Source organism: Calliphora vicina, chromosome 4, assembly GCF_958450345.1.
Source record: "Calliphora vicina chromosome 4, idCalVici1.1, whole genome shotgun sequence".
Taxonomy (NCBI): domain Eukaryota; kingdom Metazoa; phylum Arthropoda; class Insecta; order Diptera; family Calliphoridae; genus Calliphora; species Calliphora vicina.
This window is the reverse complement of record NC_088783.1, coordinates 109,133,048-109,205,136: the sequence shown is the minus strand read 5'-3', so window position 1 is coordinate 109,205,136 and position 72,089 is coordinate 109,133,048. Positions and strand designations below refer to the sequence as shown.

The 72,089-nt window shown below is 29.0% G+C and overlaps 1 protein-coding gene across 1 annotated transcript; it reads right to left on the bottom strand.

Annotated features, from left to right (window-relative positions):
* Nucleotides 1-13,318: 13,318 nt before the first annotated feature.
* Nucleotides 13,319-51,233, bottom strand: LOC135958670 (uncharacterized). Its single transcript, XM_065509562.1, has 8 exons — nt 51,085-51,233; nt 37,836-38,144; nt 35,563-35,763; nt 30,394-30,514; nt 29,635-29,782; nt 29,111-29,580; nt 28,830-29,015; nt 13,319-14,380 (listed from the first exon to the last, which is right to left on the bottom strand). Exons 1-8 carry the CDS (start codon nt 51,231-51,233, stop codon nt 13,319-13,321), a joined length of 2,646 nt encoding a protein of 881 aa, XP_065365634.1.
* Between the last annotated feature and the right edge of the window lie 20,856 nt (nt 51,234-72,089).

Genomic DNA, 72,089 nt, shown 5'->3' with positions numbered 1-72,089 from the left:
ATAGCCAGATTTTAGAAATTCCCAAAATCGAAAATATTTCCCCAGATTTTCGAAAAAAAAAATTTTAAATTTTAACAAAAAAAAATTCTTGATGAAAAAACATAATTCAATGAAAAAACTTTTAAACTCCTAAAATTTTTCATAAAACTCACAAAATTAATTTTACGAAAATGTGTATTTGTCAAAAAATTCATTAAAAATTCCTAAAATCTCCGGAAAATTATTAAAAAACCTATAAAATGGTGGTAAATTTAAATCAATATAGATTTTATAAATTCCCAAAATCGAAAAAATTTCCACAGATTTTTTTTTAAAAAAAATTTAACAAAAATAAATTTCTTGATTAATACAAATTATTCAATGAAAAAATATTTAAATTCCTAAAATTTTTTAAAAATTCCTTTAACGAAAATGTAAATTTGTAAAGAAATTCTTTAAAATTTCCTAAAAACTCAGGGTAATATTATAAAACCTATAAAATGGTAGTAAATATAAATCCCAGCCAGATTTTAGAAATTCCTAAAATCGAAAATATTTCCCCGATTTTCGAAAAAAAATTTAAAATTTTAACAAAAAAAAATTCTTGATTAAAAATCATAATTCAATGAGAAATTTTTTAAATTCCTAAAATTTTTCATAAAACTCCCAAAATTCCTTTTACAAAAATCTAAATTTGTCAAAAAATTCTTTAAAATTTCTAGAAAACTCAAGAATATTATTAAAAAACCTATAAAATGGTGGTAAATTTAAATCAATATAGATTTTAGAAATTCCCAAAATCGAAAAAATTTCCCCAGATTTTTTTTAAAAAAAAAAATATATTTTTATATAAAAAAAATTTTACAAAAATAAATTTTTTGATTAATACAAATTATTCAATGAAAAAATTTTTAAATTCCTAAAATTTTTCAAAAATTCCTTTAACGAAAATGTAAATTTGTAAAAAAATTCTTTAAAATTTCCTAAAAACTCAGGATAATATTATAAAACCTATAAAATGGTAGTAAATATAAATCCCAGCCAGTTTTTAGAAATTCCCAAAATCGAAAAAAATTTCCCCAGATTTTCGAAAAAAAATTTTAAATTTAACAAAAAATTATTCTTGATGAAAAATCATAATTCAATGAAAAAACTTTTAAATTCCTAAAATTTTTCATAAAACTCCCAAAATTCCTTTTACAAAAATTTGTATTTGTCAAAAAATTCATTAAAAATTCCTAAAATCTCCGAAAAATTATTAAAAAACTTATCACCCCTATCGGCAATAACATGTGCAATTTTGTTCCCATGAAATATTCATTTCCCTCGAAGGGAAAATTGCTATCGGGAATATCATGATGAACTTTACATTCACAATAGTTGATTTTGTTCGTAACAGCTGTTTATTGTTTACAAAATTCCATCTAAAAATTTCACAACAAGGGGAATTTTTTTCACGTGAACAAAGTTGATGAACGAAAAAAGGAAAAGGGAAAATATTTCATGTGAAATGTTGATTCGCGATAGGGGTGATAAAATGGCGGTAAATTTAAATCCATCCAGATTTTAGAAATTCCCAAAATCGAAAAAATTTCCCCAGATTTTTTTTTAAAAAAAAATAATATTTTTAAAAAATTTAACAAAAATAAATTTTTTGATTAATACAAATTATTCAATGAAAAAATATTTAAATTCCTAAAATTTTTTAAAAATTCCTTTAACGAAAATGTAAATTTGTAAACAAATTCTTTAAAATTTCCTAAAAACTCAGGATAATATTATAAAACCTATAAAATGGTAGTAAATATAAATCCCAGCCAGATTTTAGAAATTCCCAAAATCGAAAAAATTTCCCCAGATTTTCGAAAAAAAATTTGAAATTTTAACAAAAAAAAAATTCTTGATGAAAAAACATTATTCAATGAAAAAATTTTTAATTACCTAAAAATGTTCATAAAATTCCCAAAATTCCTTTCACGCAAATGTAAATTTGTCAACAAATTATTTAAAGAATGTGAGAAAATTATTATTAAACCTATAAAATGATGGTAAATTAAAATCCCAAACAGTTTTTAGAAATTTCCAAAATCGAAAATTCGATTTTTTTTTTTTAAATTTTAACAAAAATAAAATTCCTGAAATTTTTCATAAAACTAAAATAAACAAAATTTGTTAATAAATTCTTTAAAATTTCATAAAAACTCAGGAAAATTATTAAAACAACCATAAAATGGTGGTAAATTAGTTAAATTTTAAAAATTCCTAAAATCGAAAAAATTTTCCCAGATTTTCGAAAAAAAATGTAAATTTGTCAACAAATTCTTTAAAGAATATGGGAAAATTATTATTAAACCTATAAAATGATGGTAAATTAAAATCCCAAACAGTTTTTAGAAATTTCCAAAATCGAAAATTCAAAAAAAAAATTTTTTTTTAAATTTTAACAAAAAATAAAATTCCTGAAATTTTTCATAAAACAAAAATAAACTAAATTTTTTAAAAATTCCTAAAAACTCAGGAAAATTATTAAAACACCCATAAAATGGTGGTAAATTAGTTAAATTTTGGAAATTCCTAAAATCGAAAAAATTTCCCCAGATTTTCGAAAAAAAAAATTACATTAAAAATTTTTAATTTTTCCTAAAATTTTTCATAGAATTCCCAAAATTCCTTTAACGAAAATGTAAAATTTTGTCAACAGATTCTTTAAAATTTCCTAAAAACTCAGGAATATTATTAAAACATCCATAAAATGGTGGTAAATTAAAATTCACAAAATTTCTTTTACGTAAATGAGAATTTTCATACAATTCCTTAAAAAAAACTCTTAAAATCAAATTGAAAATGCCCACATTAAACAATTTTTAAAGGGACCTTTTTTTACTTTTTTAATTCTTAAAATTTCTGAAAATGTTTCATAAATCCCTAAGTTCAATAAATTTGAATTTGAATGCAATTTTTGTAATTTTCCAAAAATTAAAAAAAAACTTCCCCAGAAACAAAAATGATTAAATTAATATTTGTCTATAAATCCTCACTGATATGAAATTTTAACAAAAATTCAAATTTTCTAAATTCCCAAATGAATTTTTAAAATACCCACTTTTGAAATAAAATTTACATTTTAGGAAGTAAATAAATATAAAAAAGCATCTTTAAAAACCCAAAAATGTATTTGATTGAAAATCCCGAAATTTTTTGTTGAATTCCTAAAATCATAAAAAACATCCCCAGATTCTGTAGGGAAGGCTAAAATAAAAGTATTTTAACATATTTATTGAATTGTCCAATTATTTAAACTCGTTATAATGAAAAAAAGCAATTTTTGGCAAAATTCCCAAACATTTTTGAAAAAATCCCAAAATTTCCAATTTTGAAAATTAAAATTTTCCTAAAATAAAAAAAAAATAAATTTTGAAAATTCTTCGTTTTTTAAATGTTAACAAAAATTTAAAAAAAAAAATTAAATTCCCATAAAAAATTTTTTAAAATGCCCACTTTTTGGGTATAAGCTAAATACATCATTAATTTAGTTCTTTAAGTAATTAAAATGAATGATGTTACTCAAAAAAGATTTATTAATTAACGTAAAGAAAATATTTTATTTTATAAAAGAAATATGTCACAGAACTGGGATTTGGTTTTACGTGGAAGCCAATGTATGGCTTTCCCTTCTTTTAATCCTTTCGAAATCAGTGTATTTTTCTTTTATCCTAAAAACTGACACATAATACGTCAATTATAAATGATTTGAACTCAAAAATATACAAAATATTTTCTTTTTAAATTGATATTTTTCTTAACTAAAACAAAATTTTTCATTCCAAATCCAATTAATTTCCAATATTTTTTTTTAAATTTTAATTAAAAAATTAATTGAAAAGAAAAAAAAAATCATAAAGAGTACTCGTATGTGTATAAAAAACGAAAAATTACCACGATAAAAGAATACAAATATTTATTAAACAAAATACAATATAATAATAATAAAAAAATTATATCATTATCAAAAATGAATAAAATTAAAAAAAATAAAAAAAAAATATTCAAAAAAATCATTATAAATATTGAAGAAATAAATAAAATGAAAGCAAGTAAAAGAGGTGACGACGAAAACGTACATGAATATAATAAAAATCAATGTCTGTATAAAATACAAAGAATATAAATAAATAAATGAATAAAAAACAAAAGTCATTGTAAAACGATAAAAATTACAATTATAAAAAAACAAATCAATAAAAAAATAAATCATTGCATATTTATGAATGGATTTAATTCAAAATTATAATCAAATAAATAAAATAAAAACGACAACATTCTATTTGAAAAATTACGAAAAAAAAAATAAATCAGAGAGTTTTTTATTTGAATCCCTCTTTGTGGAAGGTTTTATCAATAACAAATAAGAGTGTTATATTCCGAATCTGTGAAAATAAAATATTTTTCTAATAAAGGGGTTATATTAAGAACCGATCCTCACAAAAGTTGATAGAAAGATTTAGGTTCATATAAAATTTGTTTATGAGGGGGACCTTGTAAGGGGACTATATACAAATGTTGGCCGACTGTATAATTTCAGAGTACTTTGAACTAATTTGTGCGAAATTTTATCAGGATTGACGAATAATCAACATATTTATGACTGCTCAAACAGTATTCCGGGGAAGACATTTATATGGAGGCTAGGTGAAATCATGGACCAATATTTCTCATTTTCAATACCAAACAATAAATTATTAACAGAGAGTATTTGTGGACAATTTGAGTCCATCTTGTTTTCAGCATACAGACAGTCGGACGGACACAGCTAGATCATCTTAGAATTTCATAAGAACCCAGAAATTTTGAAAATGTTAAAATTGAAACTATAATAAACAAGTAAGGTTGTGCCGAATCTTATATACCCTTCACCAAATTATATTTCAAAATAAAAATTTTAAATATTTTTAGGTAAACAAAATTAGTTTTTGGATTTTTTTTAAATTTTTTGGAAAAAAATTTTTTTTAAATTTAATTTTTTTTTTTTAAATTTAAAATTTTTTTGTTTTTTAATTTTTTTTTTAATATTTAGCGAAAAAAAACTTTTGGTGAAAAAAACATCGGGTTAAAATATATTTTTTCCGATTTTGACCCATTGTAGGTCCAACTTACTACTTATATACGTCATTGCAAAGGTCTTTGAAATATCTATAATTAGATATCCATATTGTCTGTATTAATGACTTAGTAATCCAAATATATCGAAGTTGTCCTGGTTTTTTTCCTTATATCTCAGCCATTTGTGGACCGATTTTGCTGATTTTAAATAGCAAACTTCTCGAAAGCATGTCTGACAGAATTATTGAAGATTTTGATCCCGAAGATATCTGGGGTCTTCAGAAAATTGATTTCAACAGACAGACGGACATGTCATAATCGACTCCGCTATCTATAAGGATCCAGAATATATATAATTTATAGGGTCGGAAATGAAAAATATAGAAATTACAAACGGAATGACAAACTTATATGTATATATCCTTCTCACGAAGGTGAAGGGTATAAAAACTTAGTCAAATAAACTAGAATTTCTTTACCTTCTCACTTGCTTTACACAAAGTTTTATTCATTGAAATCTGCGTAGTCACCCTGTATCTAAATTTTATTTACTTAAAACCTATGACCTCTACGATTCACTAGTACATCACTTTGCAATTGGACCTCTAGTTTAGAAGATTCGGATTTATTACCAATTTTTTCTGTGATTGACCCCACTGCGCGTTGGCAACACATTTTTTAAGCTTTTAGAACTTTAAAGAGCTTTTTTATCGTTGCTATAAAAAAAGCTTTGGTCTTTAAAGGGTTTGTGTCTTGGATGTGTGAGTAATTTGTGGCCACACTTAAAAGCTTTTTACAGGATTGTTCAAATACAAGTATAAACTGTTTAAAGCAGAAATAAATAGCTAAATTGCGAACAAATTTGTATGAAAAATACACAGTTTTTATAGACACTACCTAAAACATGGGGGGTATATTGAATTTGTCACAGCTATGTCAGTCCGACTGTCTGTCACTTGAAGGCACGTAATTTTCCTAAGATATTTTTTGTTGGTCAGAAATATTTGATACTGAAAATGGGGAAATCGATGAGACAACCTCTCTCCAAGAGAGCGTTCTGCAACGTTCGAAACAAATAGAAGTCAGACGGAGCACGATCTAGACCATTGGTAGGCAAAAAGAGGCATTTAATTTGTGTGCTCTTTTGGGTAAACAATAAAATATCCACAACAACATCAAGAAACTGAATGAATTGTGTGTATTTTTACGCTCTATTACGCTCTTTTGTTCACATTCGGGTTGTTTGACGAAAATCATCGTAACCTGAACAATATGAATGCCTACCATGGATCTAGACTATAAAGCGGGTGAGGTTCTAAATAGTTTTCAACAGGTATTGTAACATGTGGCCGTGCGTTGTCATGATGGAATATTACGGTTTCATGTCTGGTCGCATATTCTGAGCGTTTTTGGACAATGATCAGTTCGGTACTGGTTTCCTGGGATGTTCTGGTCAGATTTCAGCAGCTTATAATAGATAGAACCCTTTTACTCCCACCAAATACAGGTAATTACCTCGGCTTTGGCCGGGCTTCACATACGATTTCTTATGCTTCGAGTTATCGTAATGGATCCATTTTTCATCGCAATTAATGAATCGGTGCAAAAATTATTTTCTTTTATAACATTCAAACATCATTTCGGACATGCAAAATCATTTTTCAATTTCTCTCGGCTTCAATTCGAATGGTACTTGGGTACCATGTACCCTGCTCTCAAACATTTTGAAATTGCTGCTTGAGTAGCTCATAATGAAGGTCTTGCTGAGTTTTACAACAATCTTCATGGAGTAATGCCTCCAATTCTTGGTCTTCAAGCTTTGGCTAGCCTGGGCGATCTTTGTCTTCCTTGTGAAAACACCACTTCTGAACCGCACAAACCAGTGAAACGCAGCCCACATTTCGTCGGGATTCCAGCGAATCAAGAGAGTTGAATACCCTACTGTCACCAATAATCACATTCGTCTTATCCTGTACGCGGTCGAGAAGCTTCAAAATAGACTTTGAAGCACCGGACCATACATGGAGTTATATTCCATTTTCGGTCGGAAAACCGAGACACTCGAATGCTTCTTTGTATTCTCATGCCCAGAACATCAAGAACGTCCAATTCCACAATACTTTCACCACCCATAAATACAGATGAAGCGACATGATCTGTCGTTCGCTTTTGTGTCAACATGTAATACTAAATCTTGCGAGCATTGAAAGGAACCCTATTCGCACGACCCTATTCAGAGATTTTCAGAAGTTCCCGATTCATGTTTTGCCTTATTGCCCCAATCTCCGATAGGCTTGGTGTATAACTGAATGAATATGAATGGAAAATGTTGCTGTTATCTGCAAAAGAATATATAGAGTAGGAAGTTTGACATAGAAGATCATTTAGAAAAATAAGGAATAGAGTAGGAGAAAGAACGGAGCTTTGCGGTACCTCTGAATTTATCTCCTCGTTTGAGGAGATTCCATCTATAACAACTCTTGTAGTGCGATCTCTGAGAAAGCTCGATATAAATCGAGATAAGTTAATACCGACGAGAAATATCTAGAGCCACCATGTTACTTTCGCTAAAACGATGAATGCTACTATACCAAGCTGGCATGTCTTCCATAGAGCGTGCTTTACGACATCCGTACAAGGGGTCGTTAAGTAAATTTGTTGGACTCCAAATATTTAAGCAGATGGTAGTTTACAATATTATCCATAACATTGGAAAGTGCAGAACAAATTGCTATTGGACGGTAATTTTCTGGGTTATTAGCCTTTCCCTTTTTAGGAATTGGCGTGACATTAGCAACCTTCCAACATACAGGAAATACGCTGGCAAGCTAACGTCGAAGGGCACTGCTTCAAGACCAGGGCTGGTATGTCATCTGGCCCAGGTGACTTAATTACGTTCAGAGCTCGAAAGAATATTGTTACGAAATAGTACTTGAATTCAAATATAACGATTTTAACGGCTGATTTAAAAGTTGCATAATGCTTTCAATTAGCAGTGCCTCTCAAACTGTAACATATCTGTGGGCATTATTAACATTGAATAAAAACTTTCAGTTCAACTTTCAGCTGAATGTTTGCTGCGACTCGTATATTCGAATTCGAATATTCACACCCCTATCGCGAATCAATATTTCACATGAAATATGTTCCCTTTTCCCATTTTTCGTTTATAAACTTTGTTCACGTGAAAAAATTCGTCATGTTGTGAAATTTTTAGATGGAATTTTGTAAACAATAAACAGCTGTTGCGAACAAAATCAACTATTGTGAATGAAAAGTTCAGGGGAATATCACGATAGCAATTTTCCCTTCGATTGAAATGAATATTTCATGGGAAATAAATTTCACATGTTTTTCACGATAGTGATTCAGTTTTGACAGTTAAAGAACATTGTAGAAAGTACACCACAGATGGCGTGGTGAACTGTCTATGCTTCGAATATACGAGCTTTGACAGTTAAAGAACAATCTAGAGTGCAGATGGCAGTGTTATAAATAGTGGCAGAGGTTGCAGTCGTGAGTGAGTTTATCAGAGACGCTATTCGAATAAACATCAACTGAGTGCCTTAAAGTGTGCTGTATTTTTCAAGTGAATTCGTGTACATTATAAAGTGTGTCTGTATTTCTGCGAATTTATAAACGTGTATAAAAAAAACACTGAGTGACTATTTAATTCTGTTGTTGTACATTTTAAATAAATAAAGAGTTGTTACAATTTTCAAACTACTAAACGGCTTTTATTTGCAATCAAACGTATCCGGTTTATTTAAAGGAAATAAACCAACGTTTTGAAAAGGTTAAAACGTAACAATATATTTGACATAGTCACTAATAATCTTTCGAGTTCGGGCAGTGGTTGATCATTTTCCGGCAAGTGAGAATTACTTGCGAATAATTCAGCTAAAAGGTTAGATTTATCGTGAATGTTTGGTCATCCTTTAAAAGAGTCGAAATTGAGGAACTACTTTTTTAACGAATTCAGTACGAAGCCGTTACTTGTATAAAGCTTGGCACTTATGAAGCAGTATGTGAAGGCATTAGATAAAACTGATCAATGTTTTGCATTTCTTTCATGAAAGTTTCCAGGATTGAGTACAGAAATACTTGGAAATCTCTTGTTGTCGTTGTGAAAAATTTTCTTACGAAATCAGAGGAATTAATTATCTTTAAAAATCTTGGAGCATAAAATTACACTATAAGTAATTTAGACAAGTTGCCTGAAGATCTTGGATTGTATAATGAAGAACAAGGAGAACGTTTTCATTACGACTTAAAAGTTATTCAAGGCTGCTTGAATATATGATGGAAGATTACTGTTGAGGTAAGGTCCTTCATTGTAGAAAATCTAAAAAAATAAAATTCTAATCTGTAAAATATTTTAATAAAATGTTGCAAAATCGTTTATTTTTATCTTTTTTACTCTTGGAAACTACAGAATCTGGTTCTGTAGTTTCCAAAATCATTGTAGACCTGTGTAATTGAAACAATTGTATTTATTTTTTAGTTCCACATTTATTTATAAATATTTTTTAGTTATTTGAAAAGTAAAACTTAACAGTTAGCTTTTGCTTAGGAAACTATTTAGTTTTTCAATTAAGTTATTAAATATTTGTTTTCAGTTTTAACAATATGTAAATGTAACAATTTTATTTTCACTTAAATTAGTATTTTTATTAAACATAATACCTTTTATTTAATCTTGTTTGTAATATTTTATGGGCATCAGGAATTTATAGGATTAAGATGCTAGTTGCAACTACTCTGGATTAGTTTCTGTGTAAGGGAAAGTGGGTTATACTTGGGGAAAAGAAAATAATAAAATAATTGCTTAAGTTTCATATTTATTAAGTTGTTACAATTTTAACCCACTCTCCTTTAAGTTATTTGCCAAAAAAAACAATATTTTATTTAAAATTTGTTCATTAATTTATATAAATTGGATAGCAAATATTTATTTATTTCTAATAATACATATACCCTTCACCATAAGTGTTTGTAATTTCCACATTTTGCATTTGCGACTCTATATAGCCATATAGTCCGTCTATCCGTTTATATGTTGAAATCACCTTTCCGTAACCCCTATTTTACATACAATCATGATTCATATATCATCCGCTATAGTCCCGGTTAAGTTTCTATTTAAAATCAAGAAAATCGGCCCACAAATAGCTGAGATATAAGCAAAAAACCACGACTTCCTACATTTTTGACCTTCTTTCTTCATTGATCTATATCTAGATTACTAAGTCATTAATATAAACTATATGGATAGGTATTGATAGATATTTCAAAGACCTTTCCAACAACATATATAACGCCCTAGTAATTCGGACCTACAATAGGTCAAAATCGGGAAAAATATTTTTAATCCGAATTTTTGTTCCCATAAAATTTTTTTTCAACCTTATTTAGTTTTACTAATTAAATATTTTTTCACTAGAAAAATTGGATGATTCTTTATCTTAAAGTATGCTTTGATGAAGGGTATATAATATTCGGCATAACCGAATATAGCTCTCTTACTTGTTTTTATGTAGTTTCTTGTGGCAAGATATGTTTATTTAACTTTATTGTATTTAGTTAAGATATTCTATGTTTATTTTTAATAATAGATATATGAAACCATTTATTTTATTTGTGTTGATTTAAAATTGAAAAATTTTTTAAACATCTTATTGTGTGTTTTATATTAGAGTATTTAAAAACTACTTTAGTATGCACCTAAATAGGATATTAGGTAAATTAGATGTTAATAAAGGAACATATAGGGTTGTTAACACTGTGTGTAATTTTTTAAGCCATGGAAATATAACCATATACGGACATCAGTACGTGATAAAAGACCAAAAAAAAGACCGGTGTCTCCTAGTTTTGCCCAAAATCATGTACTTTCTTTATGGGCCCCCAAAGATTTGGGGCCTCGTTGTAATTTTTGCAAAAAAATGATAATTTTCTCAAACTCATATCTTGCAAACAATTGGGAATTTTGATATACTCTCTTAGGCAAAGTTATAGCCCTTGTCATAGAGAATAAAAATAATATCAAAAAAGCTTCATCTTCAAGATAAAAATCGCCAAAAAACTTTAAATAGTTCGTTTTTTTTACCTTTTTTCCCCTGTTCAGTTCCATAGGTAGCAAACCTTTCAAAATTCAATGAAACAATCAACTACAAAAATGTACCTAAGATCTCAATAAATAACTTTCTAGAACATATAAACTTCCTAGGAATGATTCTTAACACTGTTAAAACTAAAGGAATTAAGTGCTTTAAATTATTATAAACTAGTTGACCGCCCCGGCTTCGCCCGTTAGTATTTACTAATGTTAGTTCTTCACCTGCCCGTTATTATTTATTTGCAAATAAAATATCTAAATTTGTACTGCATACTTTAGGGAGCTTTTATATTACAGTTGAATGGACTCAAAAAAAAAATTCCGAGTTTTACACGGAATTTTTGAATTTTTTTTCTTTACAAACCATTTCCTGAAAATTTCGAATCGAATAAAAAATCAAGTAAGAAAGTATGGTGGGTCAAGCCCGATCATATAATACCCTACACTAAGTAAAAGAGCAAAAACATTTTTCTTTTAAAATTTCAATAATTTATATTTTTGAGTGATTTTCGGAAGTGGGTGTTATATGGGAGCTATGACCAGTTATAGACCGATCACCATTAAATTATGTCCTGTGATTTATGTATATATAAGAGTTATTAATGGTGAATTTTGTGTGGATACCAACATTTTTAAGAGATTTATGCACTTTAAAGTGATTTTTGGAAGCGGGTCTATATGAGAGCTATCACTAATTATGGACCGATCGTAGCAAAATTTGGTGACATGAATTATGTATATACAAAACTTATTTGGAGCGGAATTTGTGGAGATACATATATAAATTAAACATTTATGACCGATAAAGTCCAATTTCGGGAGGACATTTGTATGGGGGCTAGGTGAAATAGTGGACCGATTTCAGCCAGTTTCAATAGGCTTGGTCCTTTGGCCAAAAAAAATTATATGTACCAAATTTTATCGAAATATCTTCAAAATTGAGACCTGTACTTTGCGCACAAGGTTTACATGGACAGACAACCAGCCAGACGGACGGATGGACATCGTTTATTGGACTCACCCCCACACTATGGTGGTGTAGGTTATAAAAATGTTATTTGGAGGTTTATCGTTACGAAAAACGATAACCAGATATTGAGAAAATGGGGGTTAAACTATTAAATTATTAGAAAATAAAGCATACTTTTCGGCAGCTTAAAAAAAAAAATTGATTTCGATTTTTTTAAAGTTTTTTGCGATTTTGATCTTGAAGATGAAGTTTCTTTGATTTTATATGTTCACAATTTTTGTTCTTTATAACAAGGGCTACAACATTGCCTCAGAGAGTAAATCAAAATTCCGAACCGTTTGCAAGATATGAGACTGAGGAAATGATCACTTTTTTTGCAAAAATGATACCATAAAAAAAGTGCATGACTTTGGGCAAAACTGGGAGACACGGGTCTTTTTTATTGGTCTTTTATCACGTACTGGTGTCCATATTTCCATGACTTAAAAAATTACACACAGTGTTATTTAATTTTGTATAATTACTTAAGTAAAAGTAGTAATATTTAGGTGGTCTTTTTTTTGCTTAATTTTATACTTAATTATATTTTAAATTAAAATTTTTAATAGTTTTGAATACAATTTAATGATAAATATGTTATGCATTTTGAAGCTAAAAAAAGACACCTTTTTCATAAAACTGCTCTATTCCTGCTTAGAAAATACCCAAGCTCCTAAAATTTTCCTCAATTATGAATATTTTTTAAAAGCTAATTAGAAAATAGTTAATATTTTTTCCATATCTTTCATATATTATTTCCTTACAACTGCCCTATTCCCGTCCTATTGCATTTAAACCTCTCCACTATGTTAAATTTTTTTTATAACAATTAAGAAACCTTTAACAATTTTAATGCTTTTTTAACTCATTCTTGCAAATTTTAAATAAAAACTGTCTTTTATTTTATAAAACTGCCCTATTCCTGTATAAAAATGACACAATTTTATTATTCTAACCTTGACTTAATTTCTTTAATTTAGATTTTTGATATTTGTTCTTTATTTTATAAAATTTAACCAAAAATCTTATTAAAAATTCTTTTAAATTCATATTTTTTTTAAAGCCTTTTAACCATTTTTCTTTTTATGAAATAACTGGCGAAATAATCAAAATCACACACCATTGGAGTTTGTATTAGCAGCTGTACACTTATCCTTACTCTCCAGTTTTTCGGAAATTTGTTGTATATCATCTTCATTCAAATTATTGGAATTTTTCTTGGCATTACCTAGAAGATTAGGAACATCTGCCATGGGTTTTGTATCTAAAGCTAAAGGATTAACATGATTATTGGTGTGAACCTGGGCCACAACTTGTACTAATTCGGTTTTAGTTTCCTTAGTAATAACATCATCTTCTATATAACCAGCTTCCTCTCCTGGCTCTAGATCTTTAGCTAAAGTTTCACTGCGTTTAAAAGGCCGTCGACGACCATTAGCTGCACTGGTGGAGGGCAGTAGATCTTCATCGGCTATTGGTTCGGTTTTAGCTTTACAACTATTTATTATATTAACTTTGCTATTGATATTGCTCTCATCCATGGACTCTATACGATCTAGATTATTGCTAACGGCAAACTCATGCGAGGACTCTACCTTATTAAGAGGAATTTTAGTTTTATGGCCATTTTTCCTATTAGCTGGCACCTCATCTAAATTCAGTTTATGCATTTCATGTAACTGTCTCTGCTGTTCATCTATGTGCACCAATATAAATGGTAATTTTAGGCTTAATTCACCACCCATGCCAGACAAAGTTAATTTTACTTTAACATAATAGGATACATAGATGGCAAATACATTACGCTCATCATTGGTGGGATTTGCTGTGGCAGTAGAACCACTTGGCAAAGTAGGCATAAACACGGCTGGACTAGTGCAAACATTGGGCGAGGGATTGGCTTGCATTAGGAAATGCGGCGTACGAACAGCTGAGGCTGCTATGGCAGCATTTATTTCATCCGGTTCGGTACTTCTTTGCAGAGTATCCTCCAGGGCAATCCAGTTTTTGGTGGGTCCCCTTTGAGGCTTTAAAATGACGTTGGTATTGAGGGTGGCTCCGGGAGCCACATGATGGTCAATGGGTGGTGGTGAAATGTTATCGGAATCGGCTACCACATTCTTGAATTTACCATTGTTGAACATGCAAACATCGACATGTTGAATGGCACAGACCTGGAAAGTATTAAAGAAAAATAAAGTTGTATAAAAGCAGTTACAATTGAAATTTGAGAACGAAATATATTAATTTTCAACATAAAAGTATTGAAATTTTGAAAATAACTGTTGAAACAATGAGAATAACTTGCCTATCCTGCTCTTATTATGATTTTTCAAAATGTGTTGCATACTTTAAGGCTGTTTGATTAATTTTTTCATACAAAATCATTTGCTTTTTAGTTTAGGGGATCTCTTTTTCTAATTTAACTCAAATTTAATTTCTCTTTTCAAATTTCGTTGCATACTTTATGGCAAATTGATTTCATTTGCCTAAAATTACATGATTTTTTATTCCAGCTTATTTTCCTTTCAAATAGTATTTATTGCTGCCAGCCATAATATTTGTCGTAAAGTGCCTCCATTTTTAATCTTATTTTGCTGTATTTTCCTCTCTACCCCTCTCACTTCTCTCTCTTCTTTCTACTTATTTGAATATGTTTTCAACTTGATGTTGGTATTGGTTTCATTTGTATGTATGTAGATTGCAATATTTGTATATACATTTATGTTCACATTCAGCTTATTGCATTTTATCATGATTCGATTCGATTCGATTTCTTTTCTATTTACAAGCACTTCCGGCGAATTGTTAAGGCGATGATAGAGAAAGTAAAAGGAAAATAAAAATAAATAAAGAAATATAATAATAAATAAAAAGGAAAAAAGAGAAGAAATCAAATCTTAAATGGTTTATTGTGTTACAAGAAAACCCAGTGAAATTTTTCGTAGAAAAAACTTGCATTCAAAACAGCACAAAAGAGATCATGAACATGAATGGAAAGGCCAGAGATTAAACAGGAAAAATCAAGTGTAAAATTCATTCAAATAAGTAGAAAGAAGAGATAGGAGTACAATTTCAATTAAGGACATTAGGTAAATAATGTATTATTAAGGTAATTTATATAAAATTTGCATAAAATTTATGTTTTTCAATTGTTGACATTACGTAAATAATATATTTTTGGAGTAAATAACATAAAATATTTATAATATCAATTAAAAGTCAAAAATTTCTTAAATTTTACAAAAAATTTCAATTGTTGCCATAATGTAAACAAAATATTTTCGAGGTAAACAATATAAAGTTTTCAAAAAATTCGAAAATTAAGGAAATTTACTTAAAGTTTGCAAAAAAATCAATTGTTGACATCAGGTAAACAATGTACTTTCGATGTAAAATTATATCAATTTCTCACAAAATATTTAAATTAATGAAATTTTTAAAAGTGAGAAAAAAATTTCAATTGTTGACATCATGTAAACAATTTACTTTCTTTGTAATAATATGAAATTTTTGATAAAATCAGTGATTTTCATAAAAATTTCCATTGTTGACATTTTGTAAATAATATATTTTTAATTATTTACATTATGTAAACAATGTATTTTGGAGTAAATAACATAAAATATTTATAATATCAATTAAATATCAAAAATTTCTTAAATTTTACAAAAAATTTCAATTGTTGACATTATGTAAACAAAGTATTTTCGGGGTAAAAAATATAAAGTTTGAACAAAATTCGAAAATTAATGAAATTTACTTAAAGTTTGCAAAAAAAATCAATTGTTGACATCAGGTAAACAATGTATTTTCGCTGTAAAAAATATCAATTTCTCACAAGATATTTAAATTAATGAAATTTAATTAAAGTGAGAAAAAAATTTCAATTGTTGACATCATGTAAACAATGTACTTTCTTTGTAATAATATGAAATTTTTGATAAAATCAGTGATTTTCATAAAAAATTTTCATTGTTGACATTTTGTAAATAATGTATTTTTAATTATTTACATTATGTAAACAATGTATATTTAGTGTAAATAATATAGAATATCCAATAAAGCAATGAATTGTTTAAACATGTTTAAAACGTTTGTCATAATATTAATTGTTTACATAGTGTAAACAATATATATTTAATGTAAATTATATAATAACTATCCCAAATCAGAAACTTAAGAAAACTTAAGCGAATTTTGCTAAATTTTGAATTGTTGACATTGTGTAAACAATGTATATTTAGTGTAAATAATATATAATCTGTGACAAATCAAAGAATTTTAAAATTCTAAATGAATCTTGTTCATATTTCAAGGGCTGACATTATGTAAACAATGTATATTTGGTGTAAATAATATAAAATATCTAGAAAAATAATGGATTTTAAAATCATAAATGAATTTTGTTTGAATTTTATTTGTTTACATAATGTAAATAATGTATTTAATATGAAAATAGTATAAAATCTGTATTTAATCTAGAAATTTAAGAAAATTTTAATGAATTTTGGAAGATTTTGAATTGTTTACATTATGTAAACAATGTAAATTGAGTGTAAATAATATATAACCTGTAGAAAATCAATGATTTTTACAACATTTCTTTAATTGTAGTCAAAATTTAGATTGTTGACATTATGTAAAGAATGTATATTAGGTGTAAATAATATAAAATGTGTATAAAATCAATGTGTTTTGGAAGTTTTTTTTTATAAATTTTAATTGTTGACATTATGTATACAATATTTAGTGTAAATAATTTAAAATTCCTATTAAATTAAGACATTTTCAAAAGTTTTCTAGAATTTTTCCAAATTTTGAATTGTTTACATTATGTAAACAATGTATATTTGTTGTAAATAATATAAAATATCTAGAAAAATAATGAATTTTAAAATCATACTTGAATTTTGTTTTAATTTTATTTGTTTACATAATGTAAATAATGTATTTATTATGTAAATAGTATAAAATCTGTATTTAATCTAGAAATTTAAGAAAATTTTAATGAATTTTGAAAGTTTTTGAATTGTTGACATTATGTAAACAATGTAAATTAAGTGTAAATAATATAAAATCTTTAGAAAATCAATGAATTTTACAACATTTCTTTAATTGTAATCAAAATTTAGATTGTTGACATTATGTAAAGAATGTATATTAGATGTAAATAATATAAAATGTGTATAAAATCGATATATTTTGGAAGGTTTATTAAATTTTATTTGAAATTTTAATTATTGACATTATGTATGAGATATATAGAGTAAATTACATAAAATACCTATTAAATTAAGACATTTTTGAAAGTTTTCTAGAATTTTTCCAAATTTAGAATTGTTTACATTAGGTAAATAATGTATATTTGGTATAAATGATATAAAATCTCTAAAAAAAATAATTTATTTTGAAACCATTCTTGAATTTTGTTTGAATTTTATTTGTTTACATAATGTAAATAATGTATTTATTGCGTAAATAGTATTAAATCGTTATTTAATCTAGAAATTTACGAAAATTATTATGAATTCTGGAAGATTTTGAATTGTTTACATTATGTAAACAATGTAAATTAAGTGTAAATAATATAAAATCTGTAGAAAATCAATGAATTTTACAACATTTCTTTAATTGTAATCAAAATTTAGATTGTTGACATCATGTAGAGAATGCATATTAGATGTAAATAATATAAAATTTGTATACAATCAATGTGTTTTGGAAGGTTTATTGAATTTTATTTGAAATTTTAATTATTGACATTATGTATGAAATATATAGAGTAAATTACATATAATTCCTATTAAATTAAGATATTTTTGAAAGTTTTCTAGAATTTTTCCAAATTTAGAATTGTTTACATTAGGTAAATAATGTATATTTGGTGTAAATAATATAAAATCTCTAGAATAATAATGGATTTTGAAACCATTCTTGAATTTTGTTAGAATTTTATTTGTTTACATAATGTAAACAATGTATTTGTTGCGTAAATAGTAAAAAATCTGTTTTTAATCTAGAAATTTAAGAAAATTTTAATGAATTTTGGAAGATTTTGAATTGTTTACATTATGTAAACAATGTAAATTAAGTGTAAATAATATAAAATCTGTAGAAAATCAATGACTTTTACAACATTACTTTAATTGTAATCAAAATTTAGATTGTTGACATTATGTAAAGAATGTATATTAGGTGTAAATAATATAAAATGTGTATAAAATCAATGTTTTTTTGAAGTTTTTTTGAATTTTTGTTCGATATTTTTATTGTTGGCATTATGTATGAGATATATAGAGTAAATCACATAAAATTCCTATTAAATTAAGACATTTTCAAAAGTTTTCTAGAATTTTTCCAAATTTTTAATTGTTTACATTACGTAAATAATGTATATTTGGTGTAAATAATATAAAATCTCTAGAAAAATAATGAATTTTGAAACCATTCTTGAATTTTGTTTGAATTTTATTTGTTTACATAATGTAAACAATGTATTTATTGTATTTTTAGTAAAAATTCTGGAAGATTTTGAATTGTTTACATTATGTAAACAATGTAAATTAAGTGTAAATAATATAAAATCTTTAGAAAATCAATGAATTTAACAACATTTCTTTAATTGTAATCAAAATTTAGATTGTTGACATTATGTAAACAATGTATATAAGCTGTAAATAGTATAAAATCGATATATTTTCGAAGGTTTATTGAATTTTATTTGAAATTTTAATTATTGACATTATGTATGAGATATATAGATTAAATTGCATAAAATTCCTATTAAATTAAGATATTTTTGAAAGTTTTCTAGAATTTTTCCAAATTTAGAATTGTTTACATTAGGTAAATAATGTATATTTGTTGTAAATAATATAAAATCTCTAGAAAAATAATGGATTTTGAAACCATTCTTGGATTTTGTTTGAATTTTATTTGTTTACATAATCTAAACAATGTATTTATTTCGTAAATTGTATAAAATCTGTATTTAATCTAGAAATTTAAGAAAATTTTAATGAATTTTGGAAGATTTTGAATTGTTTACATTATGTAAACAATGTAAATTATGTGTAAATAATATAAAATCTTTAGAAAATCAATGAATTTTACAACATTTCTTTAATTGTAATCAAAATTTAGATTGTTGACATTATGTAAACAATGTATATAAGCTGAAAATAATATAAAATGTGTATAAAATCAATGTTTTTTGGAAGTTTTTTTTTTTAAATTTTAATTGTTGACATTATGTATACAATATTTAGTGTAAATAATTAAAAATTCCTATTAAATTAAGATATTTTCAAAAGTTTTCTAGAATTTTTCCAAATTTTGAATTGTTTACATTATGTAAACAATGTATATTTGTTGTAAATAATATAAAATATCTAGAAAAATAATGGATTTTTAAACCATTCTTGAATTTTGTTTGAATTTTATTTGTTTACATAATGTAAACAATGTATTTATTGCGTAAATAGTATAAAATCTGTATTTAATCTAGAAATTTAAGAAAATTTTAATGAATTTTGGAAGATTTTGAATTGTTTACATTATGTAAACAATGTAAATTAAGTGTAAATAATATAAAATCTGTATCAAATCCATGAATTTTGGAACTGTTCTTAAATTTTCTTAAAATGTCAATTATTGACATTATGTAAACTACGCGTATTTAAAGTAAATAATAAAAAATCTGCTTTTAATAAGGAAATTTAGAAAATTTGTTGAAATTTTGCTAAAAAAATTTATTGTAAAAAATATTTATTAAGTGTAAATAATTTGAAATATACAAAACTAATGACTTTAATAAGTTTTCTTGAGTTTTATCATAATTACAAAAGATGACATTGTGTAAAAAATTTATTTTTATAGGAAATAATATTTTTTTTCCTTTTTTTTATTCTTCATGATTTTCCAAAAATCTTTTACTGGGTTTACGATTACTTCTATTACACACCATCAAATACATATTCATACAAATCACATCACACTAAATGTACCATAAATCCGATTACAATTCTTTTCAAGTTCTTTTGATATTGCGTTGATGACGACGAAGATGATTGTTGTTGGAATAAATATAAAAAAAGAATAACAATAATAAGTATGAAAACCCTTAGGAAGACATTTTATTTATAACAAGTGCTAGATGTATTGGAAAAATGATTACATTGTCAAGGTTACAACACAGAGAAGGTAGAGAGAGAGAGAGCGAACTAAGATGTAAGCAAATTTAAAGAAAGCTATACAAATAATACAATAAGTCTGGCATACTTTAAGGCTTTGCTGGTGTTTTGTTGGTTACATGACTGAAAAAGGTCAATGATTTTTAAATAATTTTGAAATATTTATTTAATTTTACACCAAAAAATAATCATAAACCTTTTGATGTAGAGTTTATTTTTTTTCAAAAATAAATTGTCTGTCAAGGTTAAGTGTAACATAAATAATGTGAGGTGTTATTTATGAGCACTGGCAAATTTCAATTTATTTATTAAGTTTTTATCTTAATTAATATCTGTTATTGTGATTTATTTGTGTCGTTTTTATGGTTTCTTTGTAAATGTTATTGATATATTTAAATGTCAGCCTGAAAGTAGGCAATACATTTTGTTTATTATTAAACATTATGAAGGTAGGCTGGCAAAAATGGAATAATTTGTATAAAATCAAAGAAATTTTTACATTTTGTTTAAATTTACAGAAAATCTCTGTAAAGAATGCATTATTAATTTATAGATATTGTAAACAATGTTTTTATTTTGCTTAATAAAATATATACCTGCTGTAAATTATATATTTTTGTGGCATATTTGCTATTAAAATTAACCATTATACTTTCCTCGTATGACACTAATATTTTATGGCAATAGCTTTCATAAAAATGAAAATTTTAATTAAATTTTCTGCATTATTTACAATAGCACACAATAAACATTTATGCCATTAAATATATTAAATTAAAATTTTAATATTCACACCTTTATGACACACATACATATTCCAGCACTCATTTATGGTAGGAGAAAACCCTGAGCCTATATGCAATTAGCCAACCGTAAATAAATTTCATTAAAGGAGTATATAACATCCTGTTGAAATAAATGGCAGAGCATATGGATTTTTAATTAAATATCGCCTTTGGGATAGGCAATACAATTGTATTCTTGTAATACTATAAATGTTAAGCAGCAGGACTATAACAATGCATGTAAACAGGATATTGCTGTAAACAATAATGAACAACAACTGGGCATACAGTTTCAACGCATAAATAGTAAATAATATGTAATAATAAAAAGTATGAAAGTAAAACAACTCGTTTTATTCTGCATACTTTTAAAATTATTTTTGAATAATGTAGTAATTTGATGATGAGTTTGTTCTTTATATTATTTTACATACAGAGGGAATAAAAAAAATCTATAATTAATGACTAGAATTATATATGAGAACATTATATACATTTTTGTAGAAATATTAGAAGCACTTAAAAAAAATATTTTGACTAAAATTTGAATTTACTTTATTTTTTATGGAAATATTATGTTGTAGTAAAATTTTCAGTTGCTGACATTGGGTTAACACTTGCCTTATGTTTTTGTATTCTTATTTTTAGAAATTATAATAATATCTTAAGCCTTTCCAAAGTTATTGCATATTTTCCATTATAATTATAATTTCCTAATTAATATTAATCATACGTACTGTATGAACATATTTTTCAATTGATCAATTAACTCATTTGCTTTTATAAATTAAGATATTTTGAAATGGAAACTGTTAAAACAGCTACCAAAATTTTTTAAAAATAAAAAATCAATGCTTAATTTTATACGAAATTTCCTTTAATTTTGCAAAATATTGCGCATATAAGTATTTAACGAATGATACACTAAGGTTTTTAATTTGGCATACGACTCATCTTGTTTCATGAGCACAGCGCAGCCTAAAGAAGAAGCCAACTTCATTGAACAAATAGTTACAGGCAAGTAGTCCTATCGAATGTTAGGGTTTATCTTGTTAGTTACTTATAGAGTAAAAGCAATTTTTTTACGCAGATATTGATTTGAAATTAATGTCATGTTACCTTTTAGGTTAGTAAGTTGAGCTTCAGACTAAGTGCAGGTGAATTAATAAAGAAGAAAATAGTCGCTATTTACGGCAGCAAGAAGTTCATTAAAAAGAGAGAACGATCCATGGAGCAAACGCCCAGGCCTCATGGATCGTTAACAAAATATATTACGATTCTTATTGAAAAGTTCTATCTATGAATCCTTAAAAGGGTTAGAGAGTATGACTCGATCTGTATCAGCGGATGTCTTCACATCACAACTAAATGGCATTTTTTTTAAAGGCTTCATTGTGCTATCTATGAATCCTAAAAAAAATCCAGAGAATGACTCGATCTGTATCACAACTAAAGAGTCGGAGAACTTTAAATTCCCAGCACTGTTTTCTGTGACAGCCGATTAGACAGTTCTTGGTTATTTTGAGGTTAGTTTATCATGAATATACTCACGAAAGAGCAACGTTTACAAATGGTTCAAATTTGTTTGGAGAATCATCCGTGATTATATGCATTTTATGGTGATCATAACAGTGCGCATAGAATAAGCCGTATAGTGCGCATAGAATAAAAAAACATCGCTTGCGACTAGAGTTTTTCTTTTCCCGCACTTTTTAATTTCCCGGGAAATCGGGATTAATTTTGAAATTTCCCGGGATCCCGGGAATTCCCGTCTAGAACAAATTATTCAATTTTAGGAATGTAGACTTCGTTAAAAATCTAAATAAAGTCTTTGTTTTTAAAATGTAATTGGATACAAATAAAAAATTCAATATAAAGAGATAAACTGACTCGATTTCTAATTTTGGTTATATACAAATCTGTCACCATTTGTCATTTGTATTGGAATGGCTTCAATATCTATTAGATTTTATTCTATCTTCGTTTTATTCCAATTAATTTTGAATTTGCAATGTTTTGCTCATTAAATCAAAAATTAAGTAAAGATGTTAATTAAAACATGAAGGAAACCCAATAATATTAAACAAAATTCAATTCCACGGAAGGTGGTTTTATTGCAAAAATTTTCGTTTTCCTCTTTGTGAAAAAAATACTAAAATAATTCCACTTTCGAACGGAATAGAATTCTATGACAGCCCTGAACATTCACTAGTTTTTGGAATAATTTTAATAATGAACTTGTTATTGGTGTATTTGGATTAAATCTTTTTTGTTGTATGAATCTTCTGCTTTATATATATACTTTTGAGAAATTCAAGTTCCTAAAACATCACATAAAACTAAAGATAATAATTCCCGGGAATTCTCGCACAATTTCCCGGGATTTCGGGATTGAAAATTTTGAAGAATTCCCGGGATTTCTCGTCCCAGGAAAAACTCACTCTCTGGTGCACTGTATGGCTCGAGCAATCATTGGTCATTTAATATTTTGGCCAAATAGGTGTTTTTTCTCATCCATGTAATTTATTACCTATTGCTCTTAGCAAAATATGTTCCAAATAGTTTAGATAGCTATTTCTTCAATCTTTCAAAAAAAAAAAAAAAAATTAAAATTTTAAATTTTAAAATCAAAAACTTTTTTGACTTTTTTTTAAAAATGGAAACTTTTTTTTCTCAAAAGAAAGCTTAGGGGTTTTCCTTGAAGAGCTTTTTGGTCGATGAATATTTACAATTTTGGAATTTTTGTTGCAAAATTTCATCCCGATGGGAAGATATTGGTTTCAAAAGTTGATTCACTTGATATGAAATATAAAGAAATCATAACTAAAGTTGATCCTAGGGCGATTACGAATTCTCTCCATCTTCTTCTATCATTATCAAGATTCATGACTTGATTTCAAGTATTTTTAAGGGATTTGTATTCTTGTTTCACACATCTTCGAGGTCTACCTTGTATTAGGTGACCTTGGAGATCGGAGCTCTCTAAAATATGACCAATCCCTGTCCATTTACATTTCATAATTTCTTCAATTGTCAATTGTTTGTCAGTTCAAATATATCGAGCCCTTAGCGCCAAATTATCGTAAGCGACATTTTTAAAATTTTTGTTTTATTGCAGAAATTAAAATTTTATGGACCGACTTATGTTTTAGCGTTCTCAGAATATCAAAATTGTTAATAACATCAAAAATATAGGGGGTAAGATTTTATCGTAAGACAATGTTTATATTTCACAGTAAACTAATTTTATCGTAAGCGATATACAGTTGTATAGAAAAAAAGAGGGAAATAAATCTGTAACTTCTAAATGATTAGATTGGTTTGAATGAAATTTCACGTGCGCAAAGAAGAAGTGTTGTCGAGTTTAATTTTTGAACGTGGACCTCATGGGCCCACCAGGGGCGCGACCAAGGGCCCTCAAAGTAGGACACCTCGGGTATGTTATATTTTTAAAACGATATTGTTTCATGGTTTGAGTTCCGATTTCAAAAACATTATACATGTAGAATCTTCTCATCGAGCACTACAATTATCTATTATATCTTAGGAGATATTCGCATTTGAAAATTAAATTTTCAACATTTTTACCTACCAGTTTTTTGATAACAGCGTATCCAAATATTTCCCAATTTTCTCCACTTTTCCTTTATTGACTAACAACACATGTATGTGTCAAATGGAAAAAGAACTGTTTAAAAATAATGACTAAGTCCAAAGTTATATGAATTTGAATTTAAAACATTTTTAAAAAGCAAATTTTCGCTATTTTTTTGGGAAAAAAGAACTTTTTTTCTTTTTAAGTTATCGCAAAAAAATTTCTAAGAGGGTGTATAAGGAATTTCTACTTTCTGAAAGCTTAGTTTTCATAAAATATTTTAAAGGAAAACCATTTTCAAAATTGTTGTTACCGAGGGGACCAGGTCCTAAAACACCTATTTTTTATGTAAAATAAAATTTTAGGGCAAAAATTCTCAAATCGCGTATCCGATATCAAAATATAGTAACCGATTATAGGTGGCTCAATATGTTTTTAATTATTTTGTAAAGGGCCCCTGGTATGGATATTATATCCAAAAAAATAAAAATTACCATTTTTGGAATTTTTCAACACTTTTTTGGGAATTGCGGGATTGCTGATAATAAATTTCAAAATTTGTTTTTATTTTTCCATTTTAAATAGAAAAATCTACATAACTGTGAAATTTCATTAAAAACTATTTATAAATAAAAATTTAATTTCAATTCGAAAAATTTTTATCTATGCAAAAATTCAATAAAAAATTTTTTTTGTCATATTTTTCAATAAAGTATTCCATGAATTTTTAATTATTAAAAGTTATAAATATTTGTGAAAAAAAAAACAAATAGCTTGAACAAAATTATATTATATCGCATCATAACATTTTTAATTCTATGTATAATTTCAAAATAATCAAGAAAAACCTTATCCTGTAAAATTTGTGTTTTGTCGCTTACGATAATTTGGCGCTAAGGGCTCGATATACACAGTGTTCATTTCAGGCTCCGATTTACGAACACTTGCAGCTTTTTCATATTACCATGTGTAATACCGCAGGTTGTGGAGCCATAAAACAAATATGTGGAGATAAACAGGACAGTTTTATGTTGTGTGCAGTATTCGATGAAGTTTGGCATTTAATTGCATCATATTATATGCGTTTTTAGAATATGTTTGGACCAGTCGGCCTGGTGTGGAGACTTGGTCTGACCTATAACAACTTCTGTAGAAGCTTTTAGAATGAAAAGGATCTCATCCTCCTTTTCATTCTGACAGCTTCAATTTTTATACCCTGCACCACCATAGTGATGCGTTTGTACAGATGTTTGTAACGCCCAAAAATATTAGTCTAACACCCACCTTAAAGTATACCGATCGACTTAGAATCACTTTCTGAGTCGATTAAACGATGTCCGTCCGTCTGGTCGGCTGGCTGGCTCACAGTGCTTTGTATTCATATAGGCAATGGACAAAAATAGAAGGAGTTATTGCAGACGAATACAAATTAGTAGAATATTACCTTTTGGTAAGATTAAGAAAAAATATAATTCTATATATCCTGAACATATGATTTTAAATAAAATTCACAGTTATACTCCTAACATTTTAAAATTTAGTTAGAATCATTTTAATAAAGATATTGTTGTTTGTGAAAATGTTTATTACAATCGCAGCAAGGATTCGGGTGGCTGCCATACATCCTTTTCCTTAAAAAACCTATATCCCTGAAAAAAATATTAATTTTCAGAAATTATTGTTATCTTATAATATTATATGCAAAATTATGAAAATTTTATCGGAAGGATATTCATAATTCCAAGACATCAAGATTTCAATATCCGTATAACATCTAATTTTTTTTTTAAAAATTCGTAAAAATCGTTTTTTATTTTGAAACCAAGCATTAATTTAGTTATTAACATTTCAATTTTAGCAAGGATTTACATAACTGACATATATCCTTTTTTTTAAAAAATACTGAAATATTTTATATATTTTCTAAATTCGGAAGGACGGATGGACGGACATTTTCAAATGTTGATAGCCTTATTGTTCAGCTGTAATATTAGAAACTGGATGTTGTATTATACTTTAAGTGTTCTTAACATCAGCAGAAGCTCATATTACTATCTCAACCTAAGAATATGTAAGTTATATTCAATTATTGAGTTACTTACATTTACGGTAAAAATGTATTATTTATGGGTGGCATCAAAAACTAATTTTTTTTAACGTTCTAGTCAAAACGGACAAATAATGGTTTCACATTATAATAAATAAGAGATAGGCATTAGATAAAATTAAAGAAAAATTAAAAGTGATTAACACGTTTTTTTTCATAATTAAATTAAACTTTGGCATTTTTTTTTGATTTCAGCAAAAAAACATACAATATCAAGAACCAAATAAAGACCTATTAATACACCTTATGCCATTAAACTACTTTTATTAAATAACGCAATATTTCTTAGTTATTTAAAAGAAAAAACGGTATGATTTTATAAAAAACCAAAAATCTGGAGCTATTTCCGCAAACCATCAAATTGAAAATTTACGAAATGGTAATTTATACATTTAAACAAAAACAAAATTTGAATAGTTTTCATACGAAAGGACAACTAATGATTACATTTTCTTATAGATAATACTTAAGGCTATTCTATAGTAAAATATAATCAAAATAGATTAACATATATTTTACTAATATTCCAACAAAGTTTTAGAATTTGAGGATTACAATAAAAAAAATGTTAATTATTAAAAATTACGCAGATTAAACTATTAAACTTTTTTTGACAAAAACAGTAATTTTCCATAATTCCACATTCATATTCTTTAATTTGCAGCCAATCGCGAGTTTATATCTTTTAAAACGAACTTTTAACAATGATTTTAGTTAACCATAAAAAAAATATATTTTTTTCCATAAAATTTATGTTGAAAATGTACTAACTTTAGCGACCTCTAGTGACGACAAAAAGAGATATTTATAAAAAAGTATTTTTTACACGAATAAGTTATTTAGTTGTCTATTGAAAAATATAAATTTCATTAACATCAAAGACATGATCTTGTTTTTGATTTTTGTCCATTGAACAAGGCACTGTGTGGCTGGCTGTCCATGTAAACATTGTGCGCAGAGTACAGGGCGCAATTCTGAAGATATTTCGATCAAATTTGGTACATATTATTTTTTCGGCTCAAGGACCAAGCCTATTGAAACTGGTTGAAATCGGTAAATTATTTCACCTAGCCCCCATACAAATGTCCTTCCGAAATTGGACTTTATCGATCATAAATGCCTAATTTATATATGTATCTCCAAAAATTTCGCTCCAAATAAGTTTTATATACACAAAAATACGATCCGTCCATAATTAGTCATAGCTCCCATATAGACCCGCTTCCGAAAATCACTTTAACGTGCATAAATCGCTCAAAAATGTGGGTATACACACAAAATTCAACATAGTAAACATTCATATAGACACAAATCACACGACCTAATTTTATGGTGATCGGTCCATAATTGGTCATAGCTCCCATATAAGGCCCACTTCCGAAAATCACTCACGAATATAAATTATTGATATTTTAAAAGAAAAATTTTTTTACTATTTACTTGGTGTAGGGTATTGACCGACCATACTTTATTACTTGATTTTAATATTTATGTGTGAAAGGTATATAAATTTCGGTATAGCCGAATATAGCAGTTTTACTTGTTTACTAAAAACAAAATCAATAAAAAGGAAAAATAAATCCTTTGTATTGTAAAATTCATACATAAATTTAATAGATTGTTTAACATGACAGCAAATATTTATGCTTTTTTGTGTTTTTTTTAAACTTTTTTTTTAAGAAACTCTAAAGTGGTTGTGTAAATATGGTGGATTGTAAAACGATAGAAAATATTTGTTTTGTCTGTATATTGATGTTTTTTTGTGATTTTTTGTCAATAGAAATATTTGGATTTTAGATATGTTAATCATATATTGAATAAAGAGTTACAGTGGGCCATACAATAAATAGATAAGATTGTCAAAATTGTCAACATACAATTTCGAATCAATTTATTGTTTGTTTTTGGGAATCAATCATTTGAAAATCAAGGAAAGCTTACCCTTATCTTCCTAACAGTCTTCCTGCTGTCATTACGTATATTAACCGTAACACAAACGTCCTCGCCATGTGTATACCAGGCCTTGTCCAAACTGGCACGTAAGCCCACACGACCATCTTGCAGTAAAAATGGTTTATCCACAGCCCCCTGGGGACCACCACAGCTAATTGGACAAATATTTTCATACTGATTCGGAAAAAAATTAAAACAGAAAAAAATTAGATTATGAATAAAGGGGATTCGTTTTTATATTTGTTAATTTGTTAAAAGGGAAATCTTACCTCCTGAAACGATTTGCTATAATTATAGAAAGCATCACTTGAACACTTGTCCACCTCACTTTTGCTGCGTCCAAAACGACCACTAAAACGAAATGATTTCGGTGACAAGCGCAACTTAGGAAAGGAGTCACCTCGCTCAGATTTACGTGGCTTGTCAGCAGGTCGTGAGTCACAGGAACTAGATGATGCTGCTGCTGCAGCAGTTTCAGCATTAACTGACTCACGCTGCTTTTGGGAGTGAGCTGTTGCTGTGGAGGACTCTGTAGTGTGCGAACATAGGGGTGGTGTAGTGGTAGTTTGAGTGTTTGTACAGGCCAAGGTAACGGGTGGGGAAGAAACAGGATTGTTGATTAATGCAGCAAAATGTTCGGGTCCATTTCCGCCATGATTGAAGACATCTGTGCGATAAATTACACGTACGCCCATTTTTACGGAGGCTCGGCGATGGAATTTTTCATCGGTTTTGTCGGCTGGAAAAAGTGATTCTAAATTTTAAGTCTTTTTTATAATTCTGGAAAACCTACCAATAAAACATCTCACATCATAGCTGGTACCAATTGGAGCTCCATAGTAACGCTTCGCTGGCACTAGTTGTACACTAGGAGGGGCTTGAGAAGTTAATGTTAGAGTAAAAGGATGAGCGCCATCACCCAAACGTTTTAGAAGAGCCTCCTGAAAACAAGACGTGTACGTTTTGGCTAAAGTCCTAAAAATATTCCTTAAAACTAATTGACCAATATATTTCTCCCTCCCCAATAAATGAAAGAATAATTAAGGCTGCCAATTAAAAGTTTGTAAAAAACCTTTTAAATCTTTTTGGCTTGTGGCTATATTTTATGGTAACTTTTTTTTCTGTGGGTACTATTTGTAAATTTGTTCTCGTCCTTATGTCGCCTAAGCTTGTGGCAAATAGAAAAGTATGTTAAAACGTATGTTTACCTATGAGTTGAAATGCGTGTGGCATAAATTAAAAACTAAAAACAATATGTAAATTCACTGGCTGTGATTTGTATCTGAAAGGATTTTCTCTGTTAAATTTATGCAAAGGAATTTTAAAAAGGGACTTATGAATGACTAATTGGGATATAAGTAATAATTGGAGACTAAATACATGGCTCACAAAACTAATAGGCGTGTGCGATGTTTTTGGAGGCAGAAAATATAAATATGAGACGCTTTAAATATAAATTAATTCAACAAAAACTTGTTAATACTAGTAAATATGCTCAAGTCAAATAAGATTAACAGACAATATATTAACTGTTCATATTCTTGCTACTCACCTGCAAGGGACTTAAAGCTTCCTTAATCGGTTCCTCTTTCCTCGGCCATATCTGATGCAAAGACATTATGGCCTCATTGCAGAAACGTAAACCCATGACTTCCTCATCTTCACGGCCATAACTGAAAATAAACCCAAAAAATTACTATAAATTTATGTAAATTAAGAAAATAAATAGAACTGATAAAAATAAACATTGATTATCAGATTTTCATCAACAAACTACGTCAAGCGTATGTTAAAAAAAATAATTAATTTCATATATCGAAAGGCACTTCCAAAAATTCTTACAGCATGTGTGTTAAATCGACTGTAACATAGAGCTGTTCATTGTGTACTCAACCGAATAGAAACAAGTACTTTTTCTCCTTAAGGTAAATTGCTTATGTCTTATTAAATTATTAAGATATTAATTAATTAAGTCACTTAACATTCACTGTAGTTTGTAAATGCCTTAAGATAAATTTAGACATTTTAAGCATGATTACATATTTAAGGATAATCGTTTAATCCAAAAAAAAAAAACTAGTCATAGTCTAGTCATAGTCTAGTCATAGTCTAGTCATAGTCTAGTCATAGTCTAGTCATAGTCTAGTCATAGTCTAGTCATAGTCTAGTCATAGTCTAGTCATAGTCTAGTCATAGTCTAGTCATAGTCTAGTCATAGTCTAGTCATAGTCTAGTCATAGTCTAGTCATAGTCTAGTCATAGTCTAGTCATAGTCTAGTCATAGTCTAGTCATAGTCTAGTCATAGTCTAGTCATAGTCTAGTCATAGTCTAGTCATAGTCTAGTCATAGTCTAGTCATAGTCTAGTCATAGTCTAGTCATAGTCTAGTCATAGTCTAGTCATAGTCTAGTCATAGTCTAGTCATAGTCTAGTCATAGTCTAGTCATAGTCTAGTCATAGTCTAGTCATAGTCTAGTCATAGTCTAGTCATAGTCTAGTCATAGTCTAGTCATAGTCTAGTCATAGTCTAGTCATAGTCTAGTCATAGTCTAGTCATAGTCTAGTCATAGTCTAGTCATAGTCTAGTCATAGTCTAGTCATAGTCTAGTCATAGTCTAGTCATAGTCTAGTCATAGTCTAGTCATAGTCTAGTCATAGTCTAGTCATAGTCTAGTCATAGTCTAGTCATAGTCTAGTCATAGTCTAGTCATAGTCTAGTCATAGTCTAGTCATAGTCTAGTCATAGTCTAGTCATAGTCTAGTCATAGTCTAGTCATAGTCTAGTCATAGTCTAGTCATAGTCTAGTCATAGTCTAGTCATAGTCTAGTCATAGTCTAGTCATAGTCTAGTCATAGTCTAGTCATAGTCTAGTCATAGTCTAGTCATAGTCTAGTCATAGTCTAGTCATAGTCTAGTCATAGTCTAGTCATAGTCTAGTCATAGTCTAGTCATAGTCTAGTCATAGTCTAGTCATAGTCTAGTCATAGTCTAGTCATAGTCTAGTCATAGTCTAGTCATAGTCTAGTCATAGTCTAGTCATAGTCTAGTCATAGTCTAGTCATAGTCTAGTCATAGTCTAGTCATAGTCTAGTCATAGTCTAGTCATAGTCTAGTCATAGTCTAGTCATAGTCTAGTCATAGTCTAGTCATAGTCTAGTCATAGTCTAGTCATAGTCTAGTCATAGTCTAGTCATAGTCTAGTCATAGTCTAGTCATAGTCTAGTCATAGTCTAGTCATAGTCTAGTCATAGTCTAGTCATAGTCTAGTCATAGTCTAGTCATAGTCTAGTCATAGTCTAGTCATAGTCTAGTCATAGTCTAGTCATAGTCTAGTCATAGTCTAGTCATAGTCTAGTCATAGTCTAGTCATAGTCTAGTCATAGTCTAGTCATAGTCTAGTCATAGTCTAGTCATAGTCTAGTCATAGTCTAGTCATAGTCTAGTCATAGTCTAGTCATAGTCTAGTCATAGTCTAGTCATAGTCTAGTCATAGTCTAGTCATAGTCTAGTCATAGTCTAGTCATAGTCTAGTCATAGTCTAGTCATAGTCTAGTCATAGTCTAGTCATAGTCTAGTCATAGTCTAGTCATAGTCTAGTCATAGTCTAGTCATAGTCTAGTCATAGTCTAGTCATAGTCTAGTCATAGTCTAGTCATAGTCTAGTCATAGTCTAGTCATAGTCTAGTCATAGTCTAGTCATAGTCTAGTCATAGTCTAGTCATAGTCTAGTCATAGTCTAGTCATAGTCTAGTCATAGTCTAGTCATAGTCTAGTCATAGTCTAGTCATAGTCTAGTCATAGTCTAGTCATAGTCTAGTCATAGTCTAGTCATAGTCTAGTCATAGTCTAGTCATAGTCTAGTCATAGTCTAGTCATAGTCTAGTCATAGTCTAGTCATAGTCTAGTCATAGTCTAGTCATAGTCTAGTCATAGTCTAGTCATAGTCTAGTCATAGTCTAGTCATAGTCTAGTCATAGTCTAGTCATAGTCTAGTCATAGTCTAGTCATAGTCTAGTCATAGTCTAGTCATAGTCTAGTCATAGTCTAGTCATAGTCTAGTCATAGTCTAGTCATAGTCTAGTCATAGTCTAGTCATAGTCTAGTCATAGTCTAGTCATAGTCTAGTCATAGTCTAGTCATAGTCTAGTCATAGTCTAGTCATAGTCTAGTCATAGTCTAGTCATAGTCTAGTCATAGTCTAGTCATAGTCTAGTCATAGTCTAGTCATAGTCTAGTCATAGTCTAGTCATAGTCTAGTCATAGTCTAGTCATAGTCTAGTCATAGTCTAGTCATAGTCTAGTCATAGTCTAGTCATAGTCTAGTCATAGTCTAGTCATAGTCTAGTCATAGTCTAGTCATAGTCTAGTCATAGTCTAGTCATAGTCTAGTCATAGTCTAGTCATAGTCTAGTCATAGTCTAGTCATAGTCTAGTCATAGTCTAGTCATAGTCTAGTCATAGTCTAGTCATAGTCTAGTCATAGTCTAGTCATAGTCTAGTCATAGTCTAGTCATAGTCTAGTCATAGTCTAGTCATAGTCTAGTCATAGTCTAGTCATAGTCTAGTCATAGTCTAGTCATAGTCTAGTCATAGTCTAGTCATAGTCTAGTCATAGTCTAGTCATAGTCTAGTCATAGTCTAGTCATAGTCTAGTCATAGTCTAGTCATAGTCTAGTCATAGTCTAGTCATAGTCTAGTCATAGTCTAGTCATAGTCTAGTCATAGTCTAGTCATAGTCTAGTCATAGTCTAGTCATAGTCTAGTCATAGTCTAGTCATAGTCTAGTCATAGTCTAGTCATAGTCTAGTCATAGTCTAGTCATAGTCTAGTCATAGTCTAGTCATAGTCTAGTCATAGTCTAGTCATAGTCTAGTCATAGTCTAGTCATAGTCTAGTCATAGTCTAGTCATAGTCTAGTCATAGTCTAGTCATAGTCTAGTCATAGTCTAGTCATAGTCTAGTCATAGTCTAGTCATAGTCTAGTCATAGTCTAGTCATAGTCTAGTCATAGTCTAGTCATAGTCTAGTCATAGTCTAGTCATAGTCTAGTCATAGTCTAGTCATAGTCTAGTCATAGTCTAGTCATAGTCTAGTCATAGTCTAGTCATAGTCTAGTCATAGTCTAGTCATAGTCTAGTCATAGTCTAGTCATAGTCTAGTCATAGTCTAGTCATAGTCTAGTCATAGTCTAGTCATAGTCTAGTCATAGTCTAGTCATAGTCTAGTCATAGTCTAGTCATAGTCTAGTCATAGTCTAGTCATAGTCTAGTCATAGTCTAGTCATAGTCTAGTCATAGTCTAGTCATAGTCTAGTCATAGTCTAGTCATAGTCTAGTCATAGTCTAGTCATAGTCTAGTCATAGTCTAGTCATAGTCTAGTCATAGTCTAGTCATAGTCTAGTCATAGTCTAGTCATAGTCTAGTCATAGTCTAGTCATAGTCTAGTCATAGTCTAGTCATAGTCTAGTCATAGTCTAGTCATAGTCTAGTCATAGTCTAGTCATAGTCTAGTCATAGTCTAGTCATAGTCTAGTCATAGTCTAGTCATAGTCTAGTCATAGTCTAGTCATAGTCTAGTCATAGTCTAGTCATAGTCTAGTCATAGTCTAGTCATAGTCTAGTCATAGTCTAGTCATAGTCTAGTCATAGTCTAGTCATAGTCTAGTCATAGTCTAGTCATAGTCTAGTCATAGTCTAGTCATAGTCTAGTCATAGTCTAGTCATAGTCTAGTCATAGTCTAGTCATAGTCTAGTCATAGTCTAGTCATAGTCTAGTCATAGTCTAGTCATAGTCTAGTCATAGTCTAGTCATAGTCTAGTCATAGTCTAGTCATAGTCTAGTCATAGTCTAGTCATAGTCTAGTCATAGTCTAGTCATAGTCTAGTCATAGTCTAGTCATAGTCTAGTCATAGTCTAGTCATAGTCTAGTCATAGTCTAGTCATAGTCTAGTCATAGTCTAGTCATAGTCTAGTCATAGTCTAGTCATAGTCTAGTCATAGTCTAGTCATAGTCTAGTCATAGTCTAGTCATAGTCTAGTCATAGTCTAGTCATAGTCTAGTCATAGTCTAGTCATAGTCTAGTCATAGTCTAGTCATAGTCTAGTCATAGTCTAGTCATAGTCTAGTCATAGTCTAGTCATAGTCTAGTCATAGTCTAGTCATAGTCTAGTCATAGTCTAGTCATAGTCTAGTCATAGTCTAGTCATAGTCTAGTCATAGTCTAGTCATAGTCTAGTCATAGTCTAGTCATAGTCTAGTCATAGTCTAGTCATAGTCTAGTCATAGTCTAGTCATAGTCTAGTCATAGTCTAGTCATAGTCTAGTCATAGTCTAGTCATAGTCTAGTCATAGTCTAGTCATAGTCTAGTCATAGTCTAGTCATAGTCTAGTCATAGTCTAGTCATAGTCTAGTCATAGTCTAGTCATAGTCTAGTCATAGTCTAGTCATAGTCTAGTCATAGTCTAGTCATAGTCTAGTCATAGTCTAGTCATAGTCTAGTCATAGTCTAGTCATAGTCTAGTCATAGTCTAGTCATAGTCTAGTCATAGTCTAGTCATAGTCTAGTCATAGTCTAGTCATAGTCTAGTCATAGTCTAGTCATAGTCTAGTCATAGTCTAGTCATAGTCTAGTCATAGTCTAGTCATAGTCTAGTCGAAGTTTAGTCATACGACTATCATTTTACGATTTCAAATTTATTTGTATTGTTTTTTACTTACCGGAACGTCAATGTCAATTGTGCGTACACTCGATAACCTTGTATGGCTTTGGGATCAACAAACACAATGCCCCTCAATATGGATGGACTGTTGCCGGACAATGTAATTTCACGTGATGGTAAATACAAAGTTAAAACACAATTTGGTGAGGTTTTCTTGTAAACTCGTTGGGTGCCATACTCATCTTTGTGAGTTTGAGGTCTGAAAGTGATAAACGAGTTAAAATTAAAATGAAATCTTATTAATGCGATATAAAGGTTGTGTTACAAGTAATTTCAATTGATAAAAATTTACTTAAATCCGTGATATGCCAGAAAAGTTAAAAAAGAAGTAAATTTTCTTTACTGCTCAATTAATGGGCATAAATTAATTGCTTAAAACTTAATTTTAATTTTATCATTGTCTTTTAATTTTTTCATTTTTGATGACCTTTTCTTATTTCAAAGACCAAATAAAGCACACATTCATCCATCATGAATAACAATGCATTTTATCATTTCATCACCATAATCTGCTTTGCACATAAAATATTCTGGTTGCTGCATTGACTGACCCTATAGTGTTGCAAAAACAGAAAATAACCATAGATTTGTTTTGCCTTGATAATATTAAAGTTATTTGACTTTATGATGGCGAATTTTGCAACATCCATAAAAAATGTCTGTTAATTAAATTTCTGAGAAAATTATAAAATTGTTGAAGTGAATAAACTTGATTGGTTTAACATTTTCGGAGTAAAATAATTAAATTAAAAATATAAAGTTCTATACCATTGTAATAAAACCAGGCTAAAAACATCAGTATTTCTTTTCGTTTCAAAAAGTTCGCTTATATTAAACTAGTTTAGAAAATTTACCAAAAAAAATAAACGAACAACAATTTAGAGTGCGTTTTATTTATAAATCTATAGTATTAAATATTTGCGTATTTAGTGTTTTTTTTAAATTTTTCTACTAACTACCAATCATGACATTTTATTCTAGGAACAAAAAAAGCATGAGACTTAAATGTAAAACTCAACAACTAGAAACAAAAAGTTCAAGGATAAATTTGAGGGTTAAACTATATCAAGAGTACACAAAAATTTTGTGCACAAAAAAGGCTGAGTTCAGCCATTTTTTTGGTAAATTTAAATGTACCAAAATTTCAAGACGATTAAGGAATACAAACGCAATAAAATTTACTAGAATTTATAAAAATTTACCTAAATATAAACTATATAAAGAACCGCGATTAAAGTTTAACTAGGACTATATAAATAACCACGATTAAAGCTAAACTGGGGCTATATAAAGAACCAGAGATAAACTAATTGAGATAAACTGGGACCACGATTAAAGCTAAACTGGAACTATATAAATAACCACGATTAAAGCTAAACTGGGACTATATAAATAACCACGTTTAAAGCTAAACTGGGACTATATAAATAACCACGATTAAAGCTAAACTGGGACTATATAAATAACCACGTTTAAAGCTAAACTGGGACTATATAAATAACCACGATTAAAGCTAAACTGGAACTATATAAATAACCACGATTAAAGCTAAACTGGGACTATATAAATAACCACGTTTAAAGCTAAACTGGGACTATATAAATAACCACGACTAAAGCTAAACTGGGACTATATAAATAACCACGATTAAAGCTAAACTGGGACTATATAAATAACCACGATTAAAGCTAAACTGGAACTATATAAATAACCACGATTAAAGCTAAACTGGGACTATATAAATAACCACGTTTAAAGCTAAACTGGGACTATATAAATAACCACGACTAAAGCTAAACTGGGACTATATAAATAACCACGATTAAAGCTAAACTGGGACTATATAAATAACCACGATTAAAGCTAAACTGGGACTATATAAATAACCACGATTAAAGCTAAGCTGGGACTATATAAATAACCACGATTAAAGCTAAACTGGGACTATATAAATAACCACGATTAAAGCTAAACTGGGACTATATAAATAACCACGATTAAAGCTAAACTGGGACTATATAAATAACCACGATTAAAGCTAAACTGGGACTATATAAAGAACCAGAGAGAAACTAATTGAGATAAACTGGGACTATATAAAGAACCAGAGAGAAACTAATTGAGATAAACTGGGACTTTTGAAGGAGCCGTTTTTTTTGTTTTTCTTCAAAAAATATTTAAAAATACTTTATATCTTGTAGATTTATATATTTAATTTAGATTTCAATTTTACCACATCTCCGCCTTTCACTTCTCTCAGTGTATATATACCTTTCACTCAAATCATTGATTTCTCCATTTACCAAATCGAACAAGAGAATCTCACTACGAAAGCTGACACATGATGAACGTTTTCTAGAGCCATGTTTCAAATACTGCTGCTGCTGTTCTTGTTCAGTCATGTCACCATCATTGCTACTGGCATGATTAAAGCAATTTGCTATGCCAACTGAAGCAGCATGTGGCGTTTGTGGAGAATGTTGCTGGGAATTATTGCTGCTGCTGCTGCTACCGCTGTGACCACTATGATGACGTGGTATATTCAACAAATCCAAAAATTGTGATAATCTTTTGCAGCGACTGAATGTTGAACATATTGTTTGTTTTTTTATTAGAAAGAGGAAACAGGAGAAAGTTAAATGAAAATGTTGAAAAATTTTCATTGTATTCAATCATGCCTGTTCATATTTAAACATCAATTTTGTTTGATGGTTGCTTGCTGGTCGTTTGAAGTATTGGTTAAAAAATTTCATGAATATTAGATTTGATTTGGTAAATATTTAAACAAAATGTACAACAAATAATAATAGTAATATTAAGTAATTTAATGTGTTTTTTAGATTGGTTTGTTATTTTAATAAATAATAAATATTGAAGGCTTTACTTGTCTTAAATGGTAAAGCTGGTAGTTAGATTAAATAAGATTATTTTATGTATAGAGTTATTATAAAAAGTTGATTGAAACATTAAAATTAATTATTTACAGTATCTTAGCCTACTCCTCCTTTTTATATCTTACAAATATCCTTAATAGTTTCAGTCCTATATAGCGTTTTATTAGAATACTTCTTAATTAATATTAATCATATGCCTCGAATTTTGAGCACTGTAATGTAAGTAATTTTATTTAAAAGTAAACAATTTTGGTAGAACTTAAGTGACAAACCATTGACAAAAGAACAGGTTCCTACTTAGATTATTCTGTCTTAAATTGTGAAGTTTATGATAACATAGATTCCAAAAGAGTTAAACAAACGTATTATGTATATTTCTTCTCAACTATAATATAAAATATTGTCTCAGCTTCCTACTGCTTTTTAAAATATTCGAATTGCTAAAATAGTTTTAAAGTTATGGCGCAATTTGTAACTCTACCTCTTAATTAATATTAATCATACGTCTTGTATTGCAATTATTTTTAAATTAAGAAAATTTGATAACAGTTGGAAACATAAACAAATTTATATTGATTTTTTTGATATTTTTCATAAATAAATATCATAGCTGTATTAAATTAATATTGAGAAACAAACAAGTGGTTAAATTCTTCGAATTCCTTTACTATAATTTATAATTATCTGTTTGTGGGTTCTTTTGTAAGGCATTTTTCTTGGGAAAACCTTATTTAAATTTCTATAAGTAACAAAAGCAATTGTTTCAATTCTTGCGGTTTGTGTACTAGAATTGTAGTTGACCCACTTTATATTATTACTTTATATATTCAGTGCTGCTTCATTTCACCTTGCTCTTTCTTTTAAGTATTTCAAAGCCAATTATGTGGTAAGTCAGTCAATGATTATTGTCCTATTGGAAATAGGAAATACCAGAAAATAACAATAACCTCAACTTTGGTTTAGAAGCTATTGTAAATTAAATTAGAGTTGAGTGATTTTTATTTCACAATCAGCTAAAGTAACATAGAAAATGTTTCTCTAGACTTTGCTGCCTCTTGCAGTGAATGAATTTGTAGGTGCATAGCTTATAATAATCTTAGAAATATTTTATTAAATATTTGAAGAACAAACAATAAACATTTTTGATTTAATAACATCAATTTTCTTATTAAGAACTTCAATAATGAATTATTTTAAATAAATATAGAATTCTATAATCTCTTATCTGTCTTGCCCTTTAAAAATTTTTAAAATCGCTTAAATAGTTCTAAAGTTATGAAATATTTTGTAGGAATATCTCTTAATTAATATTAATCATACGCCTAGTATTACACCTTTTTATTTTAATTCACCAAATGTATGACTAAGAACATCAATATTCAGTGCAGATTTTTGTAACGCCCAAAAATATTAGTCTAACACCCACCTTAAAGTATACCGATCGACTTGGAATCCCTTTCTGAAACGATGTTCGTCCGTCTGGCTGGCTGGTTGTCTGTCCATATAAACCTTGTGCGCAAAGTACAGGTCGCAATTTTGAAAATATTTCGATAAAATTTGGTACGTATAATATTTTTGGCTCAAGGACCAAGCCTACTGAAACTGGCTAAAATCGGGCCATTATTTCACCTAGCCCCCATGCAAATGTCCTCCCGAAATTGGACTTTATCGGTCATAAAAGTTTAATTTATATATGTATCTCCACAAATTGCGCTCCAAATAAGTTTTATATACAAAAAATTCATGTCACCAAATTTTGTTACGGTCGGTCCATAATTAGTCATAGCTCCCATATAGACCCGCTTCCGAAAATCACTTTAACGTGCATAAATCGCTTAAAAATGTTGGAATACACACAAAATTCAACGTAGTAAACTTTCATATAGACATAAAACACACGACCTAATTTCATGGTGATCGGTCCATAATTGGTCTTAGCCCCCATAAAGGCCCACTTACGAAAATCTTTCAAAAATATAAATTATTGAAATTTTAAAAGGAAAATATTTTTGCTCTTTTACTTAGTGTAGGGACCATATTTTCTTACTTGTTTTTAATAACACTGTGTGTAATTTTTTATGTCATGGAAATATAACCATATGCGGACACCAGCTGCCTAAAAGTATGCTTTAGTTTATAATAATTTAATAGTTTATGGCCCAAAACACTTAATTCCTTTGGTTTTTTCTTACTAACTTATATTGACCTACCTAAACGGTGTTAAGAATCATTCCTAGAAAGTTCATATGTTCTAGAAAGTTGTTTATTGAGATCTTAGGTACATTTTTGTAGTTGACGGTTTCCTTGAATTTTGAACGGTTTGCTACCTATGGAACTGAACAGGGGAAAAAAGGTAAAAAATCGATTTTAAAGTTTTTTTTTGCGATTTTGATCTTGAAGATGAAGTTTTCTTTTGATTTTATACGTTCCTAATGAAAAGGGTTACAACTTTGCCTCAGAGAGTAAATAAAAATTCCGAATTGTTTGCAAGATATGAGCCTGAGAAAATTATCACTTTTTTACAAAAATGACATCTAGGTCCCAAATCATTGGGGGCCCATTAAAAAAGGTGCATGACTTTGGGCAAAACTGGCATACATTGGTATTTTTTTTTTGTCTTTTATCACGTAGTGGTGTCCTTATATGGTTATATTTTTGCACCGTGTAAATGTAGAATTGTCTCATCTTTCATTCACTTTAAAAAATTTAAAAATCGCTTCATTAGTTCTAAAGTTATTAAATAGTTTATGTGAATACTTCTTAATTAATATCAATCATACGCATAGTTACAGACATAATTTTGCTATGACTTAAAATTTTTTTTTTTTTTAAATTTTTAACTTTTATTTTGAAACAGTTGTAAAATATGAATTTATTCAAAATATTGGCCATTGCTAGCTATGACCTTTTTCCATCTTTCCACCTTTCTGTCAGCATATGGATTCCGATTCCAAAGACCTGCTCATCTTTTGAGGCCAAGAAGGAATCAAGCCAATATCGGATACTCTGTTCCAAAGTGAAGCGTATCACAGAGAGAGTGTTTTGAATTGATTGAAACAAATAGTAGTCGGACGGGGCACAGTATGGACTATAAAGCGGGTGAAGAAAAACTTTCCAACCACTTCAACTTAGAACATATAGCCGAGTGTTGTCTCCATCATAACAATAACAATATTACAATTTCATATCTGGCCAATGCTCACTTCAAACGAATCAGTTGCTTTAGGTATAAATTCCCTGTGATGGCCTGGGAATACGACCCTTTTGGTCCCGAGTTTACGATATCTTACACTTCAGGTTATTGTAATGGATCTATTCTTCATCGCAAGTAATGATTCGGTGCAAAAATTATGTTCTTTTATAGCGTTAAAGCATCACTTCGGACATGCAAAATAGTCTTTCAAGGTCTACAGGCATCAATTCATATGGTAGCTAATTTCCCTGCTTTTGGATGAATCCTTCTGCTTGAAAATGTTTTCGATTTGCTGAGCAGCTCCCAATGAATTTACAAGCTCTTGTTGAGTTTTGTAACAATCTTCATAGAGTAATGCCTACAATTCTTGGTCTTTAAACTGTTTTGGCTGGCCTGGGCGATCTTTGTCGTCCGTGGCAAACCACCTCTCGCTCATTGAAACCGATGGAACACATTCTACATAAGCTTTGGTGAGTAATCTGTGGGCCTCAGAGGCACTGTTTTGCACAGAAATTAAATATATGTTATATAAGTGGTAAATTCCATAAATGTTAGAGAAATGTAAAAAGTTTCTGTATTAAAAAATATTAATTTTCCATCCTGCTAAGAAAATTTTAATTTTACTAATGAATAAATACCAAATTTATTAAGTAAAACATCTAATGTTTCTATTCGGATTTATATAGAAATTTATTATTTTCATTAAATGCTTAGTTTCTTATGGAAAGCTTAATTTAAAATTTTCCACTTGTAGGCGTATGATTTATATTAATTTCGAGGTTGTTATAGAAAAATGGCTATAACTTTTTTAGTTTTCTGAAAACTTTAAACTTCAATATCGGAAATGAAAGATAAAATATTAAGCTAAATAAAATAGATTTTTTATTTATCAAAAATTATATTGTTTCTCTTACAGTATCCTTAAAATTTCATTTTAAATTTTCTTTCAATTAAAATATTTTAATATTGAATTTCTCTACGTATCTTTTCAATTATTTCCGCCTTATGCATCCTAATACAACTGACCTCTTTGCATTAAATCATTATCCTTTAATATTCAAAGTCCTTATAAAACACAAAATCTACTTTTGGGTAACGTTAAATAATCTTATTTGTAGCATACTTAAGGGCTGCTACTAAACAACGCCAAACAAAGTAATCAAAATAAAAATAATGAATGAATGAAATTTAAATGACGTAAGCAGACATTGTTATAAAAATAAATATTTTATCCGCCTTTTTTTGGGGAGAAATCTGTCAAGTAACATAAACAAATGCGTGCTGGAATTATGAATACTTCATTCTAAAAATAAAATTCCATGTAAAAATATATTTTCCAAATATTGTTAAGATAAAAAAACTCTGTCAGATATAATATTGTTACGTTTTAAATTTATAATACTTTCAAAAGGGGATTTTAGTCAGACATGAATGTTTGTTGTTTATTGCCAATATTCTGACTTTAAATTTAAAATGTTAACCCCAATTTTAACAATGTCTTGTTACTTTTTAACATCATGTTTTATATGAAACCATAATAACCACTCATGAAAATGGGTTTCACTTTTCTAAACCTGTTCTTTTTCTAATTTTCCTTTTTCTATATTTTTTCTTAACACTTGACGTCATTGTCAACAATTTTAAAGGTTTAATATTTCTTGCTTTGTGGTTTTCTACCACCAGTATAACAAACCTGCTACAAAAACTATTACATACCACCCGACATTTAACTTTAACTTTTAAATAACCTGTCAAAGTAGGTGGTGTACTTGTATTTCATGACATATTTAATTCTACTTTGTTCTTGCTATTGTGTTTCAGCACGTGATTTTGTATTACGTCTGTTGCAGTTTATAAGAGCGCTCGTGTCCCATAACAGGAATATTTCCCTGTTTTGGTATGCAAAAGTGCAACACGACATACCTACTCAGTGCAAAAATAGTCATGACCTAAAAGTATGCTATAGTTAAAGTCAAAACAAATTTTAGCATACAAAACGTGCTGTAGATGTAAATGGGTGGTTAACAATATTTTTTAAATTTGTATAATAGTAAACAAATGTATAAATATTAGCTACCCAAAACACGTAGTAGTGTATTCTTTTGTTATATTTGAATTACAGATTGCTTGATTTTGAAAATATTATGCATTAAGTTTTTCCGCCTCTCATTCGTCTGCTTCTGTATATTTGAGTTTTTAATATATTTTATTTTTTTTAACACGTATTTTATTCATTAAGTTTATTAAAGATATAAATATTTCAATGGAGATTCATAGTCATAGTCTAGTCATAGTCTAGTCATAGTCTAGTCATAGTCTAGTCATAGTCTAGTCATAGTCTAGTCATAGTCTAGTCATAGTCTAGTCATAGTCTAGTCATAGTCTAGTCATAGTCTAGTCATAGTCTAGTCATAGTCTAGTCATAGTCTAGTCATAGTCTAGTCATAGTCTAGTCATAGTCTAGTCATAGTCTAGTCATAGTCTAGTCATAGTCTAGTCATAGTCTAGTCATAGTCAAGTCATAGTCAAGTCATAGTCTAGTCATAGTCTAGTCATAGTCTAGTCAAGTCATAGTCTAGTCATAGTCTAGTCATAGTCTAGTCATAGTCTAGTCATAGTCTAGTCATAGTCTAGTCATAGTCTAGTCATAGTCTAGTCATAGTCTAGTCATAGTCTAGTCATAGTCTAGTCATAGTCTAGTCATAGTCTAGTCATAGTCTAGTCATAGTCAAGTCATAGTCTAGTCATAGTCTAGTCAAGTCATAGTCTAGTCATAGTCTAGTCATAGTCTAGTCATAGTCTAGTCATAGTCTAGTCATAGTCTAGTCATAGTCTAGTCATAGTCAAGTCATAGTCAAGTCATAGTCTAGTCATAGTCTAGTCATAGTCTAGTCAAGTCATAGTCTAGTCATAGTCTAGTCATAGTCTAGTCATAGTCTAGTCATAGTCTAGTCATAGTCTAGTCATAGTCTAGTCATAGTCTAGTCATAGTCTAGTCATAGTCTAGTCATAGTCTAGTCATAGTCTAGTCATAGTCTAGTCATAGTCTAGTCATAGTCTAGTCATAGTCTAGTCATAGTCTAGTCATAGTCTAGTCATAGTCTAGTCATAGTCTAGTCATAGTCTAGTCATAGTCTAGTCATAGTCTAGTCATAGTCTAGTCATAGTCTAGTCATAGTCTAGTCATAGTCTAGTCATAGTCTAGTCATAGTCTAGTCATAGTCTAGTCATAGTCTAGTCATAGTCTAGTCATAGTCTAGTCATAGTCTAGTCATAGTCTAGTCATAGTCAAGTCATAGTCAAGTCATAGTCTAGTCATAGTCTAGTCATAGTCTAGTCAAGTCATAGTCTAGTCATAGTCTAGTCATAGTCTAGTCATAGTCTAGTCATAGTCTAGTCATAGTCTAGTCATAGTCTAGTCATAGTCTAGTCATAGTCTAGTCATAGTCTAGTCATAGTCTAGTCATAGTCTAGTCATAGTCTAGTCATAGTCTAGTCATAGTCTAGTCATAGTCTAGTCATAGTCTAGTCATAGTCTAGTCATAGTCTAGTCATAGTCTAGTCATAGTCTAGTCATAGTCTAGTCATAGTCTAGTCATAGTCTAGTCATAGTCTAGTCATAGTCTAGTCATAGTCTAGTCATAGTCTAGTCATAGTCTAGTCATAGTCTAGTCATAGTCTAGTCATAGTCTAGTCATAGTCTAGTCATAGTCTAGTCATAGTCTAGTCATAGTCTAGTCATAGTCTAGTCATAGTCTAGTCATAGTCTAGTCATAGTCTAATAATACCATTCCTATAGAAAATATAAAAACTAGGTCGTTAGTCTTTTACTTTTGTACTCATTATGTACGTAGTTATTTTTATGTAGAGCCCTCCTCTCACCCTTCCATGGTACGTGACAATACTATTTAATAAGTCAATTGTTTGAAATAAATGTAACATAACAAACTACATTCCTGACTCAGTATGTTCCTACAGACGGCTTTATAAAATAAATGGTATGTATGTATATTGCTTAATGTAAACAGCAAAAATATTTGTTGAGAGCATAATAGAATAGTTGAGAATATTTAAATCACTGATGTGTCAATAAATTTTTTATTTTAAAAATTGTTTTAAAAAAATAATGAAAACTATATTAAACAGTTAAAATATTTCCATGGAATTCTAGGAATTAATATTTTTTTTATATCTTTCTGTGAAAATTAAATTAAAAGTTATTAAAATTAATGTAAAACAAGAAATAATTGTGTTAAACAATTGTCACAATTATGTTAAATATTGATTATGAAACATTCAGATTAATGGTTTATATAAAGTGGTGTATGAGTATTATTAATTAATTAAAATCACTCATGCGTCTATATATGAACAGGATAAAAACCTGAAAATTATTTTTTATATTGTTAAAATTGTTAAAGGTAAATTACAATTACAATTAATTTTAATTTTCATGTTTCTTCATTTGATTTGTATTGGATGTATGTAGCTTTTGCCAGTTTTGATTAATGTCTGAAACAAATCACGTCCTTTTACTTATTACCTGTATCTGTAAGTATTTGTTACGAAAAATTCTTGTGTATCACCGTTGCTTCTTAAGAAAGCCATCACCAAACAGATGTTGGTAACTGGAAGGTAAAGCCAGAAAGTTGATTATTTAATTTTCCATCCAAACCTTGTATCCTAAATGTATTTTATTTGCTCATTTTGTTTGAATGTTTTCGTGACAGTACGTGTTATGTGTTACTGCTGAGTGTCAGCTGAATGTCTGTGTAACATATGGAATATTACAACATTTAAATTTCTGTGTTAAGTGAAGTGTTGACGGAATGTTTTATAATCAATATTTAACTCTATTGCGACAATTATTTAACACAATTACAATAAAAATTCTACTTAATCGTTTATTGTTTTACATTAACTTAAATCCAATTTAATTAAATTTCCACAGAAAAAATTTATGTAAATATTAATTCATATAATTTCATGCGAATATTTTATTTTAACAGTTTTCATTATTTTTATTGTTTTAAATTAAAATGTTAAATATTTTTAATTTTTTGCATTGTTTACCTCATGTAAACATTGAGTTTTAAGTCATTCTTACACATTTTAATTATTTTCTTTGATGTATAGGGAGACATATTAATTGTTTACATTATTTACATGATGTAAACAATAGATAAATAATGTTTTATTTAAGATTTTTACACATTTTTATTGTATTGACTAAAAATATAAAATATTTTTAATTTTAATTTACGATGTAAACAATAGTTAAATAATGTTTTATTATAGATTTTTACACATTTTTATAGTTTTAAATTAAAATATAAAATATTTTTAATTTTTTGCATTGTTTACCTGATGTAAATATTGAGTTTTAAGTCATTTTTACACATTTCAATTATTTTCTTTGATGTATGGGGAAACATATTAATATACATGATGTAAACAATAGGTAAATAATGTTTTATTAAATATTTTTACACATTTTTATTGTGTTGACTAAAAATATAAAATATTTTTAATTTTTTACATTGTTTACCTCATGTAAATATTGGGTTTTAAGTACATTTTTATACATTTTAATTATTTTCTTTGATGTATGGGGAAACATATTAATTGTTTACACGATGTAAACAATAGGTAAATAATGTTTTATTAAATATTTTTATACATTTTTATTGTGTTGACTTAAAATATAAAATATTTTTAATTTTTTACATTGTTTACCTCATGTAAATATTGAGTTTTAAGTCATTTTTACACATTTCAATTATTTTCTTTGATGTATAATGAGACATATTAATTGTTTACATTATTTACACGATGTAAACAATAGTTAAATAATGTTTTATTAATTATTTTTACACATTTTTATTGTGTTGACTTAAAATATTAAATATTTTTAATTTTTTACATTGTTTACCTCATGTAAATATTGAGTTTTAAGTCATTTTTACACATTTCAATTATTTTCTTTAATGTATGGGGAAACATATTAATTGTTTACATTATTTACACGATGTAAACAATAGGTAAATAATCTTTTATTAAAGATTTTTACAAATTTTTATTGTGTTGACTTAAAATATAAAATATTTTTAATTTTTTACATTGTTTACCTCATGTAAATATTGGGTTTAATTGTTTACATTATTTACATGATGTAAACAATAGGTAAATAATCATTTATTAAAGATTTTTACACATTTTTATGGTTTTAAATTAAAATATTAAATATTTTTAATTTTTTGTATTGTTTACCTCATGTAAACATTGAGTTTTAAATCATTTTTACACATTTTAATTATTTTATTTGATGTATGGGGAGACATATTAATTGTTTACATTATTTACATGATGTAAACAATAGGTAAATAATCTTTTATTAAAGATTTTTACACATTTGTATGGTTTTAAATTAAAATATTAAATATTTTTAATTTTTTGCTGTTTACCTCATGTAAACAATTGGTAAATAGCAGCTAAATATGAATTTAGTCAAACTTAAAATATATGTTTATCAACAATTTTTTCTATTATTTACCTGGATAAAGATAATGATTTAAAAATCTTAGTATATTCTGCTGAAGGTTATATAATTTTCTGCATATTCTGAAATTGTATAGCACTCGTACTTGTTTACATTCATGTCAATTTTAAATATAGTTTATACTTCAGTATTTTTATTTCAATTATTATTTATTCTGCCACTATTTTGTAAATAAAAATTTAAATGTTTGTCTCTTAGTAGCAGCATCTGTCAGCAAAACATCTCTATTAAGCAATTTTATTTTTTAAATAAATAAAAACACACATTTAAACTTAACACTAATAAAAACATTATTTCCAAAGACGCTGTATGTAAGTATGACTGTAAGATGTATAAGACTATTATTAATGCGTTGTTGTGTCCACTTGACAAATGACAATGACATCTTTATACATTTACCAAAAGGAAGACAAATGAATAAGCTAAAACTATCTGTGTACTTTGACATTGTTAATAGCATATGCTAGAATTCGGTTTAGCAACATGTTGTTCAAGAAAGTGGCTGTATTAAAGAGAGAGTATGAAGTTGTTCTATTACGTAGTCACTATTATTAATCATGCTGTTGTCATTTATTGGTGGCTAATGTGTGATTTTATAGTATTTGTTGTTTTCCTATCAGACAGGATAGGGAAATTATGGTATGTTTTAGTATCTGTTCATCTGTACTATAAATATGATAGGGCATAATCGGCCATTAAACTGCAATCAAAAGGCTAGCTATATGCGGCTCCATATTGACAAGGAAAATCAGCTACTCCTCGAGGCTTCATCTTAAAGCCCTTAAACAAGTATCGCATGTAGTAAACTAATCATCTGACCACCTTAAATTTCTCAATTTAATGAAACCTAAAAAACAATGATACGGAGGTATCAATTGTCGACAACCTTTAAATTAAATATAGATGAAAATTTCTAAAAAATAACTTTCTGTAACATTAAAACCCCAATTTGTATTGCAGATGTATTGCCTGTATTTTTACACCTGTTTATTTTTCTGTCTGTAAATATTTTATAAATTAATTTATCAAATTGTTTAGCATATCTTTTAGAGGCAAATATCAGATAGAAAGAGAAAGTGATAAGGATCTAATTACAGATTAATTTGTTTTTGTTACAGTATAATATTTTATTACTAGTTACACATATAATTAGTAAATTGTAAAATTATTTATAATAATACACAATTTTAATGACATGTTTAATTTTAAATTTTATATGAAAATTGTGTTCAACAGTACGTATGATATTTGTAAATAATATAAGCAACAATCATACGCCATGTTGTCTACAGACTTTTGATTATAATTTAAAACAAGTAAGAAAGTATGGTCGGTCAAGCCCGACCATATAATACCCTACACTAAGTAAAAGAGCAAAAACATTTTGCTTTTAAAATTTCCATAATTTATATTTTTGAGTGATTTTCGGAAGTGGGCCTTATATGGGGGCTATGACCAATTATGGACCGATCACCATGAAATTAGGTCGTGTGATTTATGTCTTAATGAAAGTTATTTCTGTTGAAGTTTGTGTATATACCAACATTTTTAAGAGACTTATGCTCGTTTAAGTGATTTTCGGAAGTGGGTCTTATATGGGAGCTATGACCAATTATGGACCGATCACCTTGAAATTAGGTCGTGTGATTTATGTCTTAATGAAAGTTATTTCTGTTGAATTTTGTGTGTATACCAACATTTTTAAGAGATTTATTTACATTAAAGTGATTTTCGGAAGCGAATCTATATGGGAGCTATGACTAATTGTAGACCGATCGTAACAAAATTTGGTGACATGATTTTTGTATATATGAAACTTATTTGGAGCGAAATTTGTGGAGATACATATATAAATTAAACATTTATGACCGATAAAGTCCAATTTCGGAAGGACATTTGTATGGGGGCTAGGTGAAATAATGCACAAATTTCAGCCAGTTTCAACAGGATTCGTCCTTGGGACGAATAAATAATATGTACCAAATTTGATCGAAATATCTTTAAAATTGCGACCTGTAATCTGCGCACAAGGTTTACATGGACAGCCAGCCAGACGGACGGACGGACATCGTTTACTCAGAAAGTGATTCTAAGTCGAGGTTTACATGGACAGCCAGCCAGACGGACGGACGGTAGGTGTTAGACCAATATTGTTGGGGGGTTACAAACATATGCACAAACGCATTATACCCTCCCCACTATGGTGGTGTAGGGTATAAAAACCAGTAAGAGAGCTATAATTGGCTGTTTCGATTATTTTATAACCTTCATCAAAGTATTTTTTTTTATTTTTTTTTTGCTGACAATTTTTTTTTGGTGAAACTATTTTTTTTATATCTCAGTAATTTATGGGACGATTTTCTCGCTTTTAAATAGTAACCAAACCGGGTCTATAGCGAATATATTGATGTCTGAATCAGGCATGTAAATTATTGGAAGGCTAAGGAAAGTTGATTTCAACATTCGGCCGCACAATATTAAGATAGAGCGACATGGCTATATCGGTTGCTCTATCTATATTGATTCAGAATATATATATTTTATGGGGTCGCACACCTTGGAGTATAATTAAGTATGAATAAATAAGTCTTAAATATTAAAACATTTATTTACATAAACCAATTTGTATGTTGGATTTTTTTTCATGCCTTCATTTATATACATTCAAAACAGTTTTATATTTTTCTTATTATAAAAAATATTATCTTTAAAATGAGATTTTGTATTTATCTCTGTAGTTAAGTTATTAGCAAGTCCTTTGTTTTATTCTTCATAAATTTTAAAGACCTTTTTATATGCTTCATACATTTGGAAGTCCTTTTTCCATTGTTTATTAATTTATAATGTAAAAATATTTTGAAAGAACTAACTTACCTGTCATGTTGCTCTGTTTTGGCTTGTTGCTCTTTTGGTGCTGTAGAATGATGTTGTTGATTTTTATCCTTTTCATGTTCTTTTTCCAATTCACTTTCAGTTTTCTTGTCTTTATCCTTGTCATTAATTTTATCTTTGTTTTCTGTCATGTTGGTCGAATGGTTTTTAGAAATGTTGTTTTGGGAAAACAAATGAGTTTTTTTTGGTTTTATTATTTAAATTGTTTTTGCAATTTATTTATTGTTTAAATGTTTTCATTCTTTATTTTTATTTTAAGATCTTTTGTAATTTTAGTTTTTTTCCATAGATCTTGATGATTAAAAACCTAAATTTAAATAAAAAAATTAATGAAAAAATTATTATTAACTTCTATTCTTTTTAACATTGTAAATGGTGTGGTTTTGTCATTTTGTATAGATTTCAATGAAATCATTATCCTTGCTCAGTTTTTGCCTGAAAAATTATCTGTCATTTGTCATCTTGATATCACTGACAAGGATTAACAGCTTCTTAGTAATTGTAATTCCCACAAAAGTCATATTTATACTCCTAGTTCTATTAATCACTAGAAAGTTCTGCAATTTTAAAATGGAATTTATTATTTTATCAAAGAACTAAATGTATTTAAAAATTAAGCTGTTTATTTACTAACATCTGAACTGAACTAGAACTGAACTAGAACTGAACTAGAACTGAACTAGAACTGAACTACAACTGAACTAGAACTGAACTAGAACTGAACTAGAACTGAACTAGAACTGAACTAGAACTGAACTAGAACTGAACTAGAACTGAACTAGAACTGAACTAGAACTGAACTAGAACTGAACTAGAACTGAACTAGAACTGAACTAGAACTGAACTAGAACTGAACTAGAACTGAACTAAAACTGAACTAAAACTGAACTAGAACTGAACTAGAACTGAACTAGAACTGAACTAGAACTGAACTAGAACTGAACTAGAACTGAACTAGAACTGAACTAGAACTGAACTAGAACTGAACTAGAACTGAACTAGAACTGAACTAGAACTGAACTAGAACTGAACTAGAACTGAACTAGAACTGAACTAGAACTGAACTAGAACTGAACTAGAACTGAACTAGAACTGAACTAGAACTGAACTAGAACTGAACTAGAACTGAACTAGAACTGAACTAGAACTGAACTAGAACTGAACTAGAACTGAACTAGAACTGAACTAGAACTGAACTAGAACTGAACTAGAACTGAACTAGAACTGAACTAGAACTGAACTAGAACTGAACTAGAACTGAACTAGAACTGAACTAGAACTGAACTAGAACTGAACTAGAACTGAACTAGAACTGAACTAGAACTGAACTAGAACTGAACTAGAACTGAACTAGAACTGAACTAGAACTGAACTAGAACTGAACTAGAACTGAACTAGAACTGAACTAGAACTGAACTAGAACTGAACTAGAACTGAACTAGAACTGAACTAGAACTGAACTAGAACTGAACTAGAACTGAACTAGAACTGAACTAGAACTGAACTAGAACTGAACTAGAACTGAACTAGAACTGAACTAGAACTGAACTAGAACTGAACTAGAACTGAACTAGAACTGAACTAGAACTGAACTAGAACTGAACTAGAACTGAACTAGAACTGAACTAGAACTGAACTAGAACTGAACTAGAACTGAACTAGAACTGAACTAGAACTGAACTAGAACTGAACTAGAACTGAACTAGAACTGAACTAGAACTGAACTAGAACTGAACTAGAACTGAACTAGAACTGAACTAGAACTGAACTAGAACTGAACTAGAACTGAACTAGAACTGAACTAGAACTGAACTAGAACTGAACTAGAACTGAACTAGAACTGAACTAGAACTGAACTAGAACTGAACTAGAACTGAACTAGAACTGAACTAGAACTGAACTAGAACTGAACTAGAACTGAACTAGAACTGAACTAGAACTGAACTAGAACTGAACTAGAACTGAACTAGAACTGAACTAGAACTGAACTAGAACTGAACTAGAACTGAACTAGAACTGAACTAGAACTGAACTAGAACTGAACTAGAACTGAACTAGAACTGAACTAGAACTGAACTAGAACTGAACTAGAACTGAACTAGAACTGAACTAGAACTGAACTAGAACTGAACTAGAACTGAACTAGAACTGAACTAGAACTGAACTAGAACTGAACTAGAACTGAACTAGAACTGAACTAGAACTGAACTAGAACTGAACTAGAACTGAACTAGAACTGAACTAGAACTGAAGTAGAATTTTTATTTTATTTTTTATTTACTTTCAATTTGATTTCTCTATCTCTACAGGTAATCAACCTTTTTATTTACACCCCCTATAAGTATGCTTTACATTTTTGCTAATTTGTCTTTAATAAATTACAAATTAATGAGCCATTCCTTGAATTCAACCATGAAACCTGTAATTATGCATCGATACACTATGTTACTTTAATTAATTGTTTTTTTTTTATCGCTCTCTCTTCTCTTTTTCTTATCTTTCTTCTCATTTGTATTGCATATATTGAGGGAGAATCCTTACAACACATTAATATACATTTGTTTTTCATTAAAAAAAAAAATATATTAATAATGTTGTGTTTGTATGTTTGCATGCCATTGACCTTGAATAGTTTATTTCTTTAATATTAAAAACACAGACAAGTTTATTGGTATTTGGTTTACTGATATTTGCTATTGAACTTAATATTTTGAATGGTAATGGCAAATGCTATGGAAACCTTGAAATATGCAATATTATTTTATGTACTGGAATATTTAAATCGTTTTATTGTATATTATAATAATTTGAAGGAAAATCTTAAATAAATAAACAACTGATTTATGGGAACCATGTTTTAATGATTTTACATCACTCACTACTTGTTAAAAATAGTCATAGAAAGTTTGTAAAGTTGCAACTTACTTCAATAAAACTTAAGAAATCTGTAAAATTTTGTATACTTTGCAGAGTTATACTTTTTCTTGTGGGGGTTTCTTAAGTCTATGCGAATAAGCCACAAGTCACAGCGACCATTAAAACCAACAAAACCAATGTCATCGGTAAAATTGAGACATCAGGCTCATATTCATGGATAATGGGACATTTTGGATGCACGCGAACCAGGGAAGATGTTATATTTTCACCTTTCAAACTAAGAAAAAATGTCAATGATATCTCACACACACTTTGTTTTATTTAAATTTAAAGATAGGAATCGCTTAATTAAAGACCCTTTGGAATCAATCATACGACAATGTAAAGCATGTGGTTTTTACTCCAAATCAATAACAACAATAACAACAGAGATTTTTATGAAATTTTCAATGATAATAGAAAACATTTCAGATTTAAACTGTGATAAACTAGACCATCATAGTTGTAAAGAAAGCATTGTAAAGAAAGCATAAAAATCCTTTAAGGTTTATACTGTTAATGGTTTTCTGTAAATGAATTATTTAATTTTAAGTAAGTTGTCTTTATACAAAAGAAAAATTAAAATAATATCGATTTCGGTGAACAATATTTAAATTTTAATGAATTTATATCTAAATTAATATTAATCATACTCCACGGAGACCAAACAATATAAAGTTCGTGGTTTTTGCGGTATAAAAACTAAACTGCTATCGCGATCGATATAAAATTTAAACTGTTAATAGACAGGTAAGAGAGCTATATTCGGCTGTGCCGAATCTTATATACCCTTCATCAAATTATTCTTCAAAATACAAATTTTCAATATTTTTAGGTAAACAAAAATTTTTTTGCCAAAGTTTTTTTTTCATTTTTTGGAAATTTTTTTTTTCGAATTATTTTAAATTAAAAAATTTATTTTTTTAAATTTAAAATTTTTATTTTAAAATTTTAAATTTTTTTTTTTTTTTTTTTTTTTTGGTGAAAAAAATTCGGGTTAAAAAATAATTTTTTCCGATTTTGACCCATTGTAGGTCCAACTTACTATGGTCTTATATACGTCGCACAGTGGCGCCCGTAGAACAAGTGAGGTTGCATCTAAATTTCATGTGCCCCTAAATAATCTATATATATAAAAATGAAATGGTCCATGTATGTATGTAATGTCATCACGTGAGAACGGCTGGAGCGATTTGGCTGATTTTTATTTTATTCGATTCGAAATTTTCAGGAGATGGTTTGTAAAGAAAAAAATTAAAAAATTCCGGATTTAACTCTGAAATTCTTTTTTTTGTGAGTTCAGTCAACTGTAATAAAAATGCTCCCTAAAGTATGCAGTACAAATTTAGATATTTTATTTGCAAATAAATAAGAACAGGCTGGTGTGTGTGGGTTGGAGAAACTTGAAGAACTAACATTAGTAAATGCTACCTGGCGAAGCCGGGGCGATCAACTAGTATTGAATAAACCTCTTTTTTAGTAAATTGTCCAACGATTTCAAAAATGCTACTCTTATTACAATCAGATTTTTGGTTCATAGTTGACTGATTTTCAGTTTTCAAAAAAACATCAAATTTTTAGGTAATTTGGTCCGCTTTCAGATACAATATATCGAAAACTGTGTAAATGATATTTATTAAGAAAAGAATAATCAAAAATTGTACTGTTTGCTTTGTATTTGTCCAGGTAAATCGATATTTACCAACTATCCATTTTTTCAATATTTCTCAACTTTGAAGGAAAATAAAAAAAAACTATCAATTTCTATATTTGCCATATTTTCAATATAATTTCTTTGATTATTCCTTTACTTAATGCAAAAATTTCCAGCTGCCCGTTCTTGCCCCATTTTATGCTAGAGGTAAAATTTTTGAAAAAGACATGGTTCCAAACGATATTTACCAACTATACATTTTTTCAATATTTCTCAACTTTGAAGGAAAATAAAAAAAAACTATCAATTTCTATATGTGCCATATTTTTAAAATAATTTCTTTGATTATACCTTTAATTAATGCAAAAATTTCCTGCTGCCCGTTCTTGGCCCATTTTTTGGTAGAGGTAGAATTTTGAAAAAAGACATGATTTCAAAAATGATATATGACCCTGAAAAACCAATCAAAAAATTTGTTTTTAATCTTTTCTGGAATAATTTTAAAGCATAGAAGCCTTTAAAAGGAAACATAAAAAATTAAAAAAATATTTTACTTCCCATAAAATTGATTTTTCCACAAATTTCAACTTTGCTAACCCATAAGTATGCACCTGAAAGGCGTAGAACCATTTTCAAACACTCATTTCATAGGCTGATCAATTATCTATCATATGCTTTTTAAATTTTTTGATTATCTCATTTGGTTCAAAAGTTATGATTTTTGCAACGAAAAAACCATTTGTGGATCGATTTTGCTGATGTTAAATAATCGACTACTCTATCTATATGGATCTAGAATATATAGGGTCGGAAAATTATATTGTGGAAATTACAAACGGAATGACAAACATATATATACCCTTCTCACGAAGGTGAAGGGTATAAAAAGAGAGTATAGGCTTTGAAAGTAATGAAAATTTGAATATTATATAAATTTGGCTTCTTAAAAACTTAAGCAAATCTTTGATAATTTGTTACTTTATATGGAACTGTTGCTTAAAGCCTGCATTGAAAATTTAACTCAATTGAAAGGTGATGTCAACTAGCCACCGAGATCGTGTGATTTGACCCAGTTAGACTATTTCTTGAAAGATTTTCCTAAGCAGCAGGTCTATGCGAATTAGTCACAAATCAAATCAATAACAAGCACTAACTCAACACGTTTTGGTTATTACACTTAGTGTAATTTTTTGAGTCATGAAAAATAACCACTACGTGATAAAAGACTAAAAGTCATGACCTTTTTTTATGGACCCCCAAGATTTGGGACCTCTGTGTAATTTTTGCAAAAAAGTGATAATTTTCTCAGGCTCATTTCTTGCAAACAGTTCGGAATTTTGATTTACTCTCTGAGACAAAGATGTAGCTTTATCTACAAGATCAAAATCGCAAAAAACTTTAAAAAATTATATTTTTTTTTACCTTTTTCCCCCCGCTTAGTTCCATAGGTAGCAAACCGTTCAAAATTCAAGGAAACAATCAACTACAAAAATGTACCTAAGATCTCAGTTAATAACTTTCTAGAACATATGAACTTTCTAGAAATGATTCTTAACGCCGTTTAGGTAGGTCAATATAAGTTAGTAAAAAAAAACTTGCGTTTTTTTGCGATTTTGATCTTGAAGATGAAGGTATTTTGATTTTACATGTTGAAAATTTTTGTTATTTATGGCAAGGGCTACAACTTTGCCTCTGGGAGTAAATCAAAATTCCGAACTGTTTGCAAGAAATGAGCCTGAGAAAATGATCACTTTTTTGCAAAAATGACACCTAGGCCCCAAATATTTGGGGGCCCATATAAAAATGTTTATAACCCAGATATTTTTTCTCTGGGTAAATGTATTTTTATTTAAGAGTGCATTTGTTATTTCTAAAACTCTTTACTTTCATCGGAATTTCAAATAAAGTTATAACGAATATTTTGTGCAATATGTTTTGACCGATACTGTATCATTGTGATTACCACTGTATAAATGAAATTATGATTATTATATTTCTGAGAGTTTTGTTTACTTAACTCCTCTCTCACATATAAATATTACGTGCGACATTGAATAATATTTACATACCCACATTTTAATAGAAAAACAAATGGAAAGGAAAAATGTTAAATACTAACACGTGGCTAAAGGAATATTTCTTCATTTTCTTGTTAACTTTAGACTTACACAAGGATAAACAGAGTACTGCCTTATTTTAGTTCTTCAAAGTATTAATAACATTTATTTAATTTTGTAAAATATTCGTTATTTTGTAAGATGGTATGTAAGTAATATATTAATTTGTATAATTGAAAAGCAATTCATCCCATTCTATATGTAATAAATAGTAGGAATTATGCCTGAATAATTTGCTTTTTGTCTAGCAGGTGTTTGCTTTTTCCAAGGACATAATATAATTACACTAGTCTACTAAGATTTTGGTCATGATGTGACAACACTTCAAAATTTTGAGATATTTATTAAGAATGAATTAATAAACGAATTACTCTCTCATCCGCCCTATTCTCCAAACCTGAAGAAATGTCTCGGTGGACAGACATTTGACACCAACGATGAAATCATCTCACAGACAAATATGTACCTATTTTGATGACCTCAATAAATCCTATTTTTTGAAAGGGATAAAAAAACAAAACTGGAGAAATGTTGGATAAACTGTATAGGGCTCAAAGGATAGTATGTTGAAAAATAAAATGATTTTTTATCCCATAACATAAGTTTCATTAAAGAAGTCTAGAACTTTGTCAACTTATTTTTAATTTTTACAGATTTTATGAATAATTCAGGATAAAGTTACCGTTATCATTAATATACCAACCTTGCTGCATATAGGGTATCTACACAATTCTTTGAAACATACTAAATTATATTCGTATTTATTTGTTTGTCTTAGAAGAGTGATTCTGTTTATTATACCAAGCGTGCAGAACGTAGGGTATCTACACAATTCGTTGAGACAGTCTAAATTATCCTCGTTTTTATTTGTTTGTCTTAGAAAACTGATTCTGTTTATTGTTCTTTTGTGTAATTTTGTTTCCTTCATCTAATTTTTTCTATTAAAACTTATTGTTACTTTTTTTAGGTTGCGCTTCTTTCCTCCTTAGGGGAATAATAGGTGGGCGGTATATTAAGTCAATTGAATAGGCATTGTTTATACAATTGAAAAAGTTTCCTGGAATTGCTGTCAATACGTAAATGATCTGTGAGAATGTTACCAAAGCAATCATTAGATGTTGGTTGAATTATTTATTAAATGTAAATTTATTTATTGTAAACCTTAGCAAAGAGATACATGATATTCCAAAGAAGTAAAAGCAGTTTAAATTCAATAAATAGAAAAAGTGCTGTTAAAAAACAGGGTTATTTACACTGTGTGCAATTTTGTGAGTCATAGAAATATAACCATATACGGACACCACTATTTGATAAAAGTCCAAAAAAAAAGACACGTGTCTCTCAGTTTTGCCAAAGTCATGCACTTTTTTTTATGGACCCCCAATATTTGGGGCCTCGGTGTCAAAAAAGTGATAATTTTCTCAGGCTTATATCTTGCAAACAGTTCGGAAATTTGATTTACCCTCTGAGGCAAGCCTTTGTCATAAAGAATAAAAATTGTGAACATATAAAATCCAAAAAATTTTATCTTCAAGATCAAAATCGCAAAAAACTTTAAAAAGAAGTATTTTTTAAAGCTGCCTAAAAGTATGCTTTAGTTTATAATAATTTAATTGTTTATGGCCAAAAACACTTAATTCCTTCAGTTTTTTCTTACTAACTTATATTGACCTACCTAAACAGTATTAAGAATCATTCCTACTTTCAAATGTTCAAATGTTCTAGAAAGTTGTTTATTGAGATCTTAGATACGTTTTTGTAGTTGATTGTTTCCTTGAATTTTGAACGGTTTGCTACCTATGGACCTGAACAGGGAAAAAAGGTAAAAAAATCGAATTCTTAAAGTTTTTTGCGATTTTAATCTTGAAGATGAAGTTTTTTTGATTTTATATGTTCACAATTTTTGTTCTTTATGACAAGGGCTATAACTTTGCCTCAGAGAGTAAATCAAAATTCTAAACTGTTTGCAAGATATGAGCCTGAGAAAATTATCACTTTTTTGCAAAAATGACACCGAGACCCCAAATCTTTGGGGGGCCCATAAAAAGTGCATGACTTTGGGCAAAACTGGGACACACGGGTTTTTTTGTTTGTCTTTTATCACGTAGTGGTGTCTGTATATGGTTATATTTTTTCATGTTGCACTGTGTTATTAAATGTAAATTTATTTACTTAGTTCGTAAAAGTTTAGAAACCTTGGAAAAGAGATACATGATATTTCAAAGTAAAAGCAGTTTAAATTCAATAAAAAGAAAAAGTGCTCTTAAACGGGGTTATTTATTCAATACTGTGGCTTCTGTTTAATACAGAAGCTTTAGTGGTCTACTAAATACAGAAATTTCCAGAAATGGACGTATAACACTTTTCAAAATAGTCGAATATTAAATACAGCAGATCGACTGTTCTATATTCCCTATATAGACTGGTCAGCTATTTATTATTAAGGCTTCAGACGAATACTCAACACAGCTTTAGATAGACCGTTCAAATCGACACATCGGTCAACTATTTTATACTGAAGCTTCATCCGACTATTTAGTACAGAAAATTCGGACATCCATTCAATAAAGCAGCTTTAATTGACAGCTAAATATCGCGAAATCCATCATCTGTTCAATACTGACGCTGCAGCTGCCGGACTTAGTTGACTGCACAATACCAGGTCTCCAGTCGGCTATTCATAGGCGACTAAGTCTTCAACGAATTCTGTCGAATATTAAATACAGCATTTCCAACCAAATATTCATTACAACAGCTTCGGTTGACTTTTTAATAAGACAACTTTGATCGATTGTTAAGATATCAACCTTGCTCGGGTATTCAATACAGTGACTTTGGTGTTTAATACAGAGGCTTAGAAGTTCAATACAGTGGCTTTACGAAACTGTTTGATATAGAGTAACAAACTGTCCAAGATTTCTTTGTACATAAGTGTTGTTAACATTTGGTTAAGTTTTTAGTAAGCAAAATCTAAATAATAGTACTTAAAATATTCAATATTTTCAAAGCCTACTCTCTTTTTTATTAACAGTTTAAATTTTATATCGATCGCAATAGAAGTTTAGTTTATTATACTGCATAAACCATCTACATTATATTGTTTGGTCTCCGTGGCGTATGATTAATATTAATTTAGATATAAATTTATTAAAATTTAAATATTGTTCACCGAAATCAATATTATTTTAATTATTTTGTTATATAAAGGCAAGTTACTTAAAATTAAATAATTCAATTAGAGAAAAACATTAACAGTAAATAACTATAAAGGATTATTATCTAGAAATGCTTTCCTTACCACAATGATGGGCTAGTTTTTCATAGTTTAAACCGTGTACTATATAAACTAAATATATTGTAATTGTGTTACATATTTATCCATATTTTTAAAGCCTGACCTGTGGAAATTTCATAAAAATCTCTGAAGTTGTATTTGATTTGGAGTAAAAACGACATTTGTTACATTGGCGTATGATTGATTCTAAATGGTCTTTTAGTAAGCGCTTCTTATCTTCAAATTTAAATAAAACAAACAGCACCTAAATCAGGCTGAATTTTAGCAATGACATGGGTTATGTTGGCTCTGAGGGCCGCTGTGTTTCGCGAAGAAATTTGTCCAGTTTATTGCACTTCCACATGAGATGACCATGCCCAATCTGGCATGAGCTGTGTATCACGTAGCTTCGTCCTGTTGAAACTACATGTCGTTGATGTCCTATATCATCCAATTCAGGCCAAAGAAGTTGATAATCACACCTATAGCGCTCATTGTTGACGGTTTGGCACATTTTGACACACATATTCATTCATATTCATATTATTAAAGTCTGATCTATTTTCTATCAACAGTGTAAATTTTATAACAATCACTGAAGTAGTTAAGTATTTATGTGGTAAAAACATCATGTATTATATTCTTTGAACTCCATGGCGTATGATTAATATTAATATGGAAAATAATTCATTCAAGTTGAAGTTTTGTTAAACGAAATCAATAGTATTGATATATTTCTGTTAAGTAAGGAAAATTTAGTTAAAATTAAATAATTTATGTAAAGCTAACCGTCATCAGTAACAAAATATGATGGATTTTTTTTTGGAATTTTCTTTTTACATCTATGATGTTAAGCTTTGGCACTGTTTCTTTATTCTGCATAGTATTTTAACTTGTATATATAACGTCATGCCTGTTTTCTATGAACATTGAAGATTTTATTAAAATCAATGTAGTAGTTAATGACTTATGTAGTAAAACCTCACTCTTTATATTATTTGGTCTCCCTGACGTATGATTAATAATTATTTAAAATAAATTACTTTAAAATTTCAATTATTTCACCAAAGAATTTGTTTAACGAATTACACTTCTTGCATTGCCTCTTCAAACTTTATTTTTTTTTGTATTTTATTGTAAATAACATTATTATTTTTTCTGGTTTCTTTCTTTCTTTACATTGTTATTTTCACAACATTGTTGTTTAAATGTTTTGTGTTATGCTGCTTCTGTTTCTTAAATGAAATACAATTTTTGCTTCTTTTGTTTTTATTTTATACTAATTTCTACGTCCAGTAGTGGAGTATTATTATCTTATTATTGTATTCTTTTAGATGTCTTCCTGCGAAAACACTTGATATGTTTGTTATTTTACGCATAATATTATTTAAGATAATTGTATTATTTTTACAATTTTATTTTTTTTACGCATATTTTATATGTTTTGTTATTTAAATAAAACTTTTGAGATTTGTTTGTTTTAAAACAATATTTTTCTGTTCAGAGAGCTGTAATTTGTAAAACAATATGGTTGAAAAGTTTTATATGTTTTAACATATTTTATTATAAGGGATATTGTAATAAAGTATGCTTGAATATATGGTATATTTACAAGCATAACAAGCAGAACATAAAATTTATTCTTACAATTGAAGTAAACATTTTATTTTATAAAGATTACTGTTTAAAGTCCAACGAGGAAGGAAGCAATTTGCATGTGAAAGGACCTACAAGTGAAACTAGAAACTGTCTGTACAAAAACATAAATTTTAAACAGAAAACTTCCTATATTAAGACTATCGATTGAAACTTCAATTGGTATAGAACGACTGAAGCGAAAAATTTATTCTTTAAAGAGTAATATTAAAGCCAATATTGATATTTAAACAAATCTACGACTGAAGCTAAAATTTGAAAATTGTGAACATATAAAATCAAAAAAACTTCATCTTAAAGATCAAACTCGCAAAAAACTTTAAAAAATTCGATTTTTTATACCTCTTTCCCCTGTTCAGGTCCATGGGTAGCAAACCGTTCGAAATTCAATTAAACAATCAACTACAAAAATGTACCTAAGATCTCAATAAACAACTTTCTAGAACATATGAACTTCCTTGGATTGATTCTTAACACCGAACTAAAGGAATTAACCCTTAAATGCATGGTTTTTACTTTTATTTTTCTATAAAATATCAAATATTTAGTTGATTTTTATTTATTATATTTTCTTTGGCTTTAGTTTAATTTAGAATTTATTTAGCTGAAACTTTTCGTACTCCATTTGATTTTTCGGAATTAGAATCTGAATTATTATCAAGCTTATATTCGTCTAAAATTAAGTGGAACTGGAATGTAGACAATTGACAAAAATATGCATTAAAGGGTTAAGTGTTTTGGGCCATAAACTATTAAATTATTATAAACTAAAGCATACTTTTAGGCAGCTTTAAAAAATGTATGTGGAATTTTTTAAAGTTTTTTGGGATTTTGATCTTGAAGATGAAGTTTTTTAGATTTTATAGGTTCACAATTTTTGTTCTTTATGATAGAGGCTACAACTTTGCCTCAGAGAGTAAATCAAAATTCCAGACTGTTTGCAAGATATGAGCCTGAGAAAATTATCACTTTTTTGCAACTAAATCCTTGGGGACCCATAAAAAAAGTGCATGACTTTGGGCGAAACTGAGACACACTGATCTTTTTTTGGTTTTTTATCATGTAGTGGTGTCCGTATATGATTATATTTCCATAACTCAAAAAATTACACACAGTGTTTGTCTCCTCCAGGTGTTATAGGATTTGCCTCTTATTCTACTGCTTTGGGGGTTCCATACAATTGCCGGCTTGATTACGTTGTCGTTAGTGCATCTGAGAACATTGCCAATCCAATTCCATTTTCGGTTGCTGATCTAGACACGAATTGGTGTTTCTCGGCCAAAATATCTTGAGCAGCTTTTGTAACGGGCGGTTAATGATTCAAAGTCGCTAGCTGAAGTGTTCCAAGATTCAGAATCATACAATAGGACGGAACGTACGTTATATATATAAGAGGTGGAGATGGGCTTCATTAATTGTTATTAATTTCCATACCCAATGACATGATAATACACAGATATATAAACGATTGGATATTTGTATATTTGGAACTTCTGGGAGTTGGTTGTATTTAATCGGAAGATCTTGGTCTTTTCTATGTTTACATGTAAACCAGCATTACTTGCCGTGGTCTGTGTTTCTCCTAGTTTGGCTGCCACTTTGTAGAATGTGTTGGCTAGGAGACATGCCCTATAATTGAAGGTGTGAGTAATTTTACTGTATTAAGATCTATGATTGAATCCAAAATTTTACTGTATGAAGTCCTAAAGCTCAAGTTAGCTTTTAACTGTTTAAGGATCTAAAACTTTTTTAATAAGCAGGTGAACTTGATCTGTGTGAATCAGCATTAAAACAAAGTATATGTGAGATATCATTGAATTTTTTTTATTGAAACCGTATGTAGCTGGTGTCACATTTATCTATACCACTCATCGTTGAGCTGTTCTCAAATACCGATGGCATCACCAGCTGAAAATCCACACAAAATAGTGACTTTTTGAAAATCATTGGAAGCTCTTCGATTTCATGTTCTACAATTTTGTTGATTGCCATACCAATTCATCCAGAAATACGCCTCAAATGGGCGAAGCGCACGGAACATTGCCCGAGCAGAACACCCATTTTGATAAAATAATTTTATCATTTGCACGTGTTGTTTAACGCTATGATGATTTGGCAAAGCAAACTGATACCAAATTAGCAGATGTAGCTTCTACAATATGGCCGTTATCAACTATCAACTGGAAGACCCTTTACTTCTGATCCAATTGATTATTCTTATTATTTACAACACACTTTATGAGACCGAAAATTAGATAAAACCCCCAAATATTCGGAGATGGCAAAGGTACTTACTAGTCCTTTGTGGTAGGGTATCTAAAAATGTAGTTTGTGTTTCACTGGTCTATTGACAATACAATATAATATATTCTGCTGAATTTAGAAAACTTGTTGATGATACCCACAAGATCGTATTCATTTGTAGTGGAAAATTCCGAGTTATTAAGAATAAAAAGAAACGAATTAAACTTTTTTCAATATTAAGATCTGTGATTAGTTCTAACAAAACATTAATAGTTCATTACTGATAGGGGTTAGGCTGTATTAACGTATTTATACTGGTGGTTTGACTTCTTTAAATGCGGGACTCTAAGTTTTTTTGTTGTTTTCTTTTAAAATGCTTTTATAGAGATTTTATTATTTCTTTCTAGAATCCGGGCGAGATGTGGTTTCAATAGAATGTACCTGTCAATTGACCTGCAAGGTCAAGCGATTTGACACCTCTCGATTATTTTCTGTGTGTCATGTGAAGTCACTGGTTTATACTGATAAACCAGCAGCAATTGATGCCTTGGAGGCCAACATTGTTCGTGTAATTCGTGACATATGGCCAATAATGCTCGAAGAAGTGGCTCAAAATTGGATGTCCTGAATGCGCAATCTTCCGAATAAAACTATTTTTATACTCTTCACCTTCGTAAGAAGGTGAAGGTTATAGGTGACCCTATAAAGTATATATATTCTGGATCCTTATAGATAGCGGAGTCGATTAAGCCATGCCCGTCTGTCTGTCCGTCTGTCTGTCCGTCTGTCTGTTGAAATCAATTTTCTGAAGACCCCAGATATCTTCGGGATCCAAATCTTCAATAATTCTGTCAGACATGCTTTCGAGAAGTTTCCAATTTAAAATCAGCAAAATCAGTCCACAAATGGCTGATATATGAGGAAAAAACCAGGACAACTTCGATTTTTTACCTACATATATCTGGATTACTAAGTCATTAATATAAACAATATGGATATCTATTGAAAGGCCTTTGCAACGACGTATATAAGACCATAGTAAGTTGGACCTACAATGGGTCAAAATCGGAAAAAAAAATTTTGTAAACAGAAATTTTTTTTCATCAAAAAAAAAAAAAAAATTTAAAAAACCAAAATTTTTTTTTTAAATTTAAAAAAGTTTAAAATAAAAATTGAAAATTTTTTTTTCCAAAATATGAAAAAAAAACAACTTTGGAAAAAAAAATAAATTGTTTACCTAAAAATATTTTAAATTTCTATTTTGAAGCATAATTTGGTGAAGCAGCTCTCTTACTTGTTTTATTGTAATTTGTGTTATTTTTTACAATTACAAGTTCTATTTGGCTTAAAAAGCACCCTTTACGCTTCTGTTTTTATATTTAGAAACAAATTTTGTTAGGTTTTTAAAATATTATGAATATTAGTCAATACTATTTAGTAAAACTTTTATCAGTTATTTTGTTATTTTGTTAATTTTTATTTATATTTCAATATTCAATTATTTTGCGCCATAATACACTTTTTCTAAATATTATTTGTTTTGTTCTTAATTTTAAATGCTTACTGTTGTAAGAACACTAATAAACGTTTAGTTTAAATTTTTGTTTGTTAAAAATCTTAGTTTCTCGTATATTTTACAGAATCTTTTTTTTTTGGTTACATTTTTCGTTCGTTTTACAAAAGCACTTAATTAATTTATGACTGCAATATTATTTTCATATTTTGAAATTTTCTTTTAAAATTTGTTAATGTGAAGTATTATTTGTTTAAAATTTTTATTTTAGCTATAACTATTTCGCTTTATTTTCGTACCACTTTATTCTCAAATTTTATTTACTTTACTTGTTATTTTATTTATTAAACATTTCCCTGGCTATTAACTTTCATTTATATTTTATTATTATTTCCACGCATTTTATTATTACAAGACCTTGACAAACCGTCGGAAGTTAAACTGCTACTAAAGTTTCCTGTCTCTATAAACATGTTTTTATATGTAGCTCAACATGCACAGAGAGAGATAAATAAAAGCCAGAGAGCATTACTCTCTCTCTGAGTATTGTATATTCAACAGTTATATTATCCTTAACTGTATATATGTATGTAGGTGAGAGTTATTTGCGCATTGCTTCATATTTTCTCATAATAAGTAAATAACAAAAATCAGCTGTTTAACGGATAAGAATGTATAAAAATGGATAGAAATTTTTATGTGTATTATAACAGTTACTTAATTTAGATACTTTGAAGAGTTATTAAAGTCATTGTCAAGGGTAAGTGGCTTCCTTTTTGTTTTTGTTATAACGTATACAATTAATATAATAATTTCATCAATAATTTAGCACTATATTATAAGAGGTTTTGGGGCTATAAAGGGTATTTTTTAAACTGAAATAAAGCAGATCAAAATGTTTATAATATCCATCCAATTGACTTTATTAATTAGATAATTGTATGGCATTAATCTTTAAATATGATTTCGGGCATGTGGCTGGCCTTAGTTTCAAATATCTTGAGAATATAGTTCACCGCTAGTAACCATAACAGGAGAAGCAGTACTCCACCCTGCGATGTACCCCTGTTAAGACGTCTTTTAATTCTGTCATCCCCTAGGCTTTAATTGATAATCCTACTACCAAGTATCGAAACTATCCAACTCAACATGAAGTCCTTAACCCCAAGTTCAACTAACGACTCTCTTATTGCCTCTATCCTAATGTTATTAAAGGCTATGTTTATATCTAAAAACGCAGCTAAAGTATATTTCCTATGCTCCAAGTCATGCACAATGCAACCTTCAACCTCATGCAGCGCACTCTCTACTGACTTAGCCTTGAGGTAGGCGTACTGAACGTTGCTAATGACGTTGTTGCTCCTAAGATAAAGATCTATCAGTTGCTCAAGAGTCTTCAACGGAAAAGACGATAGGCTGATTGGTCTAAAATCCTTTGGTTTCGAGTGGTACCCTTTACCGGCTTTGCAAATACCCCCTAATTAAGACAACTCCTGAAGATATCAGCCAATAATACATAGCCGGAAAACCGGAAAAACCCCCGTCAGGTATTCATTGCCCATATTAATTTTTTCCCTGAGACTGTTTCCTCAATGCAACTAGAAATGTGACTGATACCCGTAGGTGCAGTGTCCACTTGGTCGTAGTTACTAATTTCAGTTATTGTGCAAGCTGGAATGTGTGATTCCATAAGAAAGCAGAGTGTCTATGAGCTAGATTCCGTTCATGAGTTGTCCTCCCTTTGAATGTACCCTACGACTTTTAGGTCTTTTGATAAAATTCGCCGGAAGCTGGACAACTCATTGACGTTATCAGTTACTGTACAACCTGGAATACAACCATAAGAAGGGACGGTGTCTCGGAACTATACTCTGTCCAAGAGTTGTCCTCCCTTTGAATGTACCGTAAGACTTTTAGGTTTTTGTACCCACGAAGAGATCTCCTTTTTATTTATTAAAGTATACTTTATAGTTGTTCCAGTTACTCGAAAGTCATGTGAGCTTAGCCTTATTGAACAACCTTCTAGCCATCAATCTTTGAACGTGAAGTTCTTTTTTCCAATATTTAGGTTACTTCCGCCTGCTTGGAAACTTCAAAGGGCTCTCATAATTGCTCATAAATTGCTCTCATTGTTGTTGACAGCTGTTTATTTGCATTTTTTTTTATTGTATAGCATAAGTTAGGGGTTGGATAAAACTACTTCGTTAAACATCATGTCGTATGATGAATATGGTTTTTAAATGAAGCAAATTAATATTAAGTATACGCAAATTAAATATAAGTATATATTGAAGTACACGTTCAATATACTATATTGTGATATTTGGATCGCGATCCATTGTAATGGATCAAGCTAAATTAGGTTATTCTGCTACACGCTCAATAAATATCGCGATACTGGATCGCGGTCAATATATATTGAACGTGTAGCAGTGCCCAAAGAATCAAAGGATATAATCTATATATATAAAAGAGTAACGTTACTGACTGACTGACTGATTCATCATCGCACAGTCCAAATGACTAAAGCTATAATCACGAAATTTGAACTGTGGTTTCCTCAATCCCTAGAACGATCCGATAAGAAGGGATTTATGGAAATTCGAACGTTTAGGGGGTAAAAAAGGGTAAAAACGGGTAAATTCGGTAACCTTATATCTTCAAAACTAATAAAGATACAAAAAAACTTAAAATTGCATGTTACTCCATTTTAAAAATAAGCTGACAGGTTTTTCGTACTTTTTCGAAATTCGAACCTTTTAGGGGAGAAAACGGGTAAAAACTGTATTTTGGTACTTTTTTGCCAGCCTATGTATCTTTTAAACCAATAAACATAGAAACCAATTTTTTAAATCGTATTCTTTACTTATCAAAAAATAAAAAACACAAGTTTGGTACTTTTTGGAAATTCGAACCCTTAAGGGGTAAAAATTGTGTTTAGTTTTGGTACTTTTTCATAAAATATTTTTTTCTATAATTTGACATAGACATACGAATATTTTATTATGAGCTACCACTACGATACAGAAATTTATTTGAATAAAATTTTACCAGCATATAAAAAAAGTTACCAAAAGGGGGATAAAATCGGAAAAAATACATTTTATTGCAAATTATTAAGACAATTTTGATAATTTTTTTTAACATTGGTTCCTGGATTCATACAAAAATTAACTACAGGGTGCTATTTGGAACTCGAGTGCCAAGGTGTATACTGGGCCAAATCCGAGTAAACAGTTTGGTACTTTTTTTTAAACATATTTTTTCTTGATCACATTAACACAGATTTTAATCTTTTGATACAATAATATTTTTAAATTTAAAACTTGAGGGGTGTTCAAGGAGGAAAAGGGAAATTGGTACTTTTCTCCTAATGGTACTTTTTTAATATTTTAAATTATATCACTTATCGACATTAAAGTAAGCTGATTGATATGAATCTGAGTGAAGTTAATGTTAGGATTCGGGTATAATATTTAGGTACCAAAATGTGAAAACTGAACATAGGTACTTTTATATTCTTCTAATGGTACTTTTTGGTACTTTTTCTTTATTCTATTTTGTACTTTTTGTAATTTCTTCACCAATGAACCTAGAAACATGAAATGAAGGTTATATGGTCCCGAGTGAGTGGGAAACTACAAGTGAGGGCTTTTTGGTACTTTTTCTATATTCTGATGGTACTTTTTTGAATTTTCTATAACAGTGAACTTAGAAACATGAAATTAAGAGTATATGGTCCTAAGTGAGTGAACATTCAAGGGGATACTTCAGCTAGTCTTCAATAAAAATTTAGCAAACATTTTTGGAATTACTTTTAAGCATTCATTACATCAGCTAGCAAATCATATTTTTGAGTTGTGTTTCATTTTATTTTCAGAAATTAATAAAGTCCAATCACAATTATAACAACTTTTGCACAATATCCTAGAAAATATTAAAACACTTTTAACTATTTGCTAAAGAAAACATTATAATTTCATTTTCCATTACACTTTATTATCTGTGGATTTATGTTCGGGCAGGATAGCCCATAGCTCTCCCTTAGTAAATAGGTAAACTTATTTACCACTCTATCCATTTCTAATGGCAAAAGTTCACTTAAAGTGAACTGTGTCATGCCATTATGAATGTTACTATAAAAAGATCCCTAATTTGTCCGTCCAGAATCCTTGAAGGGTACCCGTTTGGGAGCGACAAAATTCAAATAGAAGCTAATGCTACTGTGAGCCGAAAAGGAGCAGTCAGTTGTTACCCTCCAATTTCTTATGATATCATCATTACTGTTGGTTAGAGTGATATCTTTAATCGCTTTCCTATCTTTAATCCTAAACCTATTTTGTTAATGTCTGCACTGCCCCATTGACTGTGATGTGTGCATTTTTAAGTCATACACCCAATATTATTCCAACATTTTCTCATGTATCTTTGAACTTTACCTCCTTGTGCCAGCAAACTATATAGTCTAGTTCATTTCCTTTCCTCCCTTTTCTCAGTCTTCCTGTACATTTCTGCATACTTACTTAAAATGTTATTTAAGCTATTTTAATTTAATCTTTATACATCTTGTTTATTTTGTGTTGTATTTTTTTTTTTGTGTTAAATGTTAAGCAGGAAGTTAACATTTATCTTACATGAGGATGTAGCTAACGAACTTATGCCACAGCATGTTGATAAATGTCCTTGAGCTGTAAGTTTATTTATAATGTTGGCTAAGGTAAAAGTGTTAGAAGTAAGGTTTCTTAAGAAAATGGATTATGATAAGGAAACCCAGTGGAAAGTTTGCAAAATTCATACATTTTATTTACTTGTATTGCTTTCTGATATAAAGGTAATAAAAAAATATAAAATTATTTATGTTGATTTTGTTTAAATTTGATGCAAAACTGGTGGAAGAGATTTTGAAACATTTAAATTTCTCCTTTTATATTTAATATAACACTTAAACACGTAATAACACTTAATTCATTTTTTAATTTTATTTAAATGAGTTTTATGGCGTAAAAAATGTGCCTCAAGTTTTTTTAAAAAAAAATGCCGGTATTTAAAAGTTTGTGTGCGAAAAACTGTTTTGTACCTTCATAAATTATATTTTTATTATATTCAGTATAAATGCATGTATTGCTCATAAATTCTAAAGTCTTCTTATTATTATTGTTGCTGCTACAAAATAATTGTTACCATTTCAATGATGCTTAAAGCTTTTTCTAAAAGAAAAGTACCATTATTGTTGATAAAATACACTCGTTTATAATGCTTGATTCAAGACTACAAAAACATTGCTCTCATTGTTGTTGACAGCTGTTTATTTGCATTTTGTGTTATTGTGTAGCATAAGTTAGGGGTTGGAAAAAAATGTACTTCGTTAAACATCATGTCGTATGATGAATGTAGTTTTTAAGTGAAGCAAATTAATATTAAGTATACGCAGTGGTTGGATTTTAATTTATCAAAGAATCAATTAAGTAATACTAATACAAAAAGATATAAACTTCTATAAGCATTTAGCAATTATTGTTATACCCTTTACCTTCGTGACAAGGGTATATAAAAGTTTGTCATTCCGTTTGTAATTTCTACATTTATATATTCTGGATCCTAATAGATAGCGGA

What these genes read in the sequence shown, in the direction of transcription:
- LOC135958670 (XM_065509562.1), bottom strand. Translation starts at nt 51,233, where the DNA reads ATGACAGAAAACAAAGATAAAATTAATGACAAGGATAAAGACAAGAAA. An exon ending in ATCAATGATTTGAGTGAAAG is followed by an intron (nt 35,764 to 37,835) that starts GTATATATACAC and finishes TATCACTTTCAG; the next exon opens with ACCTCAAACTCACAAAGATG. An exon ending in CAATTGACATTGACGTTCCG is followed by an intron (nt 30,515 to 35,562) that starts GTAAGTAAAAAA and finishes GTTTATTTTCAG; the next exon opens with TTATGGCCGTGAAGATGAGG.